We start from the raw sequence: 71883 nt of genomic DNA on the forward strand, positions 1-71883 counted from the left end.
TCTAACCTGCTCTTAAAAATATCCAGTGGTGGAGATTCCACAACCTCCCTAGGCAAATCCCTCTTGATAGGTATTCTCTACTTACTTTACCTGTAAAGGGTTAAAAAGTCCCCCAGGTAAAGAAAAAAAAAGTAGGCACCTGAACAAAAGAGCCAGTGTGAAGGGTAGAACATTTTAAAATTGGGAAAGAAACTTTCTCTTTGTCTGTTGTTCTCTCTGGGCTGAAGAGACAGGCAGCAGGGATGCTGTATAAAGTTTGAACCAAATATGAAAAACATCAGATCATATCTAGAACTACTTTTAACAACCCAAATATGTAAGTAGATTAGGAATGTTTAGGAAGATGCAATTAGGTTTATTTCTGTTTATTTTTTAAGGCTTGTGGACCACGCTGTGATAATCTCTGATGCTTTTGTTTGCTTGTTACCTTTAAGCTAACCCCCAAGAAAGCTATTTTGGGCGCTTAATTTTTGGAATTGCTTTTTTAAAATCTAGCAAAAGCCTAAGTTCCAGGTGTATTTTGTTCCTTTTTGTTTTTAATCAAATTTACCTTTTTAAAGAACACGATTGGATTTTTGGTGTCCTAAGAGGTTTGTCCATGTTGCTTGATTAGCTGGTAGCAACAGCTAATTTCCTTTGTTTTCTTTCTCAGCTCTTCCTGGGGGTTGGGGGTGAAAGGGCTTCAGGGTACACCACAGGGAGGAATTCCCAAGTGCTCCTTCCTGGGTTTAAGGCGATTTTTTGCATTTAGGTGGTGATAGTGTTTACCAAGCCACGGTCAAAGAAAAGCTGTAACCTTGGGAGTCTAATACAAGTCTGGAGTGGCAAGTATTAATTTTTAAAATCCTTGTGAGCCCCCACCTTCTTAACTCAAAGTGACAGAGTGGGGATTCAGCCTTGACAGCCTCCCTGCTCAGGCAGACAGGGTTGACCTAGCTCTGCTCAAATTAGCATGCTAAAAAATAGCAGCAAGGACCTTGTGGCTCAAGCTAGCCCCTGAGCAATGACTCAGTGGGCTCAGAGTTGGTGGCTAGCTCAGGCTGCAGTCTCCACACTGCTATTGTTAGCAGGGTAGCTCAAGCAGAATAAGTGTGAGTCTGCCCACCCAGGCTGTGAGGCACATTCCCAGCTGCAGTGTATACATACCTTGCTAAGGACCCTAAACTCTACCATGCTACTAATAATAGAGAGAGAGAACTAGAGAAGCGATAAGATCACATGATTACACAGGTTAACCCTATGCAAAACGTTTTGGTGCAGAAATGGTTCTAAATTATCTGGGACAAAATCCAGCAGTTAAATGTGTGGGTTCCACTCACGACACTCCAACAGGGCTAGGGTTGCCAATCTTCCAGGATTGTCCTGGAGTCTCCAGGAATTAATGATTATGTCATGTGATGAAACCTTCTGCAATATATCCAACCATAATTGGCAAACCTAAGCAGGGCCCAAAGAATTGGTCAGTCATACACAGGCCAGGAATACAGACTTTCTGCACCTCCACTACAGCTCACAGAAATCTGGTGGGTCACATGTTAGGCACCTTAATGTCAATGTTTTTATCTCAACACTGGTGTTTCAGGACATAAGCGTTTGGCTGTAGGAAGAAACTTCTCTAATAAGCAAGTTATTCCATAATTGTCCATTATGGAGTGTCTTGTATCTTCCTCTCAAGTATCTGATGCAGAATGCTGGACTACAGGGTTCCTGGCCTGATGAGGTACAGTGATTGACATGCTCCTATCTTTGGCTGCCATGGTCCTAACAGAGTTACTATATGGCTGTGTGAAGAAGGGTATTCCTGCAAGTGACAGGTTATGGGAGTGTTACAGCCTGTGTGGCGCAGGAACCAATGGGGGAATTGTCTATTTTGTATGCATGGGAAAGGGCTGTTAATGGTGTTAGGGGGTGCTGCTGTCTCTGAGAGGTCAGAAAGGGATTGTTTTCCAGGGGCAGGAGTTGCTCTGTGGCAGTGAGAGGGGTGTTGCTGTTTGGGGGCAGGGTGGAAGAAGGGGCTATGGGGTGTTGCTGTTTGGGGGCAGGGTGGAAGAAGGGGCTATGGGGTGTTGCTGTTTGGGGGCAGGGTGGAAGAAGGGGCTATGGGGGTGTTGCTGTTTGAGGGCAGGGTGGAAGAAGGGGCTATGGGGGTGTTGTATGGCGGTAGGGTGGAAGAAGGGGTTATGGGGGAGTTGCTGTATGGGGTAGGGTGGAAGAAGGAGCTATGGGGGAGTTGCTGTATAGGGATAGGGTGGAAGAAGGAGCTATGGGGGAGTTGCTGTATAGGGGTAGGGTAGAAGAAGGAGCTATGGGGGAGTTGCTGTATGGGGACAGGGTGGAAGAAGGAGCTATGGGGGTGTTGCTGTTTGGGGGTAGGGTAGAAGAAGGGGCTATGGGGGAGTTGCTGTTTGGGGGCAGGGTGGAAGAAGGGGCTATGGAGGAGTTGCTGTATAGGGGCAGGGTGGAAGAAGGGGCTATGGAGGAGTTGCTGTATAGGGGCAGGGTGGAAGAAGGGGCTATGGGGGTGTTGTTGTATGGGGGTAGGGTGGAAGAAGGGGCTATGGGGGAGTTGCTGTTTGGGGGCAGGGTGGAAGAAAGGGCTATGGAGGAGTCGCTGTATAGGGGCAGGGTGGAAGAAGGGGCTATGGGGTGTTGCTGTTTGGGGGCAGGGTGGAAGAAGGGGCTATGGAGGAGTTGCTGTATAGGGGCAGGGTGGAAGAAGGGGCTATGGGGGTGTTGTTGTATGGGGGTAGGGTGGAAGAAGGGGCTATGGGGGAGTTGCTGTTTGGGGGCAGGGTGGAAGAAAGGGCTATGGAGGAGTCGCTGTATAGGGGCAGGGTGGAAGAAGGGGCTATGGGGTGTTGCTGTTTGGGGGCAGGGTGGAAGAAGGGGCTATGGAGGCGTTGCTGTATAGGGGCAGGGTGGAAGAAGGGGCTATGGGAGTGTTGCTGTTTGGGGGCAGGGTGGAAGAAGGGGCTATGGGGGTGTTGCTGTATAGGGATAGGGTGGAAGAAGGGGTTATGGGGGAATCCCTGTATAGGGGTAGGGTAGAAGAAGGAGCTATGGGGAAGTTGCTATATGGGGATAGGGTGGAAGAAGGGGCTATGGAGGCGTTGCTGTTTGGGGGTAGGGTGGAAGAAGGGGCTATGGGGGTGTTGCTGTTTGGGGGCAGGGTGGAAGAAGAGGCTATGGGGGTGTTGTTGTTTGGGGGCAGGGTGGAAGAAGAGGCTATGGGGGTGTTGTTATTTGGGGGCAGGGTGGAAGAAGGAAGGGGTTGCGGGGTGTTGCTGTCTGGGACCAGGAGAAGGGCCGGGGCTGTGACGGGTCGTAGGGACGAGCTCGCCCAGGGCTGTGGGGCTGGCCTTGGGCTGTTCACCCGCACGGGCCGAGATGCTCAATACCCGTTTCCCGAGTCTCCATCACTTGCCCCATCCCAAGCCCGCCTGTGCCCCGCGATCAGACTCTTGCGCACCGGGTTGCTGTCTCGCCTCCCGCGGCCCGGCCTCCTTCCCCTCCGCCGCGTATCCACAGCGGAGACGGCGGCAGTCCCCGCCCAGGCGCGTCCGCATCCCCGCCGGTTCCGGCTTCTCCCCCGCGTGACCTGAGGCCGCCGGGCGGGGAAGAGGCACCGAGCCAGCCGGGCCCCAGTGCGGCGGCAGCGAGAGGAGGCGGAGCAGCGCAGCCCGGACCAGCCGCCGCTCAGCTCAGCCGCCAGCCGGCTCCCCGCGCCCGTCCGCCCATGCCGGTGTGGTGCTGCCGCTGCTCCCTGGCCCGCCACTTCAGGTGAATCCCCGCCGGTCTGTGGGGCAAGGCGCCTGCCCGCTCCCGTGCGGAAGCCGCGCGCCGAGTCCCGCTGCAGGTTGAGAGAGGCCGGGCGGGAGGCGCGGGGAGAGTGAGGGGGGGACACGCGGGGAGAGATGCTGCGGTCGCGAGAGCAATGGCCGGGATGGGGGTGGGGAAGTGGGATCCCCAGGGGAATGGCCGTGATGTGGGTAGGGGTGTATCTGCGGGACAAGATGCGGGGGAGGTTGCAAAGGGTTTGGCTGTGATGGGGGTAGATGTGGGGTCCCCAGGGGAGTGGCTGTGGTGGGGGGCATGATGGTGGAGTCAGGAAGGGGTGTGATGAGTAGTGGGGGAGCGGGGGTTAAGGTGGGGTTGTGAAGGGAATGGTCATGATGGATGTTGCGGGGGCAGGTTGGTGGGGTTGTGAGGGGAATGGTAGTAATGGGGGTAGGGGTGTGGAGGGGCAGGGAGGTGGTGAGGAGAATGATCATGATGGGGTAAAGGTGGGGGTGTAGGAAGGTGGGGTCACAAGGGCAACGGTTGTGATGGGGTGGGATGTGGGGGGGATGGGGTCGCAAGGGGAATGGCTGTGATAGTGGGATGTTGGGGTCAAGAAGGGCTGTGATGAGAGTAGTGGTGTGTGTGGGGCAGGATGGTGGGGTCACAAAGAGAATGGCTGTGATGAGTGTTGGGGGCGGGGAGGTGGGGTTACAAGAGGAATGACCAGCTTGTGGGTAGGGAGCAGGGAGATGGTGTTGTGACAGGAATGACTGTGATGTGGGTAGCGGTAGGGAGGTGAAGGAACAGGGTTGGAATATAAGCCAAATAGGGGTGGGAGGAGACAGCTGTGGGGGGACAGAAATAGGGGGCAATGGAAGGATGTGGGGAGGACCAGGTTGTGGGGGAGAGAATTTGGGAAACATAGTTGTGTCTGGGTGTGGTTGGGGGTTGGGGCAGAGATAGGTGTGTATTAATGGGAGTAAAAGACCAGATCTCCAGTAGCCAGCCTGTGTTAGTCCTGACTCCATCCTCTGGCTCTTCTGGTTGTGGAATCACACATGCTCATATATGTATACAAAAATGGGCATGCCTAAGATTGTGTGCAGAAAATAATTGCATGCTATTTTTGAGAATGCAAATTCAGAGTATTTGCTGAATATTTGGTGCTCATTGTAGTTTTTTAACCATAAAATGTTGTTGGGTTTTTTTTAGGGAGCTGTTATTTGTATGTTCATCCCTACTCCTATTTTGTTTTGTGTATTTGGAAAAATATATCTAGTGGTTAAAGCATAGGACAGGGAGTCGGGAGATCTAGTTTCTGTTTCTGAATGTGCCACAGAAATTGTGTGATTGGACAAATCACTTAAACTCTCTAGCTCTGTCTGCACTGAGCTTTATTCTCAAGCTTCCGTCTCCATTGTAACTTCACTGGTGCTGGCAGTGGCGAGCGCATTAGTGTAGACTGGCTGCTGATGTTTCTACAGCCCTGTCATTTAACCTTGTTCAAGAGCATGTCTAGACAGTGAGAGATTGTAAGAAAGAGCTCAATTTAAACAAGACTGTAGTGCCTTTGGCTCAGTGTGCACAAGGTTTTGGTGCATTTACTCAATTGTAAAGTAGGGATTATAATAATTACTATGGGTGTTGAAAAAATTAATGTACGGTATTCCTGTAGTCTTAAACTTTGAACGGACTGAGACACTGTCAACTTAGAAATCCTGTTATAAACAAACATTTGTTTACTTATTACCTTAGCACTTTAGATTAAAAGTAAAAGAATTGAAAGGTGGAAAGAAAATATACTAGTCACTACTATGCTGTTTGTATACTTCTCTTCTATTTCAACTTGGACAGTGAAAATCAGTAAAGTAGTTTTCACATTTGTTGATTCTCCCTTTTATTTTTGGGTTCTTAGTACTGCAGTGTCTGGGTTTCAAACACTGAATGGGATTTTTTTTAATGAAGATTCAGTGGACATTTGTTTTAAAAACATTTTTATTGGTATTAAAGTTTTTAAAAGCTTGTTTTTACAAAATTTAAATTTGAGCCTATATTTTAGTGAACTCTAAAACCTGTATTTTATCTCTCACCCAAGGGTGGGCTTAGCAGAAGTATTTTTGTAAAAATTATACTGGAATAGGAATCACTTAAAACTGGAAATTGTCTATTGAAGAAAGGGTGGCTTAAATTAAGTTTTCAGTATTTTAAAATTTATAGTGTTGGATAAGGCATCCTTCCGACAAAACCATGCCGTGGCCAGTTAAATGATAGATGCTACAGAAGAATTTGATATGATTCGGTCTGGAAAGAAAATCTTGACTTAGATTTTATATTATTTATATATAATCTAACATTTTCCTTGACAACTTTTTTCTGCACTGATAACTAAAAAATCAAAACAAAAAAACCCTAAAAGTATTAGCTTCCTTGTTTATTGCAAGCTAATTTTAAATTTAGTTATCTGAAGAAAACATACTACTAGATGCCTTTGTTATGACCATAATAGCATTATTTGGCCATGACTCTGTAACTGACAAACCATTGTGCCCACTTGTAGTTATTCAGGATAAGAGCTAATAGTCATGTTAGCAAATCCCCCCTACTCCCAAAGTTGTCTATCAAGGTTATAATGATGTATGTTATCCTTGTTACAGAAAAATTGTTTTGGGTTTTACGTTCATATTTGGTTTAAGATTAGAAAAGAGATGGCATTAGTAACTCTGTAGTTAAGCCCTCGTTGAGATTTTCACTTAATGATTAAACTTAGTCTCCAGAGCTGACACGATAACTCTTCAGAGAACAAAATAATTTTCTATATAATATTTTAATCAAATATACTAACTTAAGTAGAGGAAACATTTTTAATTGGCCTACTTTTGAATTTATCACGTTTTCTTCACATTTCTTTTGGTACCTTTAGCTAAACATTCATAGTCCCTACAATATCCAAATGTGTCTTTTATGTTCAAATAATACTAAAGACCAGACACGCATCACATTTGAAATTTCACAATTAATCTTGTAACTATTTTCTTTTAATCAGGCTTTTGAGCCTTTGTAGACTGATCATATCCATCAGCTACTTCTGATATCCCAGGTAGGGCTGTAAGAGGGAGAGAGGAAGCTGGGTGTGAGTGGGGATGTGAGGAGACAGGCATAGCAAGAAAGGCTTTGGGGATTCTAAGGGGTTGAATGAAATTTTGCCGAGAGAAGGTTAGCAGGAATGATTTGGATTTGGTTTTATCTGTTAGGTAGGAATTAGAATAGAAATCTGCATATTATGTGTATGTAAAGTTTATTATTTGCATAGTTGGCATTAGGGCTACATGTTAGTTGCTTGAGATGTGGATGAAGATATATGGAGTGTGGTTGGCCGGAGTTAATTGGAAAGGGGAACTGTTGAGTGGAGTGTTGATAATGTGTTGAGTTGTTTAGCTGCCTTTCTTTCTTTTCATGGTTTGTGCTGGTGCAGTCCTACAGTCTTAACCCAAAGTTAACAAAGATTTTTTTCTGTAGGATATAAATTAAAAGTTGGATTCAGTTAAATACTTAAAAATGCTTTTAGTTTAATTTTAATGTACTGTTCTGTGTTACCTGGCTGATAAAGAACCAAGAAGAAACTCATCTCAAATAGCTTCTATCGTGGGATAAACACAGTGAATATATGGTGTTGCATCCTACTACAGAAGAATCCACATTATCAAGGACACCACAGTCCTTCAATTTTGTGTGGGAACTTAGAACTTCAAACCAAATGGTACAGTGCAATATATTTGAATCTTAGAGAAGAGTATCTGTATACAAGATACTGCTGCCTAACTAAAGAATATGTTTTGCACTTTACATGCACACAAACATGTCTCAGTGACACCTTATTACTTTTAACATTATGGATGCCAAGAACATAATTGGGCAGACAAAGGATAGTTAGATTTAAAGAGACACAGCTGATTGATTTAGGCCCACAATTTAGTCAAAATATTCTCATGATTTTTCTTTTAAATATTCGAATGTAAAGTTATTTGTTTAAACTGAGTCTGCTACAGTGCTTGGAAATCAAACTTTGCAGTACTGTGCAAGTTCATTTGAGAACAAATATGCTCTTGGAGGAGGAGTGGGATGAAACTAATCTATTTTTACTTTCCAAGCTGAGTAAAATGCAAAAAAGCAGTTATATGCGTCCTTTAAAAAAATATCATCACACTAGGCTAGTGATACTATAACAGTAATTGTCAATTTTAGTAGACACAGTAAGACAGTGAGCCTCTTTACTCTAGTTTCTGGGGAAAATAGGTGGAGAGGCACTTACTAGCATTGTCCAGCCATGCCAGAAGAAAGACAGAAGACAATGGATATGGTTTAATTAGTCAGCAACTGTATTCACTTAAATTATCTGGGTGTACCTGCCTGATTGGGAAGGGGTAATACTGGACTTTTGGTGTCCCTGTCCTTAAACACAGTCCTAAAAAAGTAAATTATATTTTTAAATGATTTCAAATCTTAAAGAATTTGGAGTGCCGTACAATAGGTAAGAACTTGATTTTCAGATTACTTTTAACCTGCCAGGTTTCAGAGTAGCCGCTATGTTAGTTTGTATCCGCAAAAAGAACAGGAGTACTTGTGGCACCTTAGAAACTAACAAATTTATTTCAGCATGAGCTTTCGTGAGCTACAGCTCACTTCTTCGGATGCATAGAATGGAACACAGAGACAGGAGAGATTTATACATACAGAGAACATGAAAAGGTGGAAGTATGCATACCAACAGGAAGAGTCTAATCAATTGAGATGAGCTGTCATCAGCAGGAGAAAAAAAAACTTTTGACGTGATAATTAAGATGACCCATAGAAGGTGTGAGGAGAACTTAACATAGGGAAATAGATTCAATTAGTGTAATGACCCAACCATTCCCAGTCTCTGTTTAGGCCTGAGTTAATTGTATCTAATTTGCATATTAATTCGAGTTCAGCAGTCTCTCTTTGGAGTCTGTTTTTGAAGTTTTTTTGTTGCAAAATTGCCACCTTCAAGTCTGTCACTGAGTGGTTAGAGAGGTTGAAGTGTTCTCCCACTGGTTTTTGAATGTTATGATTCTTGATGTCAGATTTGTGTCCATTTATTCTTTTGCGTAGAGACTGTCTGGTTTGGCCAATGTACATGGGAGAGGGGCATTGCTGGCACATGATGGCATATATCACATTGGTAGATGTGCAGGTGAACGAGTCCCTGATGGTGTGGCTGATGTGATTAAGTCCTATGATGGTGTCACAAAAGCTCATGCTGAAATAAATTTGTTAGTCTCTAAGGTGCCACAAGTACTCCTGTTCTTTTAACCTGCCAGTATCCTTTTAGATATACCAATAAAGAATGTGCTCTAATAACACCACAAAATGATTCAAAGAGAGGAGTTTGTACAGTGTGGTTTAATCTAACAGAAATCCAAGTAGTCTATAAACTTCTTGGGACAAGGATCTCTTTTGAAGTATTTATCTCACACTTGGCCACTGTAAAACAAATAGTGAATTTTTGAATCTAAAAGGATTATATTATTGGGAGTGAATTTAGCAGAAACAGTCTATTGAAATTGTTCTTGTTCAATTCAGAACATCTGTGAGTTCATTAGAGAGTCTGTTGATTATTTTTAATAAGTTATTTTTGCATTGAACTGGAGTTGTAATTTGAATATAAATTATCCCAAGTTCTCCAGATGTATGTAATTTATCAATTACATCAATGTCTAGTAAAACTTTGGAAAGTATTGCATTTAATTTTTTGACTGATTTAGGGAAAAAACCTTTGTAATTAAATACTATGTTTATAGGTTGATAAATGTTTGACCTAAGCTTTGGCATTGCTGGAAGCCTGGTAGGCAATTATTGCCAAGAACCAAATATTTATTACATTTAAGGTATAAAAAGGGTGTGGGGAAGCAATAGTTTAAATCACTAGATTTATAATTGGACACTGAATTTGAATGAGACACACATTAGATTATATTCTGCAGGTCCTTTTCTTTTTCCGTCTGTATCCTTTTGTGATCTTTTTTGGAGGAAATAGGTTTTTTTCCCCCATTATTGTAGCAAAGAAGCAATATTCGGTGTGGGAAAAGTTATACTGAAGAATAAAATTCTGTATGTGAACTGATTAGTGTTTGTTTTTCTTTTGCGTAATGCAATCAGAGTTTTTTATCAATTCGACAGTTTTAAGGCAATGATCCAGTAGTGACTTAATTTTTGAAGAATGTGCTGTAATGCTCAACTGATGTTTTTTCTCAAATAGAAATTACAGTGGCTCTGAAAGTGAAGGACAACTTTTGAGCTCCTTAGTGCAGCATTTTGGTGACAACCTTGGGAGGAAAGATAAAAGAATGCCCTTACTAGAAGAAACCACTCTGACTGGGGACCCGCTCCTGACTGTGCCAATAGTAATAATAGGTGAGTTATCTCCAGAGATTATTTTGTGTTCTCTGGCACTACCATTACTTTTTTAAGAACCAGGAGTGCAAATCCATTTATAATTAAATAAATTGGTGTTTGCCAAATGATAACCCATCTCCAAGGTGAAGGTGTTTGTTAGATTGATACAATTAATACAGTTAACAATATTACTATCAAGTTGTCAGGGATAGCTCAGTGGTTTGAGCATTGGCCTGCTAAACCCAGGGTTGTGAGCTCAATCCTTGAGGGGGACAGTTAGGGAACTGGGGTAAAAATCTGTCTGGGGATTGGTCCTGCTTTGAGCAGGGGGTTGGACTAGATGACCTTCTGAGGTCCCTTCCAACCCTAATCTTCTATGATTAAGTCAAATGACTGGTTATCATTGAAATGTATTTGAACTGAAAATGTTTATTTTACTGGAAGATATTGAGGCAGCAGTGTTTTGGCATGAATGGTGAGTTTGTTGGCAGATACCAGATTTGAGTGCAGTAGAGATTTAGGCCTCAATTCTGCAGTCTAATATACTTGAGCACACCTTTATGCCTGCATGAAGTCCTACTTATGTCATTAAGACTGGACTTGGAGAGCGCTTTGTTTGAATGAATTAGACTGGAAGATGCAAACATTACAATTAGGCAATTTTTGTACAGTACAATTACAGTTACTGAGACATAAGTCTATCAGGGTAGATTGATTGATTTAAATCAAAATTGATTATTTAACTCACTGTAATCATCATTTAAATCAGCAAGCAGGAATCAATTAAAATTGATTTTTAATCATGTTTTGCATTTTAATTTTTACTTATTCTCCTAAACAAAAGGTTGATTTTCATTGGTTGATAATCATAAAACATGGTTTTGCAACTAAAAATTGCCTCTACACTAAACGTGGTGTTTCTTTTTGCAAGGAAGATACTCTGTATCTATAGACATTTGAGTAATTATATAGCTTAAGTTATATTTATTCAGATTCCTAATTTTTATATTTTTTATTATATTAGAAAACGGTGAATAATTCATTTCTTATTTACTAGCTGATTAATTTTTTTTGCTTGTGATTTGTGTCCCACTCTGGTATGGAAATTTCAATTCAATTAAAAATATCAAAACAGCATTTTAAAAGTTTTTTAAGTAGTTAATAACTACTTTAATGTGCTGTATACATAAGAAAAAAAGTTTATCAAAAAGCTTAGCAAAATGTTTTGCATTTAAAAATAACTGATTTATTAAACAAAGGAAGCAATATCTGCAGTTAGTGAGTTCAGCTGATTCTTATCATCATGTCCTTTGATACTTCAGAACTAGTAGAACTCATCCTCTCACACCTAGTTTTTATTACTAGATTGGAAGAGAAAACAAGCTTTCCTGCTTTGTCAACATCTATTGGTTTTTAGCTTTGAAGTAATCATGGAACTCAACTCGCTGAATTTAAATGAAGAAAATATTCTCTCTGCGTCTGCAGAAGAGCCTACAGCTGTCAAAAGCTGTTTTAGCACTTCAGCAGACTGTGGTTCCAGATGCTTAGCCAGTGACTTCAACCTGTTGGTTTGACTTTCTTCAAAACTTTGGCAGAAACCATATACTGCTTAATTTTTTGTATCTATTTTAAATTTTAAAAATTCAATTTGTGTTTATTTTAAATCACTGATTTTTTTAAATCCATCCTGAACTGTATTTATTCAACTTTTTTTCTGATACAGCAATCACTATAGTGTCTGGGTGCTGTTAGCAATTAAAATCATCACATCATAAAACTGATTCTTCACCAAGATAATCAGTTTAAGTTGTTAAACTGTAGACTTGGTAAAACAGTTTATTAAAGGCTTGTACTACAAAGGTTGACAAATGACGAACTGCTAGAAGAAATAAATTCTTCAGGAGTGGATCCTGTGGATATGTCGACACTGTAGTAAAACACCTGTGACTGGCCCGTGTCGGTTGACTTGGGCTATGGGGCCGTACAGTTGCAGTGTAGATGTCCGAGCTTGGGCTGGAGCTTGAGTTCTGGAATCTTCCCCACCTGCTGAGTGGCCAAAGCAAGGTGCTGAACTCTATCTCATCTGATGCATCATTATTAGCCAAACATAGTGCCCACAATAATATGTTAACCTGGAGATGACCAAGGCATCTATTGCTATGGTGAGTTTCATACCCTGCAGGAAGAGAAAGTTTCCTGGCATTCTGCCAGTCATGGTCCAGGACTGCCATATGGTTCCTGATTCAAAACTTGCACTAGTTTTCAATAATTGTGCATTATACAAATACCTGTGCTAAGTACTGCTGCTACCTTCAGAACTCCTCTACTTGCCCACATCAAATGCAGCAGCCATAACTTCTTCCAGTGAAAAATAAACGTTTTTATCCCAAATATGTCCGAACACTTTTTTAAATCATATATTTTAGAACTGGAAATCTTATAACCTGATCCCTCAGTGGACAGCCTATTATCTCTAATATGCACCTGTTGCAAGTAAGAAGTCTTAAAGATTTGAAATAATACTTTAGTAAGAAAGAATGGCAAGTTTGTTCACTGTATTTCATCTTGGTCTTTCTCCAAGTGCCTCTGTGCTTTCTCCTGTGCTGCCTCTTGTGACTGAAATGATCTTCCTCATATATGCCATGTAATCTCCCAGTCTTCCTTCCCATCCCTCATTCATTGCCCATCTTTCTTTTAGTTTCCCAATGTTAGGGCATGTCTACACTTGCCATTTAAAGCACAAAAAGTCCCTTTTTTTTGTGCAAAAAACATGGGAGCATCTACACTTGCCAATGACTTTTTGCTGTGAAACTCAGAAGGCATACAGTTCTTACCGGTGATATTTTTGCAGTGATGTGTAAGTGAAGAAACGTTCTTTCTGTTTACACAGCTTTTAGTCTCCAGAGGATATCCCACAGTGTCTAGGTGACCACTCTGGTCAGCAGCTCTGCTGCTCTGACGCCAGGTAAACAGACATTCGCTCCTCCCCCTGTAAAGACCTGGGAACTTTGAAACTCCCCTTCCTGTTTTCTTGGCAAGTGCTCACTTATCTGGCATGGTGACAATGGATGCTCCACGGGGCAAATGATCCCTTCCTTGGAGCAATGCTGATCTACTGCAGCTGATCAGTGTTTGGGGAGAGCAGGCTGTGCAGGGACCCATGCTGCTCTGTGATCACCCCCCTTCCCTCAAGACCTATCCTCAAAATGGAGAGAGCTGCACTGTGGGATAGCTGCCCTCAGTGCGCTGCTCTCGATGGAAGTGCTGCAGATGTGAACATGATCTGATGCCTGTGGAAGTAAGTGAGAACACAAACCAGTGCCTTTCTTTTACTGGTTCCCTATCACCAGTGAAACTGATAGCGCAAAAACTCTGCAAGTGTAGACAAAGCCTTAGTGTCTTCCCACTGCACAAATTTAGTAATAAAACGAGTAACATGATGTATTCATTACACAATTATTTTAAGCTTATTTTGTCCTTCCCTTAATCTCCCCTGACCTTTGTCTGTCATCTTTCCCTATTTTATGTGTAATTTAGGACTTGATCCTGCAAATCCTTATTCATGCAGATAGTCCTTACTCAGATAAATAGTGCTGTTGGGACTTGGAGAGAGGTTTTTTTAGGGTAACTTACTTTTAAGTTACTAATTTTTTATTCTTTCCTGCCACAGTATTAGCAGTGCTTTGTGTTCACAGTTTTGTAGCCAGGACTTGGTTTTTCTATTGTGTTGCGAAATAAAAATTTTTATTTGGCATTTATTCAGTAAAAGAAAGGTAAAGAGAAGGGAAAACTGAGAAGATGAAACAAATCTTCATTTAACAAACTCCCTCTTGTTGTAAAAAGTGTTTTACTGGGGAAAAATCTTTCAATAAATGTTTCTAAAATATTGCTAAACGGACACTATCAATTTGAAAATCATACTTCTGTCTGAAAACTTTGCTCCTACTTTCATTAAAAGTAACATCAAATATTAGTACTGCTGAATGATGTACAAAGTCCAAGAGAAATACTAAATAGAATTAATCAGAACAGGTAGGTGTATGTTTACCTTATTTTATCATTGAATTTAACATACACATCTCTAAAAGCAAATATAAGTATAAGCGAGGCAATATTTCTTCTCCTTCAGATTGGAACAATAGAGATGGTTCTCCATTCACGGAGAAGCCCATGTCTGTACTCCATGCTGTTCCTGATCCCCAAAAGATCCATGTCAAAGTTCAAGATAGTCCTTCCTTCCCCCCACATCTCAGATATGTCCTGTGCTAAACAAACACCTTAGCTTTTGAACTCAGTCTGTTTTGCCCAGAATGCAGTTCATTCTTCTGTAAACACAAGTTCCTTAAGTTCTCATCCAAAAAACAATGTTTGCAATAAACCATTTTTACATTCATTGGTTCACAAAGATGGCTATTTGCACTACAGTGTCTTAATTTATGATAATGAGGGTTCTTTTATCATAGATTACTGTTGACCAAGACCCACTTCTACCATTATGCAGTCAGCCAATATTTATATAACTAGACAAAGGGGTGGTTGGAGTTTAAAATTAAAATGTATATTATTTATTTATACTGCAGTAATACCTAGATGCCACAAAGAGGATCAGGGCCCCATTAGGGATAGACACTGTAGAAAAATGTGATTCCTGTCCTGAAGAGCTTACCATCTAAAATATATATTTTATTTAAAACCATTTGATCAGAAAATAATCTGAGCCCCATCTACATTACAATGTTAATAAAGTCAGGGGGCCCAGTTGTGTTATGTTGTGCACAGGACTTTGTTTTCCCTGTAATTGGTTAAATCTTTGACCCAGTTGTGGGGACATTCTTGTAACGTAGATGAAACCTCAGAGCGTCTCCGTAACTAGGTTTATTATTTAATTATACGCTGGTACTAATAATCTATTGCTGTCAGTTACTCCATTAGTTTAAGTGGCAGAGGTTTGTGCAGTGGTTCTAAATGTGAAGCACTCGGATATTATAATGAGTGCCATATAAATGCCCATGAGGAAACTAATAATTCTGTCTTCAGAGTAAAGTTTCAACAGTGTGCGATAAATAAGGCCAAAATTGAACAAAGAGGATAAAACAAAGTATTGAATAGTTGCTCATTAAATGAGCACCATCCATCCTGTATACTAGATGAGGCAGTGATGCTGTGGAAAAAATAATATGTAATCATGTAATTAGAGACTATATCAAATGCATAGGGGACCAAATTAAGGTTGCATAGGCAACCGTAATCCTGGCTTCTCATAACTTTTGAGGGTTGACTTTGCAAACTTAGTAATGTTCTTTTAACATAGTATTTCTGTTTGTATATGTGTATTATGCTAATATTTAGGTGACAACCAAATCAAGGTCCTACAGTGCTGGGCACTGGCGATGCACGTAGTAGATAACTGGTTCTTATGTTTAACTTGATTACAGAGACACTTAAATCCTATCCACTTTGCAATTTTCTCTCCTATTGTAACCAATTCTCAAACAACTCTGTTGTAATCAGTTCTACTGATTCTACTAGTTATAGTATTGGCAGGGCAGAAATGTCTTATAAATCAGCTTGAAAGGTGATGCAATTGAACTTGCAAATGACACCTTTGTTTTGATTTTGTCATCTTTTGTAGTGAGCTCCTTTTCTACTCTTTTTCAAACCAGTTCATATTTGTCGTCATTAAATGGCTTCGCTAACCAGAAAGAACGCCAAGTAGACAAAACTTACTATCTATCAAATTTCATTGCCATATTGGATGTATATTGTGTTTATACTTTGTGACCGAGTTTTTATTTTAATCAGTCCTACATTGACCTATACTGACATACTTACGTTTGAGACAGGCTTAAATATCATGTTTGTTCTCCTATTCTTCTCTTTTTAACCAACTATTCTCCCCCACCACCCAAAAAGCATTCTGCAGGGTTTTTGAAAAGGTCCCCAGTGCTAGGATTTATTGTAGGGTGAAGATTTTAGACTGTAAGCTTTTCTGAGTAGGGATAGTATGCTGTATGCATAGCACATTTGGGGACATTGCTACAATGTAGTTATTTTGCTACTTTTGTGGTAATATACATATCTTAGCTGTTGTAATAAGACTTCTTAAAATGCTTGTTAAAATGTTTTAACTTTTGTTTTTAACAGGGAATGGACCTTCAGGAATTTGCCTTTCTTACATGCTGTCTGGGTATAGGCCATACTTGTCTCCTGAAGCTGTACATCCAAATCCCATTTTGCATAGTAAATTAGAAGAAGCTAGACATCTCTCTATTGTTGACCAAGTAAGTTTTCACTAACACTTCATTCAAATGTTTTCCTTTAACAGACCAAACTAGTAAACACTTTGTTTCCTTTTATGAGCTTCTTAAGATACTTTATAATCATTTAAGATATGTAATGCCATTGGCATGGTCTTAACCTGCAAAGAATTCTTCAAGACCTACACTATTACTCCTTGAGGGAGGCATGATATAAGCATAGGAGTGGGAGCCAGCAACTCCTACTGTGGCCTTGAGCAAGTCACCTGATCTCTCTCCCTCCATTTTTCTCACCTGTAAAATTAAGATCATATTTGTAAAGGGGTTTGAATTTGTAAAGTGCTAACTAAGTGATAATTATTAATCCAGAAATTTAAGACAGCTACTTTATGGGGATCCAGCATACTTTATCCAGTCACAGTTAAAATATTTAACAAGTTGTTAACATTCAGCATCTTCACTTGCACAAAAATAACACTGAATTTACTGGGCTAATTTCAGTTATGCTGTAAAATTATTCATCTCAAAGTAAGTGCTGTTTACATCTGCTTATAGTCTGAATTTAATTTAATGATGATAAGCACTATGTCCATCAGTAAGTAAGTGACTGGGCACTTAGTCATGTACTGGTATGTATATTTCACTGTAACAGTGTATTAATTCATCTGATATAGGGAGGGAGAAATAATCTGGGTAGAGGAAAGAAAATAGGAAGATTTGAACTATGAAGTAGTTTGTTTGTTTTTAACATCACTCAGGTGCCAACTTTGTAGGCCTCAGTGAATCCAGGTTTGATTTTGGCAGGAAAGCAATTTGTCTTTGCTGCTGGCTATAAATGCTGTGTATGCGTCTGACTTTGCACCCACAGGGCTTCAGTCTGATTTTGGAGAATAAAACATCTCCATGCCTTGTCAACAAAATAGTGTCTAAAGGCTTAGTTTTTCTTTTGGTTAGTTGCAAAGTCCTTTGCTAAGCTGATGTTTCTGGCTTTGAAGTCATAGCAGTTAGGTGGATGTTGAAAAAAGAATATAAATATTTGTAGATGCAGGGGTGAAAGTAACATTAAATACTTACTGGTGGGGCGGGGCCTCAGGCAGAAGGGGCAGGGCTGGGTGTCATCTCGGGGCTCCAGCAGTGATTTAAAGAGCTTGGGGCTCTGGCCGCTGCCATGGTAGCAGCAGTGGCAGCTGGGAGCCCCGGGGCACCTGTGCCCCCCCACCTCCCCGGTCAGCGGCCTGGGGTGGGCAAAAGGGGGAATGACGTTAAAGCGCTGCTGTGGCAGTGCTTTAAGGAGGGTCCTGTGCCGTGGCAGCGCTTTAACATCTTTGCCCCCTTCCCTCCCCCCCGTCAGTGCCCACTTCTTACCAGTACCCGCTTTTACCCTGGTAGGAAGTTTTATAAAATGTCTGTTAAAGGAAAACTACATTTATAAAATAGTTTCTAATTCACCTAAAAAGACTAGTAAAAAAGAATAAATAGTATTGAAATAAATTCGGGAATAGCCATTCATACAAGGGGCTGACCTTGACATGATAGAAGTCATTTAGCCCAACCCCTCCGCATCAGGGGAGTAAGTATAACCACACAATGATGGAGAGTGTGATTTAGGGAACCTGTTCATTTTATGGTAACCTCTATGATTTAAAACTATGGCTGACTTGTCCTTTTACTAATAGACTTAACTGGTAACTTTAAAAGTTGTTGTACATTTTCTTTATGTTCAAACAATGAGTACAATCCTAATTTATGTTGTTAGAGTTGACTCTTCTTGGGAATGCAAACCATCCCTAATTAAGAGGAACTATCCTTTTTTTAAAAGTATCAATCTACTCTGTCCCCCTAAAAGGTTTTCCTAGTGAAATGTATTTCAGCTGTGTTGTCCTGTTTTTATTTCTCAAATGTCTCTATTGATAGTTTTCAAATATTGCCAGCTATTGATGCATTAAAAAGTGAGCTCCTATTGAGAGGGACAGAAACTCCTTTCACAGTTATGGCAATACTGAAACAGTGACACGTATTGTATCTAAAATTGCTTTGAATATACCATTATAGTAAATATTTTAACTAAACTATAACTAATTACTGCAGTTTTCCTTTGTTTGATTTTGCAGTAGTGATTTCCAGCTGAAATTCTGTCTGCACATTAAAACTATACTGTATGGTAACAGTTGCATTAACAAGGAAATCTTTCTTCTTAATATAGGATTTAGAATACTTGTCTGAAGGTCTTGAAGGACGTTCTTCCAATCCAGTTGCAGTACTTTTTGATACACTGCTTCATCCAGATGCTGACTTTGGCTATGATTACCCACCTGTTCTGCACTGGAAGCTAGAACAGCATCATTATATCCCACATATAGTGTTTGGCAAAGGACCACCTGGTGGAGCTTGGCATGTGAGTAAACTTTTCATTTATACAGGCATAAGCTTTCGTAGGAAAAAAACCCACTTCTTCAGATGCATCAGCCATCCACCTGAAGAAGTGGGTTTTTTACCCATGAAAGCTTATGCCCAAAGAAATCTGTTAGTCTTTAAGGTGCCATCGGCTCCTCATTGTTTTTGTGGATACAGTTTAACACGGCTACCCATCTGATACTCAGCTTGATGGGTTTGTATTTGAGGGTTTTCTTAGTATGGGTCTGATTTGTAAATGTTAATGAGAATTGCAGCTTCACCCTTCAGACATACCAAAGCCTAAATGTTTGACAAGACCCAAAAAGAGAGCCTAAAATATATTCAGGAAATTTAAAATGCTGTGGGATTCATTTTCTAGCATAAATAACTCTGTTACTTCAATGTCATGATTATTTACATCACGAATAAGGAATGTTCAGCAGTAAAAGTTAGGGGACACTACACTTGTGTGGAACATAGATAACTTTGGGACTGAAATAAGAGAACATTTGAGTGGTTTTGTTGCAGGTACACAGCAGCTCCACAAGCCCTGTTACTCCTGCATGTGAACTTATTCAAATGGAAGTGTTCCTGGTATGTTTGCCTATTTTTATGCTCCACTGCCAGATTACACACAGAATTTTGATTAATAAAAAACTACATTGCTGACCTAACTGCTGCAAGTCTGATTCAGAATTTTAATACTAATATCCTGGGATTCTGTATTTTGTCTGCGTCTTGTAATAGGTGAGTAATTTACAAAAAAAATTCTGTAATTTTAAAAGGATATAATCCTTTTAGGTTAAATCCCATGTTTGGTGGTTGCAGGTTATTTTTAACTGTTAGAAAGGGTAACGGGTTTTTTTTCTTTTTTTTTTCCATGTTATAAACATATCAGATGGATTTAAAATTATCTATATCCTTGTAGCTTTGTGAACCCAAACAGCATGGTACTAATACATTAGAATCAGAAAGTGAAACTGTCTTTTCAGTTTTCAGTCTTGGCAGAATCCTTTTTAGGCGTTACTGGAATCCAGTTTTGATTCACTATACTTCATATCCATGGCACAGTAGATTAGTCTTGGACTTTTAAATTTTTTTTATGTTTAAAAGTTTAAAAAACAAACAAACTGTTCTGAGGATCTTTGAAAACCCCTACTGTGAAGGGAAGCCCTAGCTTTTATGGAAGATGCTTTCTGCGTCATCAGTAAGGCTATGTTTTAGTCAACAGGTATTTTTAGTTAAAGTCACAGACAGGTCATGGGCAGTGAACAAAAATTCACAGCCCGTGACCTGCCCATGACTTGTACTATACCCCTGACTAAATCTTGGGAGTGCTGTGGGTGCATGTGGGAGGCTCTGGATGCTTTGAGGGGTGGGGAAGGTGGACTGGAGGAGGGCTGGAGGTCTTCGGCATGGGGACAGCCTGGAGGGCGCTTGTGGGGGGGAGAGCAAATGGACAGCAGTGTGGGGCACCACAAGTGCACGGGGGGGGCGCAGATGCTCGGGGGGGGGCAATCAGAGGGGTGCCACGAGTTTTAAGGTGTGAGCCCAGGACCCCCATTGGTGCTGAGGGGCAGAGAGGGGGTTGGCGGGGCTGTCAGGCTCCCTACCCAGCTTCTCGAAAGTGGCGACATGTCCCTTCTTAAGCTCCTAGCTCCACACGCTGCCAGCTCCGCAGCTCCCATTGGTCAGGAACTGTGGCCAATGGGAGCTGTGGGGGCGGTGCCTGCGGGCTGAGGCAGCGCACAGAGCTATGAGTTGAGGAAGGGACATGTTGCTACTTCCAGGGAGCTCCCCCCCCCCAAGGTAAGCTCCACCCAGAGCCCTCACCCCCTCCTGCACCCCAATCCCCAGCCCTGAACCCCCTCTCACACCCACACTTCTGCTGCTGCTGTGGGAGTGGTGTGGCCTGAGACTGACCCAGGAGCTGCCTGAGCTGCTCGGGCAGCCCCGGCCATTTCAGAAGTCACAGAGGTCATGGAAAATCAAGGAATCTGTGACCTCCATGACAAAGTCGCAGCCTTAGTCATCAGTAGGTGGCAAGGACTGCAGCAGATGGAAGAAGCAGTATAGGCTACCAGAAGCCAAGGCTGTGACTGTTGCGTGTTCCACTACTACGTTGTGTCATCATTTTGGGTAACTGGACCTCTGACTCTCTCCGTGATCTGCTTAAGGACTGCCCCCATAGGTGTTGGGCCTCTAACAGTCACCTTTCTCTGGGCAGGGACCAGCATCCCTCTCCCTCCAGACCAGGGCTTTAGGTTGAAGCCCCTGGCAATTTATTGATTATCACAGCAGGTCTGAGCTAGCTCAGCATCTGCAGTTTCACACTTGCTCTATCAAGGGCAAATACACTGGTTCACCAGTGACCAAACAGCCTTACACAGAGCACGGTATGTTTATTTTTAGGGCAGAAGCATTACAGAGAAAACATATCCTAAGCAATAAAAAGCCTAAATGCGCACTTAAGCTTACTAGCTATCAGCTATATTTTCTATAGAGACCTTATCAGGTTCCGGTTCTTCAAACCCTTCAGCAGAGTTTTTTCCCCTCTTGGTTAAAAAGTCATGTCAGTTTGCTGGAACAAAATGAGCCCCTCCCCCCAGTCAGTTCATGCTGACTCTTTATACCACAAGCTCTTTCTTTGTTTCCTGGGTCTCTTGAACCTGGTCTGTGTCAGTATATGCAATTCATCCCAAAGGATGGTACTTCTCTCGATTTATTTACCTGTCCCAGCATCTGCAGTAATTCCCCCGCCTTGATTCTAGTTCCTAGATTGGGGTGGGCAAACTTTTTGGCCCGAGGTGCACATCTGGGTATGGAAATTGTATGGCAGGCCATGAATGCTCACAAAATTGGTGGGGGGTGTGGGTGAGGGCTCTGTCTGGGGGTGTGGGCGCTAGGGCCAGAAATGAAGAGTTCAGGGTGTGGGAGGGGGCTCCAGGCAGTGGGTTGGAATGCGAGAGGAGGTGAGAGTTCCGGTTGGGGGTGCAGGCTCTGGGGTGGGGCCAGGGATGAGGGGTTTGGGGTGCAGGAGGGTGCTCCAGGCTGGAGGTGGAGAGCATGGGAGGGGGCTCCAGGTATGGAAGGAGGTATGGGCTCTGGGATGGGGCCAGAAATTAGTTCAGGGTGCGAGAGGGGATTCTGGGCTGAGGCAGAGGATGTCTCCCCTCTGACTCCTACACGGAGGCGCGGCCAAGCAGCTCTGCTGCGTGCTGTCCTGTCCGCAGGTGTTGCCCCTGCAGCTTCCATTGATTCTTTGCCAATGGGAGCTGCAGGGGTGGTGCTTGGGGTGGGGGCAGCATGCTGAGTGGAGGCCCCCTGGGAGTGTAGGAGCTGGAGGGGGACATACTGCTGCTTCCAGGGGCTGCACGGAGCGGCCCCTAACCCTGCTTCCCGGCTGACGCACCGAAGCGGGGCAAGCCCCAGACTCCGCTCCCCAATGGGAGCTCGACGGCTTGTTTAAAACAGCTAGTGAGCCGGACACAGCTCATGGGCCATAGTTGCCCACTCCTCTCCTAGATAGAGCTTGGTAACGCTCCCCAGCTATCCAGCATGCATTCCCTGGCTCAGAGGTATAGATAACATTTGTAAATTTGATACAGTAGTCTCAAACATATGCCTATTTTTGTCATATCTGTTAAAGGAATCGTTAAACCTTTTTATAACCTAGATAGGGTAAATGTCTTGCTGACCACTTCTCTGCTCATGTGCTGTCATATGTTCCACTTCCTCTTCTGCTAGCAATTGCAAACATTCCTATGTCAGCTATAGCAATTGCTTATTTTACTAATATTATTTTTACATGTATTTCATATATATATTATTATTATTTTTGCTATCTCTGTAACACAGTTTAGCAGCTAGAAACAAGCAAGAGACTCAGCCAGCTCTTCATAAACCACAAGCAGTAGCTCCAGACCACTTATTTGGAAACTACTGTTAGCAGCAGCCTAATTACTCAGGGCAGATAAAATTGATGGGCTGATATTTTGTTATCATTGATTGTGGTAACCTGTTCATTGTCAGACTTGCAACACTCTGTTTGTTCTAAATTCTGTGCCAGGAAGCAATTTTAACAGAAGAGGAACAAGAAATGCTCAACTTAGTTCAACAGGGAACTTGCCTGCTGGCTATATTATTCTGCTAGTAAATATAGCTGGATAACTTTTCTTTTATTAAGACTCTTTTCCATATCTCACTTCATGTTCTTTTAGGATACTGTGGAACCCATTAACTAATTAATCTATTGTTTAAATTTAGGGATGCAATGGTGTTCTGGTGTCAGCAAAATTTAAAAGTTCGTGTGTGTGTACGCACCACCAATCATCAATTCAGTACTCTCCCCACCTCTGGTGATCTTGTGATCACAGCTAAAATGGTTAACAGAGAATTTGAAGTTAAAAATATAATTCACGCCAGTCAGCATCATTTCATGGAAGGTAGATCTTGCCAAACAAACCTATTGTCTGTGTCTCTTTTTTTTAAAACAAGATTACAGTTCTAGTTGATAAAGGCAAATGTGTTGATATATTATACGATTTTTCCAAGGCATTTGACTTAATACCATGTGACATTTTGATTTAAAAATATACATGATATGAAACTAACAGGACACAAATTAGATGGATTACAAACTGGTTCACTGATAAATCTCAACATGTAGTTATTGTTGGAGTCATCAGTGATGGACTGTTTCTAACAGGGTTCTCCAGGGAACTGTTCTTGGTTCAGAGCTATCTAATATTTTATCAGTGATCTAAACAATGATATACAATCTTTGGGAGTTAGGTTTGCAGAAGTCACACGGATTAGTGGAGTACTAAATAATGAGAAGGACAGGTTACTGTTACAGAGTGAGCTGAATTGCCTGGTTAAATGGTCACAATCCAATAAAATATATTTTAATATGGTCAAATGCAAGGTACTGCATCTGGGAACAAAGAATGGAGGCTGTGCCTACAGGGTGGGAGACGGTGTCTTGGAAAACAGTGACTTGGAAAAGCATTTAGGAGGTCATTGTAGATAACCGCCTCAGTATGAGATCTCAGTACAATGCTCTGGTGAAAAGGGCTAATGTAATCTTTGGACGTATAAAAAGGGGGTTATCAAGTAGAAAAAGGGAAATGTTCTTGCCTCTGTGCACAGCGTTGGTTAATTCTGATGTCCACCCTTCAAGAAGGATGTGGAAATATTGGAAAGAGTTCAAAGAAGGGCCACAAAAATAAGGGCCAGAGACTAGAAAGCAAGATTTAGGATATAAAGTTAAACGTGTTCAATCTATTCATCTGATCTCACTCTGTCTAGATACTGACGTGTGGAAAATGTATCTAATAATGTGGGAGGCTTTTCAAACCCACTGACTAAGGCATAACAAAGATCTAATGGCTGGAAGTTGTAATTAGACAAATTCAGTGTTGAAATAGGATGCATTTTCCTGGCAATAAGAGTGTTTGACTATCAAGACAGTTTACTGGGAAGCTGATGGACTCAGGATTGCTTGAAGTCTTTAAGATTAGGTGTCTTTCTAAAATATATGCTTTAATCCATCTTCTGGGAGAAATTCTATGGCCTAAGTGTGCAGAAGGTCTGGCAGGATGGTTGTGGTGGTTCCTTCTGGTATTGGAGTCTGAATCCCCCTCTTCGTTCTCCCTTCATGGGCCATTGGGAGAATGGGAGCTCTGCATTGCCCTTAATGTGCTCATAATATTTACCGCTCTGTATTAAAACTGAGTATAATCAAGTCCTCGCTTCAGTCATTCATCTGCAGGAATCAGGAGGGAATTCTTCCCCCCTCGCCGGTGAACAATTAGCCAAATTAAGTATTCTGGGCTGGGCTGGGTTTTTTTGGGGTGGGCTAGTTTTTTTTGTTTGCCACCCTCTTAAACATCAGGGATTGGCTCAAGCTGGGACAGGACATCAAATGGTGTGAACCAGTGCTTTGAGGTGGTACAGAGAATCCCCTTTCTTGGCTGGTTGGCTGGTGTGTCTTGCTCACATGCTCAAACTAATCTCCAGATTTGAGGCTGAAAAAGAATTTTTGCTCAGGTCAGACTGGCAGGGGTCTGACAGTCTGGCAATCCATACTCCATCTTGTTCTGCAGCATGGAGTATGGATTGCCTGCAGAGATCATCTGTACATATCTCACCTAATCAATTGCCTGCTGTTACAGAGGCCTAGGGCATTGATGGTGCCTCAGTCTATCCTGTTCTGTGCCTGTAGCACACAATAGTTTAGTCTCCTGACGATTGAAACGCTTCTCATAATCCAAGTTATTGAGCTCAATATTTAATGACCTGTGGTATACAGATCAGACTAAGGCCAGAAAGGACTATTAGATCATCTAAACTCTAAAATAATGATGGTAGTGCCTTATGTTATTTCTTCTTTGATTATATGGGATTTGGGATCTGTTTCTCAAAGTACTCATGCTTTTATGGAGGGCACTGTAGAAGTGCAACAGATTATTATGACTAAATGTGGACTCACTTGTCACTTTCATTAACCACCACTTCAATTAATTTCAACTTTCATTATCTTATTTTTGTATATAACGTGGAAATAACTATTGAAAACTGCCTTACAAAATGAGATATCTCAAAAGGTAACTCTTGGCAATAGTGTGTCTGTAGGAAGAGCAGTGCTGTTAAAAGGGAAGACAAGGTGCTTGTTTTTTCAGGGACATCCTTAAACATTTTCGCAACACCTTTCTCGCTTCCTAACATTGTAAACCTGGCTGTTTCTACCCCATTGTTTCGATGTAGCCATATATTTATTCATAATAATGGCCAAGTCACATCTGTCTCATAAATTCATTGCATATATTTCTCCACTGTTCCTCCATTCTAAAACACGTTGAGTCCTTTCACACTTCCTGATTTAAGATTGTGCAGGTTAGACACTAAAAAGATGATTTTGCTTCCCAGAGCCATGCAATGCACTTTCTTCAATGGGACAAATAAAAATATATGGGTAAAACACTTTTCCAACAGAGTAATGCCCTGAACCTGACCTCTCTCGAGTACCCAAAAGAGAGAGTCTGTCTTCCAATGTCATTCTGTAAGATTGCCATCTAGAACTGATTTTATCTCATCCTGTTTATCTGAGGGGTTTCTTACTTTTTAGTATTACAGCATCATCTAGAAGCCCTAACTGATACTGAGGGTCCCAGTGTGCTATGCATTGTACAAACACACAGTAAAAGACAAGCTGTACCCCAAGGAATTTACAACCTCAATACTCAAGATAGACAAATGGTGCTCTGCTAGTCCTTTGTATTTCAGTCCACAGTTTTTTCTGAATCTTACCATGTTCAACACATCTAATGCTCTACCCTTTTAGGTAAGAGGATCCCTTTTTATACTTGGCCATTTATTTTCTGTTGATTTTTTGCTGTAATATTTTCCCCTATATGTACATCTTGTACAGAGTCTGATCATCACCCATTGAAATCATCGAGGGTTTTTTTATCGTTGATTTTGATGGGAGCAGGATGAGGTTTACAGTTCGTAATCGTGTTTCCCTCATTCTTAGGGTCTCAAACTTCCCCTTACCTGTGGGACTTCTGACCTTATCCACTGAATTGAGCCTGTTAATTGTCTTATTCATTAGTCTTGAACATGAGATATAATGTAATGGTGCTCTGTAACACCCCCCTTTTGTTTTCCACCTGTCCTTGATTGCTACCAGACACTATTTAGCTAAAGATTTAGGACTTTGTATTTCGTATTTTATTGGCCTCCCAGCACTTCCTGTTCTTATTTTTAGTTCTATGCTTGCAATATCTTGCTTTTATTTTCCTTTACAGTTGTACTTTCTTCATCTGTAATTCTGCTTTTCTCCATTAAATTTATCACTCCGTGATCAAACTGCATACTTTATTTCCTAATTATAACATGAAATCTTCTTTTATTTGCAGTCCACATACTGACACATCATCATCCTTTTTATTTCTGAATAAGTGCAGTGGAACCACGTTAGCAATATTTAGAAGAAATGTACTCATATAAAATAATTTTAAAATTTACCTGATCCATTTAGTTCGATATTTTTTTCCCCCATTCGATAGACTATGGAAGATTCTATGTTGACAATCAGTTTTGGAGACTGGATGGAGTTACCAGGACTGAAGTTTAAGGATTGGGCAGCTAGTAAACGCAGGTAAAGACACTAAGTTTCTTAAAGTGATAGATGCAGAAAACGTGACTGCTGTAAATACAATTTTTTTTTAAAATTGAGAACAGCTAGATAATAGTTTTAACGATTACAGTGGCGCTTCTTGTTCCTTGAGTGCCTTAGACAATGGTACACTTATTTAACTAGTGAAAACTGGTCATTATAGTTTCACCTGAAAATTTTTTTGATTATAAACTTGTGTACAAAAAGCAAATTGGTTAACTTGCTTTGTATTTAATCTTGTTATTCTGACTGAAAGGTTTTAATACGTGCATGTGGTCATTCACTTGTTTTCTCCTGCTATTATGCCAAAAATGCAATTAGTCAATCTTGTCTTTTTCTCTTAAATCTCTCTTTGTCTCAGAAGTTTACGTAATGGAATTTCAGGGCCATTTTAAAGTGGATATGACAGTGGTTATTCAAAACAAATATATTAGTTACTAGTGCCCATTATAAAATATGAGATAAATGACATATTTAAAAAATGGATTGTATTTTATAGATGTTTCTGGAGCATCAATCATCTCAGTGCTTAAGTGATACATATAATATTTGGAGTAGTTACGTTGTGCTGATTAAAATCCCCACCTTAAAAAATGAACCTTTAATATTATCTTATTTTCTACAGCCTTGTTTTTTAATTAAAGAGCACTTTTTAGCACATTTAATTCATGCTATGCTTATAAACCAGTCCTACAAGTGCTACTGTGTTAAAGTGCTTACTACTATGAAATCAATGGAATTACTCGTGGGAATAAACACTGCACAGTTGTGTTTGCAGGCTTGGGCTCCTAGATAGAAGGTGTAAGAATTATTAATTATCATGATAAATCTGTTTTAAGAGGTTTTAAAGAAAGATTTGAAGGAAGAGAGTGATGAGGAAAAGGAGACTTATATTTATAGAAGGCACCATAAAAGAGCACAGAAGAGTGGCAATAAGAACTGAACATAGGAGTAAGAGTTGAAAAGCTCATGAGAAGCAGAAGAGGGAATGGTAGGGGATACCAAGAGAAATTAGATCAGATATGTAGGTGGGGCGAAGACACTGGTGGGGGCTAATAGGTGAGGCTAAGGAGCTTGAACTTAATACACTGCAAGATAGACAGGGCCCTACCAGATTCATGACCATGAAAAACTCAGCATGGATCATGAAATCTGGTCTTCCCCCATGAAATCTGCTCTTTTGTATGCTTTTACCTTATACTATACCAGTTTCACAGCAGAGACCAGAGTTTCTCAAATGGCGAGTCCTGACCCAAAAGGGAGTTTCAGAAGGGTTGCAAGGTTATTTTAGGGGGCATCATGGCATTGCCATCCTTCTGCTGGGTGGCCGGAGAGTGGCTGCTGTTGACTGGGCGCATAGGTGCCAACTTCCCCATGGGTGCTCGCCCTCCCACCGCCGCTTACCCCACCCCTTCCTGCCCACATTCCACCAAGTCCCCGCCCCGCCCCACTTCTTCTCTGCCTCCTCCACAGTGTGTTGCATCCCCGCTCCTCCCCCTCCCTCCGAGAAAGTTGTAAGCGTTGCCAAGCAGCTGTTAGGCAGCAGGAAGTGCTGGGAGGGAGCGTGAGGAGCAGGGATGTGGCGCAGGGGGGGGGGGGGGAGGAGACAAGGATGGGGGAGCTTGGCTGCCGGTGGGTGCTTCAGCCCCAGAGCATCCCCAGAGTTGACGCCTATGACCGGGTGCTCACTTCTGAAGGCAGCGGCCCACCAGCAGCAGCATAGCAGTAAGGGTGGCAATACCATACCAGGCCATCCTTCCTTCTGTCTCGCTGCTGGTGGCAGCTCTGCCTTCAGAGCTCCTAGCCAGCAGCCGCCACTCGCCCAGCTCTGAAGGCAGCGCCACTGCCTGCAGAAGCACAGAGGTAAGGGTAGCAGTACCACAACCCCTCCTACAATAACTTTGAGACCCCCCCACCGACAACTCCTTTTTGGGTTGGGACCCCTATAATTATAACGCTATGAAATTTCAGATTTAAATAGTAAATTTAATTATTTCAGCTGTTTTAAAAATCCTGTGACTGTGAAATTGACCAAAATGGACTGTGAATTTGGTAGGGTCCTAATTGTTAAAACAAAAGCAGCAGCAGGGTGGGGTCCACACATAGAATGAGGAGGATTAAAAAGAAATATTGAACAGTTGGTATTCAATGAGCACCATTCATCCTCTATACTGAGTGAGGTAGTGGTTGTGTGGAAAAAATAAGATAATGTAGTTAAAGATTCTGTCATGCAGATGCAGAAGGGGACAAATTATGGTTGCACGAGAAACCTTATTTTGGCATTTCTAACTTTTGTGTGTGTGAGATTGCAACCTTAAAGTTCTACTAATGTAGGTGTTTGGGTTTTTTCTTCTTCTTGTAATTAACGATATACGTGGATCCTAAGAGAGCCTTCATAAAGATACTTGAAGACTTTTTCTTGGATGAGGGAGAAGTTAGTCCTAGAAACCAAATAATTTGAGACAGATTGATGTGCAAGTGTAGGCCTAGGAGTCCACAGTTCTTGAGTTCTAACCTCAGCTCTGCCACTGATTTACATAGCCCCACACTGAGTAACAATGTCCGTTTCCTTATAAAATTGAGCTAATACTTGTCTTCCAACCTACTGCAGGTGTTGTAAGGATTGGTTAGTGTTTATGCAACACTCTGAGGAGATAAAATTAACACTTTTGTAGTGCTCTAGTTTTAAGAACTTGTACCAGTGGAGTAAGTGCAGGATTATGTTGCACTGACTGAGGGCTCAACGCTGCACAGAGAAAATGCAGCTTTTGGTCGGAGCCATTACGTTCTTAGTTAAATCAAAATCTCTCAGTTTAAATAAACATGTAGAAAATATATTATACAATATATATTTTATGCAAAAACACTACCCTTAATGCAGTTAGGGTTAAGAAGTCAGAGTTTAGGTTGAAAGCTTAACTAGCTCTGACATCTGGTACTTGGGCTTTAAAATGTAATCTTGTTATAAATTGTCTTAACCTATAACAAACTGGAATTTATATGGTTTTATAGCACAGCCTTCAAATTTGATTTGAAGTCTCAGTGAGACCTACAAAACATACCAAGTTGGAAGAAAATCATTTCAGTAATGTTAAAAGTTAGGAACTGAGTTTGTTGTCCTCTTGTTTCAGATGATCTAATGACTAATGTTGAATTACTCAAAAAAAGCCATGAAAATTTCAAGTTGCTGTCCATCTTTAAAATTAAAGAACTAATTTTCTTCAAACTTGACTTGTTTTGTAACCAGAAATCAAAAGTTGTATGCAGTGTTGTTGTAGCCATGTCGGTCCCAGGATATTAGAGAGAGAAAGTGGGTGAGGAAGAACTATTTCCACAGCTACAATGATCAACATCCCCCACAACATACCTTTCAAGACCCATGGTTCCTACACATGCATATCACAGCTGGTGTACATCATCCAGTGCAGTAAATACCTCAGGAACCACTATATGGGTGAAACCAGACAATCACTATACTCTCGAATGAACTCTCACAGGAAAATGATAAAACTACCCTGTCACCTGTAGGTGAACACATTTCACAAGTTGTTGACTCTGTCTGACCTATCAGCCCGCATCCTCAAAGAAAACCTGTACAACACTTTCAAAAGATGATCCTGGGAGGTTAAATTCATAAGTTTGCTACACACTAAAAATTCTGGTCTCAGTAAAGACACTGGATTTATGGCTTTTTACAACAATATGTAACTCACTAATTCCCTGTAGTCATAGGACAAAAAGGAGGTGTTAACAGTCCCTTAGAATATGTGCTAACTACTTACGCTAAACTATCTGTTCAATCTTGGGACTGGTCTGCATTGCCACTTAAGTTCATGTAAGTTACATCCCTTGGGGTGAGAAAAAATCATCCCTCTGCATGACATAGCTTACACTGCGCTAACATGGTGTCTACACCGTGCTATGTCAGCAGGAGCATCTCCCGCTGACTTACCTTCCGCCTGTTGGGGAGGTGAAGTACTGAAGTCAAAGGGAGAGCGCTGTGCGATTTACTTATTGTGTCTTCACCAGACCCGCTAAATCAGTGCCGCTGCATTGATCACAGCAGTACTGGTTTAGCGTGCCAGTGTAGAGAAGCCTTTGTATTTAGCTGTGACACTCAGTACCTTTCCTAGACATGAAGAAGAGCTCTGTATAGCTCAAGAGCCTGTCTCTCTCACCAACAGAAGTGAGTCTAATAAAAGATGATATCTCACCCACTTGTCTCTCAGACATCCAAAGAGCAGTTGACAGTCTTGTCTTCAAACTCCATACAATAAAACATATTGAACTCAGTGTAGTTATGTTGAGAGTGAAGGGCTGAATCAACCCTGCTTAAATTTGAATCTGTACATTCAATATTTCAAATGTGATGTTTGACCCATCCATTGGAGCATAAATGTTAACTGGAAGCCTTTTATTTTTGTTTCAGAAGTATAAAGAGCGACCGAGTTATGCCAGAGGAAATAGCTTGTTATTATAAACAGTATGTTAAAGTCATGGGCCTCCAGAAGAACTTCAGAGACAATGCTTACATAACATCTGTTTCAAGACTTTACCGAGAACAGGATGACGAAGATGAAAGCCAAGTGAGTGAAGATATTTCAGCACAGCATTTGCAAATGGAAAAGGAAGATGTACAGACATCACTGATCAAGAGAAACTGGGAAGTCAGAGGTTATCAGAGAACAACAGATGGCTCTCAGGTGCCCTTCTGCCTCTTTGCTGAGAATGTGGCTCTTGCGACTGGAACTTTTGATTCTCCTGGCCGACTACAGGTTGAAGGAGAAGAATTTCCCTTTGTGTTTCATTCCATGTCTGACTTTGGAGCTGCCATCAGCAAAGGAAAACTACAGGGGAAAGTAGACCCTGTCTTAATTGTGGGTGCTGGACTCTCAGCAGCTGACGCAGTACTGTGTGCTTGCAACAATAACATCCCTGTAATTCATGTGTTTCGTAGAAGGGTTACTGATCCAAGTTTAATTTTCAAACAGCTGCCTAAAAAACTTTATCCTGAATACCATAAGGTCTATCATATGATGTGTACTCAATCACATGCTGTGGACTCTAATCTGCATTCTGCTTACACCAGTTTTCCTGAGCACCATGTACTTTCCTTCAAGCCAGACATGAAATGTGTCCTACAGAGTGCCTCTGGATTGAAGAAAATCTTCAAGTTCTCCGTAGCCTTAGTACTGATAGGTTCTCACCCTAATTTGTTCTTTCTAAAGGATCACGGTCAAGGGATAGGTCATAACCCAAATCAGCCAATCACATGCAAGGGTAATCCTATTGAGATTGATCCATATACTTACGAGTGCACTAAGGAAGCCAGTCTTTTTGCATTAGGCCCGCTGGTTGGAGACAATTTTGTACGGTTTTTAAAAGGAGGTGCACTGAGCATTGCACGATGTTTGGCTACAAGACAAAAGAAGAAACATCAACTAATTGTTGAAAGAGGCGGGGGTGGGGATGGTGTCCCGTAAAACATGCAGTCATATAAACTTTCATATATGGAATTATAGGCGTACTCTAACAAGCAACTCATTGACAGCTAAATTCATTAGTAGCCTCTTCTTTGTCATATATACAAGTCACGCTTGTATTGCCTGGTAGAGGATGCTGACGCTACACTACTTCTCCCTTTTCAAAAGACAGAAGTGTGGTCTGCTGTTTTAAGTGCTCTGTCCCACAACTGGAATTTCTTCCAGACAGACAGCAAATGAGACTAACTTACAGTGACTTGCCTGTGGTCTCTTGCTCAAATGAAAGAGCACACTTACTCTCTGGAAAGAGAATGTCTTGCCCGAGCGCCGGTTTTTATTCTGAGTATTTCACCACACAAAATATACTTATCTTGAAAGTATAAATGTAAGTTAAGTTGTCAGAGCAGAAAGCTTTCCTTGTGATGATCTTTGGTCTCAAAGCAAGTGTGTGTATTTTGAACAAGGATTATATTTATTTTGCCATAGTCATACTGGCATTTGTATAAATGTTTATTTAGCCCTTAGTAAAACAGTCTTTACAATAAACAAAAGATTTCTATAAGCAGAAAAAAATTGGCTTAACAGTTAAACCAGATCCATCATTATTTGGTACTGGGATAAAAGAGAGAACAGCATTCATTTATGCATAGCTGCTAATTTGACAATCCACTAATGTTTTTGCCAAGCATATGCCTCCACTTTCATAAGTGCATAAGGTCCATAATATAGAGATTTTACAGAGATCTGTTCTCTATTAAACTGCTATGTAACTTTCTAAGAATATTCTGGTTTACAGTAAAATAATAAAGTGCTGATGTAAGTGCTCTTACGACAGTGTCAATATAGTGAATACCTAATGTACTTTTGAAAAAAAAATCTGTTTGAAAAGGAAATATTGTTGAGAAGTAACTGTAAAACTTGTAAACAATTTTTCTCACAATACCACTAGAGAAGACTGGATGGGATCTCTTATCTGGTGGAGATAGGGAGCAGACACTCCCATCTTCCCTTACTAAGTTCAAGCACTGGCTCCTGCTCTTTTCTAAGGTAATGCTTAACATTACAACTAGGATATCTCTAACCACTTTTTTAAAAGCCATGATCTAACACTGTCACCATACAAAATGACTGACACCGTATAGAAATGTTTTTGTAAAACCATCATTCTCTGCTTATGGGAGTGACAAGGATGCATACTGAAGACTGTAAATTGGCACATACTAAATTTCAGACCTCTGGTCTCTAAGGTGACACCTAGAGTCTCAAGCCCAAGTATTTAGATAAATAAACTACTATAGACACTACCCAATGTTATTGGTTGTAGCTGGAGCAAACAATAATTTGAAAGTTTTTAAATAATAATTTTCAGAATTAGTTTTAAGTACTCATGTGTACCCCGTTTGGATAGATGTTCAGTTTTAGTTTAATCCATTACCAGGCACTTTAACTTAAATCTAATGTGGTAGAAGACATGCTGTCTAATTCAGTTCATTTAATGTCTGCTCTTAAGTGTACTGCGGAGTATATAATGGTAGTTGTGTACCTAAAAGCCTTTTTAATCCACTAATAAAATGAAGCTCAAACCCCAAAATATCACAATGATGGACAAGATATAAGAACCTGAACAGAATACGGAAAAGAGCCTTGATAACTTATACTTAGAGACCGTACATAATTGGTGATATACACATTCTGTTATCTCAGGGGTAGGCAACCTATGGCACGGGTGCTGAAGGCAGCACGCGAGCTGATTTTCAGTGGCACTCACACTGCCCATGTCCTGGCCACTGGTCTGGGGAGGCTCTGCATTTTAATTGAATTTTAAATGAAGCTGCTTAAACATTATAAAAACCTTATTTACTTTACATACAACAATAGTTTAGTTATATATTACAGACTTATAGAAAGAGACCTAAAAATGTTAAAATGTATTACTGGCACACAGAACCTTAAATTAGAGTGAATAAATGAAGACACTGCACACCACTTCTGAAAGGTTGCTGACCCCTGTTACCTCAACCATGTGACTCTTGAGTTGCATTATTTCAGCAATAGGCACAAATAGATTGGATAGTGCCCAGTCTGTCTGTGCCTACTAATAATCTTGGGGCTTGAACCTGCAAACATTTAGGCTTGTTAGTATAGTTATGTAGGATCTGGACTTTTGTGTAAGGGAAGCAGAGGAAAGCATTGAGGCACAAGCATTCAAACCACCGTATTTTCAATTGAAGGCTAAAGAATCTACATTTTAGAAACTTAGTTGTATACAGTAACTCCTCACCTAAAGTCGTCCTGGTTAACGTTATTACATTGCTGATCAATTAGGGAACATGCTCATTTAAAGTTGTGCAATGCTCCCTTATAACATTGTTTGGTAGCCGCCTGCTTTGTCTACTGCTTTCAGAAAGAACAGCCCGTTGCAGCTAGCTGGTGGGGGTTTGGAACCAGGGTGGACCAGCAACCCCCTGCTCCCCTAAGTTTCCTGTGTGGCAGCCGGCCGGCAGGCTATCAATTGTTGGCAGTCCAGCTTTCTCCTCCCCCTCCCCCCACTGCCATGTGCTGCTCCTGCCCTCTGCCTTGCAGCTGCTCCTGGGAGCCTCCTGCTTGCTGTGCAGGGGGCAGGGAAGAAGGGGGCTAATGTCATGGTGTCCCCTCCCCACTGCTCCTGCCCCCTGCCTACCCCATCTCTAGTGGGGGACGGACGGACACGACCGGGCTCAGGACAGAGGGAGCTTGCGGGCAGCAGCTGCTGTCTCAACTTGCTGGCCTACTTAAAAAGGCAATGTACTTACAGTGGGGTCAGCGTACTTGAAAGGGCAATGTGCATCTCTCACACACATGGTGTGTGTCTCTGTCTGCCATGCTGTCTCCCCTCCCTCCATTTGTGCTGCCTTATAGACTGTGAGGCTACATTAACAACATGTTAACCCTTGAGGGCTCAACTGAGTGCTAGTTCATCATTTAGCAGTAAGGCATTCCCTGGAAAATACCACATCCTCTTGACTTCACCACCTCAACCAAGCATCACAATCATCATTGCTGTGCACAATATTAAATTGTTTAAAACTTATACTTTGTGTGTGTGTGTGTGTGTGTGTGTATATATGTGTGTCTTTTGTCTGGTGAAAAAAATGTCCCTGGAACCTAATACCCCCTGCTTACATTAATTCTTATGGGGAAATTGGATTCGCTTAACATCGTTTTGCTTAAAGTCACATTTTTCAGGAACATAACTACAACGTTAAGTGAGGAGTTACTGTAGATTACAAATTTAAGCAATTTATAGAATCAGTTGAATAGCATAAATAATGTGAATAAACGCAAAATTTTAAAATAATTGCTTTTGTTCCCAGTCATGCCCCCATGATTTGAATTTAGCCACTTCTTGTTTCATTACTATTTACGTAAACTATTAACTACTTTTGTATATGGAAAACAAAGAGCTATGTGAGTAATTGGTTTCAATTTTATTTTTTTTGCATAACCAAACGTAGTAGACAAGTATAATCTTCCCCCATCATTTTAGCAGGACTTAAGTATAAATTTTAAGCTATAGTATACACAATTCATAGTTATCTAATTAAGAGCTTTTGATTTTATTACATAAGTCGCATACATTAGGTATGTGCTAAAGATTTTATTAAAGAACCTAATTGCGCTTGTAACAAACTTGCAATATTTTTGCCTGGTGGCGAGGCAGATCCAAAACTGGAGGTTTTTCAGACATTTATGGTAGATATTTCACAAAATAATATTACCGATTATAAAAAGCATTTCCATCTTTCATGTACAAATTTGATTTTTCATGTACTTCTAGTTTAATAATTAAATGGGACAAAGGGACTGACTTAGTCACAAAAGCAAAAAAATGTAGAAGATAAGGACTAGTCCCATCTTTAACTGCAGCAGCTACTTAGGTATTATAAACACATAACATGATGACAAGAGTTAATTGCAGAGCTTTTTACTGAGAGTCTTATATTGTCCATTGCTCTAGTTTTGCAGCAGCTCCCAAAGAGTTAACAGTGATCCCTTCCATTCCTGCTAGTGTTCCTAGGCATTCAGCTAAGTTTTGAGTGTAGGTCAGTGGGCTGGACAGAGCAGTAGTTTTCAGTATGCTTGTCTAGAATTTGAAGAATAAATGTTAGCTAGCTAGTATGTAAATAAGCCTTCTTACTGATTGAAGCAGTACTGAGAAATCTTCCTTTTATGCTAGGAGCTGCTAGTTTTGTATTTGCAACTGGCTTTTATTCACCCAATGAAAAAACGGTTAACTGTCAATTATGCAACTAATTTTTGGTGTTTTCAGAAGACCTGGACTTATTTTAAAAATTGATAATTAAATTGCAGTTAACCAGGGTAGCACTAACCTGAATTGTGTAACAATGCAATTTATATTTTTATAGTTGCCTTTGGTTCAGAAATAGGTTCTAATCCAAAGCAGTACTGGATATATCTTCAGGCTAAATTATAGCTATGAGGTTTTTAAAATAATTTGATCTCTGCAAGTGTCTTGGAATTAAACCTCAGAATTAGCATAGCAGACTTCACTAATGGTGCACTTAGTATGTGACTGTTTAACGGTGGTAATTGTTTAAAGAAAGGCACTTGTGTAATAAACTATGGGGAGAGTTTCTTTTGGGGTCTAGCAGATTGGCTTATAACTTGAAACCTGAGGTCTGACAGGTGACTAAAGCTTTTATACTACTGAGTAACTGCAGATTTCTTGATTCAGATACAACATGAATACAATACAATACAAAATTCTCTTGAATTTTACCAAAGTGTTCACCTAAGGCACTGATTTCCACAGGTTGGTGTGTTACATTATAAATGTTGTGCCCACTAAACCTGACTGAATTGCACCCTCTTTCTCTACAGACCAGAAGCAGTTTATGTGCTTTGAAGGGAATGCTGGACCTACTCACCTGGCAACCCACCAGAAGAGTTCATCTGAAGTTGTAGAAAATTTAAATCCTAAATGTAATCATTCAACTCAGCTTTGAGATTAGGGTTTGGGTTTTTTTAGACCTGTCACTCTTAAAGGAGCAGAGGGGAATTGAATTGATTTACTGGGAACCTGCTCTCGGATAAGTAAACTGAATACAGTCGGATAGGATTATTTAGTGTAATCATAACTGGAAGAAAGAAAATTGGCATTCTTCTGGATAATCTTCACTGATGGCAAGCAATGAGCAGTGAGGAACAATAGGGAGAGAAAGTAGGAAAGATGACCTACGAAAGATTCCCTTCTGACCCTGGAGGGTTTAAATTGGGACCAGAGACAGGAGTATCGCCCTCCTGAAGGAAGTCTCTTCAGATGCTTGCAAACTGAGTTTGTAGATCTGGCAAAAGTGGAGAGAAGACCATACTGCAACCTTATATCTCCCTCTCCCTACTAAGGCTGAAATTCTGACCAACACATTGCCATGCTCCATGACAAATAAGTCTAGATGTCCTTTGGATATTGCATTTCTGGAAGCCTTGCATTGCCTATTATGTAACAGTGAATCCATCTAGTTCCTGAAGCTGCGGAAGACTTGTTAAACTTTGTATTTAGAGTGAAAAACAATGAATTTCTCAGTACTACTTCATTTAGATATATTTTTAGAGTCTTGCTGACTTGCATGGTGTTTCCACCCGTGTGGCTGATTTTGAACTGAGCTGACAAATGGGAGCACATTACTTCAACTGTGGAGAGAAGGAGCATTTACGTTTGTAATAAAACTGAGAGATGGTTTAAGAACTGTTTTGCCTTCCTGAAAGAGGAAAGAAGTGTCTTGCTTGAAAGAGCTATATTGTCTGGGTCTCTAAAGTGATGGCAACTGAAACATGTTTTGACAGAGAAAGCAAGGCTTTGTTGACATTCGCATTCAAATGAAGCCCAAGTAAGGGTGTTGAAGATGCCATTCTGGTCCTTGCAGGGGAAACTGTGAGAATGGCTTTAAGAGGTTTGGCAAGTTGGAGGGTGATAGAGGCCAAAGAAGATCTGGATTTAAAACAGTGAGGGCAGAAAGTTTCACCTTTGAGGAATTAAAGCTGAGACCTATGGACAGATCCTCGTGCAACAGTTGAATAGAAGCCAGCATCCCTGGGGTTATTTTTTATTTTTCCCCTTAAAAAAATTTCTTACAGTGCCAAGAATGTGCTTGGGTCATAGACTTCTTTCTAGATGAGTGCAATGTAAGGATGATTTGTCCAGAATATCTCAAGTCAGATAACAGTTTAGAAACAAAGGGAGAAATATTAAGCCCAGGTCAGAGAGGAAGGGGTGAGACCAAAAAGGAGAGCTATCATAGCTGAGAGATGCTAGTAGAATCGCTGTCCCACCCCCCTTTATTTTTGTACTGTGTTGTCTCTTGGAGGAATGTGGAAAATGCATAGCAAAGATTGTGGCCACTAATGTGACCGAATATGCATCCCAGAGGAATCTGAGTTCTTCCTGGAAAAATATTAATCCCTTTAGTTTCTTGTCAGCTTGCAGACAGGTCTGCCTGGGGTTGCCCTAGCTCTGTCTGGAGTAGAAGACCCATTCCATTTGGCATATTGATTGCCTGTGGAGCCGGTTTGTATTGATGTTGCTTGAGAGTGGCTAAGGGCCGAGATGAAAGACTAGGGATAAAATTTTCAAAAGCACCTAAGTAGATAAGAGCTAAATTGTGAAGGGCTTTGAAGGTAAGGACCAAATGTTTGTCTTCGATATAGTGGAAAAGGAGGAACCAGAGGAAGGATTTGAAGCATAGTGACAGGATCAACTAGGAAGCAGCTTGGCAGCAGTGTTTTGAATGGACCCAAGGTGGTAGTAATTAAGGTTAGAGAGGAAGTGGTTCAAATAGTCAAGTCATATGAGGTCAAAACCTTTTGTTTGATCTCATATGACAATCTGGACAAGGAAAAGGTTGGTTCTTGAAGATACTGAAATGGAGAAATAGGAAGATTTGAATATAGCTTGGTTACAAGGGTTCAGAGAGGGAAGTGTTGAAAATCCATATGGAGTCTTGGATGTTGGTGGCCATCACCAGTGACAGAGAAAAGAGGTTTTGACAGGAACAATGGAGCTCACTGTTTGCCATGTTCAATTTAAGTTGCCAGATCAGCCAAGACAGTGGTTCTCAATCTTTCCAGACTACTGTACCCCTTTCAAGAGTCTGATTTGTCTTGCATACCCCCAAGTTTCACCTCACTTAAAAACTACTTGCTTACAAAATCAGACATAAAAATACAAAGTGTCACAGCACACTATTACTGAAAAATTGCTGACTTTCTCATTTTTACCATACAATTATAAAATTGGAATATAAATATTGTACTAACATTTTAGTGTATAGGGTACAGAGTAGTATAAACAAATAATTGTCTATGAAATTTTAGTTTGTGCTGACTTCACTAATGCTTTTTATGTAGCCTGTTGTAAAACTAAGCAAATGTCTAGATGAGTTGATGTATCTCCTGGAAGACCTCTGAGTATCCCCAGGGGTACACATACCGCTGGTTGAGAACCACTGAGCCAAGGTGTGGAATAGGTCCTGAGTAGTGAGGCATGTATTTGAGTCACAATTACAAGTTGGTGGTCAGAGCCTATGAAAGTGAGTAAGATTGCCTAGACATTTCGTACAGGCTGTGGAGCACGAAGGACAGATACATGGGAAACAGCTACTGAAAGAGAGGGGAATGGGAAGAAAGACCCAGCAAATGGCATGCTGAAGGGAATAAACATAGTAGCAAAGGAGAGCCATGGGAGGATGGAGTTATGAAAGCCAGTGGAGGACAGGATTTCAAGTACTGGATAGTCAAAGTGCCATAAGCCCTCAAAAGGAGAGTGAAGATGGAGCAGAAGCCCTCACCTTTGTCCAAGAAGAGGACAGTGGAATGAAGAGGGTAGAAGATAGGTATTCCAGGCAATGATTGAAAATGCAGTTGAGTCAGTTTGGACAATAATTGGAAAGGCAAGTGAGATCAAGGTTGGGGTATTTATGATGAGGGAGACTAAAGGATGCTTATAGTGTGAGGGGAAGAAAAGTGAGAATGGAGCCAAAGGGGGTGAGCAGTGGAATGGGATAGGGCCCCGGGAGAATATGAGGGCTAGAAAACAGCCAAGAAACCTGAGTGTTAGCAAGTGGATGATAAGGCCCTGCTGGTGATTGTGTCTAAGATCTGATACCTGTCAGCCCCTGTGGAGAGGTGGAGGGGACGCACAGCACAAGCTCTAAAGATTGCCTGAGGAGGGACAGGGGAGAGCACAAACAGCTTTGACATTTTTTGATGACACACTGCTGGTTGTCAAAGCACTCACCTGGGGATGTGGGAGAACTAGGTTCAAGTACCTGCTCCAGAGCACATTCCACTTCCCAGGTGAGTAACTTCTGGGCTGGGACTCTCACTCTCTCCTATTGGAGTTCTATTGTATAAGTTAGTAAATATTCATTGGTGCAGGGACTTGAATGTGAGTCTCCCACATCCCAGGTGAGTGCCCTAACCAATGGGCTATAGTCAGTCTGTCTCTGTGATCTAATGAATATTTATACAAGAACAGTGAGAGATTGAGATTCATTTCAGAATACCCTATAGCAGGGGTAGGCAACCTGTAGAACACATGCCAAAGGCGGCACACAAGCTGATTTTCAGTGGCACTCACACTGCCTGCGTCCAGAACACTGGCCTAGGGGGCTCTGCATTCTAATTAATTTTAAATGAAGCTTCTTAAACATTTTTAAAACCTTATTTACTTTACATACAATAGTTGTCATATTATAGACTTATAGAAAGAGACTTTCTAAAAACGTTAATGTATTACCGGCATGTAAAACCTTAAATTAGGGTGAATGAATGAAGACTCAGCACACCACTTCTGAAAGGTGACTCCTGCCCTATAGCCTGGTGGTTAGGGCATTCACTGGGCTTCAAGTTCCTGCTCTGAATCATGCATGCTTCCAGTTGGCTTTTGTGACAGGTATCAGGTCTTAAGTGTGCTCAGAGCCTACGGGTTCAGGCCCTGGTAGCAAGATAGGTTTGAGAATCCTGCTCTGGGGTTCAACTTGAGTTAGGGGTCCAATCCACAATGTGGTGTCAGCATTTAGGCACTTGAGTCCCCTCGGCTCCTATCAGGTTAGATGCTGGCTGTGTGGGGTGGGGTGCAAGATACCAGTGGTGCCTAAAATGTTGGACTTAGGTATCTAAATGCCTTTGTGAATCTGGGCTATTAGCCCTGTTTCACAGGTAGGGAAACTGAAGCACAGAGCAATGAATCAACTTGACCAAGGTCCCCTAGCAGGTCAGGAGCAGAGCTAAGATCTCCTGACTACCCCTGCTCCACTGTTAACTTTTTCTTCATGGCCTAAACTTTGTCCATAATTATTCTCTCTTCTCCTTGGTTCACCAGCATCCCCCTTCCCCTATAGAGAATGAAGAAGTCGTCTTGTGGATGACTTCTGCTTATTTTTCTTGGATCGAGCCCCTTTCTGTTTACACAAGGAGTCAAGATAAGAAATGGCATTTCTCCTCATTGGAAGACAAGTAACCTGTGCAGAAGGAAACTTTCCCAGAAGAGGAATAGAAAAAGGGATAAATGCTCATTACAGCCACAAAATAAATAAATAAAAATCTGGCTCCCTGTACCTGCACAGCTACTGGCAGGTTGAGCAATTCTTAGCATTCTCTTCAAGGTGCTTGAGCTGTATCTGGCCTGAGGAAGAAATGGGCAAGTTATTTGTGAATGACAATAGAGAAGTAAAAAAAAACAGTTTCATCTTGTGCCTTCTTTTTCCACACAGTGTGAAAGAACAGTCTTCTTTATAAACCAAATACTGCAGCCACACGAGTACATTTACACTTGGGAATAGTTCCCTTGATGTGTGCTTTAATCTGAAGCACCTGCAGAGGTGTTTGACTAGGGCCTATACATTACATACTTTTAATTTGTGTTAGTAGTGCTTACTGAGATTACAGAAATAGCGGTGAAGTGGATTTTGAAAAGATTCCTAGTGCCTATGATGACTTAACACAGTCTCAATAAATAGGTAAGCAGGTTTTGAGTCTTTGTATTGTTTCAAACTCATTGATACAACACTTATTCCTACTGGAACAGAATAAATGATGAAAATTTAAAAATGGATATTTGAGGTGATCTAATTTAACTGAAGTTTTGTTTAAAATGAGTGTTTTTGTTATAAAACAAGTAACTTCACTCATGAATTTGGTATGTGACAATACTGAAAAGCGCAGGTTCTCCTCAGCTTTGAAGACACTAACTTTGAAAACTCTAAATAGCTTTGGAAACAGCAGCATGCTAATTATCTTGTTTAACAATTTAAGGAGACATCAAGGGTTTATGTTAGATCTCTCATTCACTGGTCGGGGCAAATGCCTAAGAGCCAGACACTTAGGGTATAATGCATTCATAATGGCTCAGCCAGTGCTCTCACAAGAGTGGCAGTTGACTATTGCTGACTTAAAGTTATATATTGGAATCTAGATCGAGCCTGTTATAAAATAGTAGTATCTGGGTGTTTAAAAATGTAAAAATAAATGTATGTTTGATGGCTGGCTACATATGACAGCTGTAACCTACACTGATCATTTCAAAGTGGCAGTAACCATCTTGCTAACACATGGAACCTCATTTTCCGACTCTGAATAAGTTGGGCACAGTCTTCTTTAACAGTAATCAAAAGAGAAATCACAAGTGTTAATACTGCCGCCATCCACAGACCTAAGTTTCTTCAACTACATCTAATTCTGTGCACCATGTGAATAAAAAGTTAACCAGACCTGTTAACCACAAAGTCAAATCATGACTAGCAGGTTCTAGACCGGCTGTCCTTCACCTGCTGCACAGAGAGATTTTATTCTTAGCACACTAACAACAATGCTGTTTACCAGTTGGAAAACAGAGTTGTCAGAATAAAATCCCTGTCTCTAGTGGGCAGGAAAGTTTTAGAATTCTGCCATCCACAACCATACTTACTGCCATGGCTACTATTTCAAACCTAGTAAGGGCAGAATCATAGGTAACATTTAAAATAAAACCCTGCATCACATTAGAAGAGGCTTATAAAGTTTCACTTTAAGTAACAGAGCCAGTTCTGTTGCAGAAATGCAAACAGGAGCTGAAGTTAAGTCACCTTAAAGTTAAAGGGTTGTTTTAAACCAGTGTTGGTGGTTTACAGTGTTGTTGGAGCCAAAAGAGGGGTGTGGGTGAGGTAATCTCTTTCACCAACAGAAGTTGGTCCAATAAGAGAGATTGCTGCCCCCACGATGTCTGTTTTATGTAGTTTAAAATGTTTTGTGCTTTGAGCCCTATTGTACAGCAAATTATTACTGTTACACAAAGAGCTAAACAAATTAACTGGTCTTTTTCCAGAACAACAGAGTAATAGCAGAAGTGTATCTCAGACAGACAGAAGAAAGCTTGAAGTGAAGCCTTAACTATCCAGAATGTTGTACTATAGCACTGCTTTGAAGCAAAGGAGTTTAAAGACTCAAAATCAGAAATGTGGACTCTGTACATTCCAAAACAACGTAAAACTGATTTTGTTTTCCTTTAATAAAAGCAGGACTTAAAACAATTGTTACAAGAGAATTTAAACCTCCCATATATATTGTTCACTGGAACCAGCAACCAAGATGTCAAGATGATTTTGCTGTAGGTTCATTGTAAATTCAAGAGAATTTATCTTCTCCTTTTCACATTAGGATCATATCTGCAGTAAGAGGGAAAAAATGTTAAGTAAACAGATACCAACTATTTATTTCAAATATTCAAAGCTAAATGTTTGATTTAAACAGTTGAAAGTTGACATTTCCTTTTTAGATGGGGTCAGGAGCACACACTACTCCCACTTAAGTCAATAAATGTTAAGGGTGTTCAGCCTCTTGCAGCACTGTGTTTTTTATTGCCAGTAAAATAAAAAGAGTACACCTGAACTGTGTGACATTTCTAGAATTTGTGAGTGGTTTTGGTTAAAGGTAACTTACTACCTTCTAAGATTTTTAGATGCTTTAATATTGCAATCAAATGAAAATCTGTAGACATATTTCACCATGAAAGCTGCTATTTCTTGCTGCAAGAATTTTCATTGGCTAATATTGAAAGGACTTCCTCTCAATAACAATGAAGTTACCAAAAGCGACCATGTCATATGCTACAGCTCAGTTCAGAGAAGCATTTACCAATCCCTTCCACTTCTCCTCCCACACTTGATTCTTCTCCAGCTCCTGCCTACTACTTGATCTTTTAATGAACTTTTTTGATAGGGTACAAAATGATTAACTAGGGCCCAGGAATGTGTTTATACTTTAAATTCAAACCTTGTCCTTTTTTCTCTCCAGGCCTGCCTCCCACCCCCAGCCCAAAACACAAACAAAAAACCCTTCTTTGCTTCTAACCTGCTTTGTTTTCACAGAAGAATAGGTTACAGCCACAACCAAATGATCAGGCAGTTTTACTTCCCTTAAATCTAATTCCATTTACTAAGCTTTCTTTTCTCTGAGACAGGAAAATGTCTCAACTTGTGAGCCAATTTACATCACCACTGAACTAGAAATGTATTACAGGTCACTGCTGTTCCTAGGCAACTCATTTATCCTTTTCTGGGAAAAAGAAATGAACTGTGACTAACTATCACAGGCTGCACACTGGTAACACTCAGAATTTGAAAAGGCTCTTTACACGTCTGACTATGCTATAATATTTTATACTTCAAACCACTAGTTCAGCTGGTGAATTAACAAGTGTGTTCTGTAACAGCATACAGGTTTTTTAAGAAATCACATTTTGTTTAAATTAGACATAATTGATGCAATTCAAGTCCCAGAGCTACTGCTAGTTCTCTCCAATAGGGAAACTAAAGATACAACATATACTTTTTGGCTGAGTGGAGCAGGATGTTTGGCTATTTCAGCACTACGCAGCTTTTAGCGACAGGACTGTGTAGTTACAGCTAAGGCGCGCAGTGTAGCTGCTCTTTATCGCCTCTCCTGCCGCCAAAGAGCTGTTCACACCAGCACTTGTCATCGACAAAACGTTTGTCTTTTGGGGTGTGTGTGTTTTTTAACACATCTGAAAGACAAAAGTTTTGTCATTCAGTTGCCAGTGTAGACAAAGCCCTGCACTCAACTTGATGGCATTTCTCCACTTGTCTGTCTGGCTAGAACGCAGTCTGCAGTAGTGTTGAGCTGTGTTGGTCCCAGGATATTAGAGAGACAAAGTAGGTGACCTAGTATCTTTTAGTGGACCAACTTCTTGGTGAAAGACAAGCTTTCGAGATACATAAAGCTCTTCAGGTCTGGGAAACATGCTCAGTGTAACAGCTAAATACAAGGCGTAACAGATAATTTAGCATATGTAGTTAACACACATTTCAAGGGACCATTCAAGGCATAAGCGCTGACTCCATGAGTGCTCCAGGGCTGAGGCACCCATGGGAAAAATAATAGCTGGTGCTCAAGTACCCACCAGCAGCCCTGCAGATCAGTGCCTCCTCTTCCCTCCCAGCACCTCCCACCTGCCTCGATCAGCTGTTCTGCAGTATGCAGGACGCACTGGGTGGGAGGGGGAGGAGTGAGGCAGGAAGAGGCAGGGCAAGGGTGGGGGAAGGGATAGGGCCTGGGGGAGAGCACGGGTCAAGCATCCCCCAGCATCTGAGTAAGTCAGTGCCTATGATTTAAGGTGAAGTGGCTTGTTACCCCTCCAGTTTGGTGTGGAGCAGCTGGGCAGGCAGTTTGTGGGCTACAGAGTGTTGTAATATGCCACAAATTCCACTCTTTCTGTTCAGTCCATGATTTTAGCGTCTAGTGAAGTTATGAATTTAAGTTCCCAGGCTCGTCTTTTGAAAACATGCAGGTTTCCTTTGAGGATGAGAACTGATAGGTCAGAGATTGAACGCTTTTTGCTAAGTGATCATTCTCTCAGAGGTGACAGGGTGTTTTTGTCTTTTGTCATTTTCCTGTGAGAGTTGTTGAGAGCATAACTATTGTTTGGCTTCACCCACCTAGTCAGACATGCCAACTCTCATAAACTGATAGTGAGAGTCACGATTTCTAAGTAAAATTAAGCCTCACACATGATCTCTCAATAGAATTCTCAAATGTCAGGGTTTTTTTTCATATTTCCAGTCAAACAGGAGTTCCCCCACCCTCAAGGAAGGAATGTGGTTTCAGTTAATTCCAAAGTACTCTGAAAGACAATGAGAATTTATTTACGTATCAGATAAACAAAGCTATCAGACTAACAAGTGGGGAGAAGAGACACTGTGGCTACACCCTAGCAGGGAAAAGAAATTTCATATGGGGCTATGTCTACACTACAGCTAATGTTGGCATAATTCACGTCGCTCAAGGGGGTGAACAACAACATAAGTTACACTGACATAAGCACCAGTGTGGACAATGCTATGTTGATGGAAGAGCTGCTCCCGCTGAAATAGCTAACGCTGCTCACAGGGGCCGGAGTAGTAAAGCTGACAGGACACCACTCTCTGACCTAAAAAACGCAATATGATGTATTGCCACCCTTACTTCTGCGCTGCTCCTGGTGAGGCACTGCCTTCAGAGCTGGGTGTCTGTCCAACAGCCCCCTGCTCCCCGGCCGTCCAGCTCTGAAGGCAGTGCAGAAATAAGGGTAGCAATATCACAACCCCCCTAAAATAATCTTGTGACTCCTCCTGCAACTCTCTTTTGGGTCAGGACCTCCAATTTGAGGAACACTGGTTTCACCCATGAAATCGGTATAGTATAGGGTAAAAGCACACAGAACACCAGATTTCACAATCCGTGATGCGTCTTGCATGGCTGTGAATTTGTTAGGGCCCTACTCATATCATATTTTATTGCCTAGGCATTTCTGTCCTTTTTTACAGAGGAGTTTGGATTCTGCAAATTGGGATTTTTGCATAATTTTGTCAACTGTAAAATTAAAAAATCAGAGCTGGAATTTTCCTGGGTTCTTCCTCCCCTAGTTAAAAGTTCCAACAATAGCAGGTTTAATGAGCAATGAAAAATTAATTCTTTCTAAACAATCATATTGTTGGTGAAGTTGCAAATAAGGATTTAACCAGGTGAATGTGTGTGAACTGAGAGTCACTCTTGTGATTACTGAAAAAAGAAAAAAAAAGAGCTCTAGCAATAATCACAAAATACTTCATTCCAGGTTACAATCTATACATACACATACAAGTAAACTATATAGTTTACAATACATATCATACAATGTGCATATGTTGGAACAGTGCTGAACAACACAGTGACTTTTAAAGAGAAGAACTGAATAAACAGAAGCAGACTGCCTAGCGGTGGGCTCCCATTTTTGTTTATTATTAGAGATTGGGTTAGGACTCATGCCTAGGAAAAGAGGCTGTAGAGAGGCCGAGAATGAACTGGCCAAGGAATAGTGTTGAAGAAGAATCTACTGTCCTCTCTAAAGAGGGCAGACAGGGGAGGAGGAGGAGAAGTAAAATGAGGATATCAGCAAAAAACTGGTAAAGAGGGTTTATGGAAGAGAAGGTGCTTTACACAGGGTAGATTTCAGACATACAAGATACAGGAGCATAACAATGTATTGAGCCAGGATAAGAGACATCACCTCACTCCTGTGACATGGGTCCTGCCCAAACAGAGGCATTCTGTGACTTGTAGTCCAATCAGAAGCCACAGAACCAGGGGAACAGTAGGCTTCTAACAGCATGCTGAATATAAAAAGGCTTGCTTTATTCTGGAGAGAGAGATCAGGAAGATGGCAACACCTGCTGAGTCTCTCTACCAAAAATGAAACAAGGAAAGCGCAGTACTGATCTTTTCATGGAGAAAGGGCCAAAGCAGCAACCGGGGCAGAAGCCTGGAAATGAATGGGGGAAAGGCCCATTTAGGATCCCTGTGTGAAAAGGTATGAGCCCCTCTGTGAAAAGTGAAGAGGGTCCCCCCAGACTGATTACAGCACTATAACCCAAGCAATCTGTTTTTATTTTGGACTAGTTTTGTTTATGCTGGAAAGGGGAATCTCTGGTTCAGCCACAGCAAAACCTTCCAACCAACAGGGAGACAGGCACTGGCAAACTCTGCTAGCAGGAAGGAAAGCTGCATCCTCACAAGTAGGAAAGTGATTCTTGATTCAAACTTAATGCCCAGGTTCCTGGAATTGGGGGCTAAAGTGAAGTTTATAGGACGGAGATGAAGCAGCAACAATTCTACCTGAAAAGGCTCTAATTACCAGTAAGACTAGTAGTTTTGAATGTTACATTAGAAGGAGTAATGTATGGCCCAGGAACTGATGAAGTTTAAGGTATAAAGAAAGTTAGGAAAGAGCAGAAGAGGATGCCACGTTCTACTCATATGTGGTATCAAGAAAGGAGGCAGCCAATGGAGCTTTAGCCATCACGGTTTAATTAGAAAACCGAAATTTATCCAGAAAATAAGTGAGGTGATGTATAACATATCAGACCTTTTAAAAGCACTAACCAAAAAATCCCTTACCTAAAGAGATCATCAGCGAGTGATTCCTCTCTTGCATGCCGATTCTGTTCCTGACAAAATAAAGTAAATCTCTTCACTATTGTTCATACTAACACAACAGTCCTGTACTGAGACATCTTGCTGTGAATACCTCACATACAATGCGTTTTACAGGAATGTCAGATTATGGTTTTCAATTTTTAAAGTAGGCCACAGTTACAGAAACTAATCTGAAAAACAAATCAGACACTTGTGGGAATGTCTTCACTGTAGTTAGTCTTAGCCTATGCTCTTACATGTTTTTGCCCAAACCACTCTCATCCACACCCAAAACCCTCAAGCATGTGCTTATTTGGACTTTGAATTTATGCTTGCTTGCACGGGTAGGGGTACGGATTAAAGCCAGAACTGTGGTTTAGCTCAGGCTAGAACTTGCCTACTTTGCAGCAAACATGCAGGCAAGATCACTCGAGTGCTGAAAGTCCTACAAAACCCTTTCCCACAATTTTTTCCAAAGGACCGAGAAGTTCTCACACAATTTACTGGGAAAGAATATTAGCGTTTCTGCACAAAAAAACCATAGGCTATGCCCCCAGACATTCATGGATAAGGGCAGTAACAATGAGGACACAGTAACAGAGGGACAGCTTTGTTGTGGGAATGCTCATACTCAGGCTAGGCTAACTCAAATGCTCAGACCCAGGTGCCAATTACCTGAGCCAACTGCACAGTGTAGCTGTCCTGCGTCAGACAAAACTGAAGGGGACGGAAAAATATTCATGGCTTTACATTACGTGTCATGACGGAATTTTCAAAAGCAGGAATGTCAGACTAAAACTGCAACAAGCGGAAATCTATTAGTTGGTCAAAATTTTGAGTATTGTCACAATTAGTTTTAAACTCTGAAACTAGTTCAGCGGTGGTGTGAAGGCTCCTTTACACAGTGTCAAATAGCTGTAAGTTACCGTAACTTCTGCCAAGGAGATGTAAGTTAAAGTAATGGATGACCTACTTTAGTTTACAGCTATCTAAAGCTTCCTGCTACAGAGTTTTTTCATTCAGTGCTATCATCTTTCAGCAACTGAGTCTGCACTGCACCAACTTTGAATTTGAGTAATTAAGTCTAGTCTAATATAGGTGATGAGTTATAGGGGTGTATAAGTGGTATGTTGTGAGTCTAAGTTAAAATCTATGCTCTCTAAGTGTAACGTATACTTTGGTGGCAAAAAGGGAAGGGACAAAAGGAGCTGCAAATTTCATCATTTTAAACTGTCCTCTGAGTTTGATCCCTTGTTTTGCTATAATACTTTTAAGAGCTGAGCTGGAGAAATGCTGAACGTCCACAACTGAAGACAATACAAGCCGCAGAGCTTTAGCACTTCTGTCATAAACAGATAAGAAAAGTTAATGGCACAGAAGTACTTTATATCTCTTTGACTATACAGGGTTAACAAGTTCAGTAAGCCTGGCTGTCACCTGACCAGAGGACCAATCAGGAGACAGGATACTTTCAAATCTTGAGGGAGGGAAGTTTCTGTGTGTCCTGTTAGTTTTTGGTTGTTGTTCACTCTGGGGGCTCACAGAGACCAGACATGCAACCAGGTTTCTCTCCAATCTCTCCGATACAGGCGCTTATAAGTTCAGAATAGTGAGTACTAGGTAGATAAGGTGAGTTAGGCTTATGTTTGTTTTCTTTATTTGCAAATGTGTATTTGGCTGGAAGGAGTTCAAATTTGTATTTTGCTGAAAGGATTTTAATTTGTACTTGTATACTTAGGCTGGGAGGGTATTCCCAGTGTCTATAGCTGAAAAACCCTGTACCTAATCCATCTTAAATTTACAAAGATAATTTTTACTGTTTTTCTCTCTTTAATTAAAAGCTTTTCTTGTTTAAGAACCTGATTGTTTTTTTATTCTGGTGAGACCCCAGGGGACTGGGTCTGGATCCACCAGGGAATTGGTGGGGAGAAAGGAGGGAAGGGGGAGAGAAAGGTTAATTTTCTCTCTGTGTTAGGATTACTTTCTGTCTCAGGGAGAGTCTGGGAGGGGGAGAGAGAAGGAGGGAGGAAGGTGAATTTTCCTCTCTGTTTTGTGATTCAAGGAGTTTGAATCACAGTAATCTTCCAGGGTAACCCAGGGAGGGGAAGCCTGGGAGAGGCAACGGTGGGGGAAAGGGTTTACTTTCCTTGTGTTAAGATCCAGAGGGTCTGGGTCTTGGGGGTCCCCGGGCAAGGTTTTGGGGGGACCAGAGTGTACCAGGCACTGGAATTCCTGGTTGGTGGCAGCGCTACAGGTTCTAAGCTGGTAATTACCTTAGAGGAATTCATGCTGGTACCCCATCTTTTTGGATGCTAAGGTTCAGAGTGGGGAATTGTACCATGACAACCTCTCAAGGTTAGGCCAACATCCTGCACGCTACCTTTTCATGCAAACTACATTCTAAACTACTTAAAAAAAACTGGGTAACAGCATACTCTCAAACTGTGGTCTGCTGACCTCTTCTAACAGGAGTTGCTTCTGTCATGGGAGTAAAGCATCTATGCCTGTTTTCAAGAGGGGATACTTTGTTAATTGGAATCCGGGTTATGATTAATTTTAGGGCTTCCAAAGGCTTTTTTTAGCTACCTGAGCTGGAGGGTGAGAGGGAAAAAGGAGTCAGAATCACACTGCTGCTTGTGTCCTTCATAGGTGTGCCTCATATAAATTCAACAATGAGTAAATTTGTGGTGGATGCCAAATTAGGATAACAAGCACAGAAGATGACAAATTTCAACGTGGCTGGGAGACATTATGCAGTGCTTTACTGCAAGGTAAAATCTAGCACTGAAATCAACTGTTAAAATCAGTGAGAGGAAATAAACAGCAAATACAGAAGTGGGGATGGAGTAAAAAAACTCAAGAAGTGCCACCTATTGCATTTTCTCCTTAATACTGTCTTATTACCTTTCCAATTAACCAAATAATACTGATACCACAGGAAAGATATGGAACCTAGAGTGGGAGATTGGGATGGAATGTGGCCCGAGAGAGGAGCTTTTTTAAAGAAGCATCACACAAAATGAAAAAGTTGAGAACTGCTACAGCAAGATATAAATTACGTACAAATGGAAATATGTTCTCTAGTGAAAAACACAATATTCAGTCTCCTGATTACAACATGTACATCTCATAGATATTTTTCATCTGAATATCAACTGCATTCTAGTCTGTGAGCAGACCATCAGCTGTGCTGCACTGAGTGCCTTGAACACTGAGGTTGCTGAGCTTGTTAATGTAAAAACTTTCACTGCTGCACTCAGAATTCATGCAAGGCTAAGCTTCAATAAACTGTTTATTTTACTCAGTCATTAAAATCACTTTCTCCTAGATCAGTGCCTTTTGCTTTACAGCAGTCTCCTCTGTACCGACATTATGAAAGATTTAAGCATTTTATTAAAATTTTTATTAATATTACATATCAGATTTATCCAAAAGAATCAGTAGAGTGTCAGCCTTATCACTGAACCCCTTTTGTTTATTTAGGTTCCATCCCTAACATCTTTTTGGATGTGTTAAGTGGCAGATTTGTTCAGCACATAGGCTCAACTTTTAGTACAGAGCTGCCCTGTTCTTGAGAAGGACCACAGTCGTTTTGTTGCTTGGAAAGAATTCCTTACCTCCATTTCCTGCCTTAACCATTCTTCCAAATGTGAATTCTTTTTGGCATGGTGACCTATCAGATCTGATCCTCCAATAATGTGTGGAAGTTGTCCTGCTCCAGGATAAGGTACCTGTTGGACAAGAAATGTTTGCTGTTATAGTGCAGGCTGACAACTGTGCAAAACAAGAGTAGTCACCTCTAGTAAATTCACAGTGGCAGAATACCTTTCATCCAATTTGTCTAACAGTATCTATGTAATGAATAGTTCTACTTAAATAGCACACCACCTGCAAACTCTCCCTCAAAAGAAAGACCTGTGACTAGTTATATTTTTAATTTGTTAAATTAATAAACGAATATATTTAAAATGCATTTGAAAACAACAGAAACTGTATTTTAAGTTTCTAATCCAGTCTGATGTAGAGAAGAGCTTGTAATACAGAATGGAAAGGATGATACATTCAAGGATATTGCATGTTCTATTAAACAATTTTAAAATGCTATTTGGAACTACGGTAGGTACAATATTTTCATACAAATGTGATTTTCAAGATGACTATGTCCATTTAAAGGCATTTAAATTTTTTACTTAAATGTAGTGTATTGCATATCTTAGATTATACTGCACTCTCTCTTTAAATTTTGGGCTGAAGCTATATTCCTACAATGAATACAAAGTTTTGTAAAAGTCACTCTCAGAACCCAATTGATCTTAGTTTTATAAGACATGCATTTTAGTAGTTATGTTTAGAAATCCAAATTTTTGTAGTCAAAATGTAAAACTTCAAGCCAATATATGTTCTCAATAGGTTATTTGAAAGGGACACAGTAAACCTAAGAGGAGATACAACCTGAAGTTATAATACTGTTCAAGATCACAGCATCATTTAATGAGTCAGCTTGAGTAAGAACTGCACAAGCCTCCAAAAAGAACACAGGTCTCTAGGTAATCATCTGGTGGGAGCAGAGATGATCTGTGCCTGCTGATGGGGGGAGGTGGAGGCGGGTGAGGGCATGCTCAGTCCATGTGAGCATGCTCAGTACAAGGCAAGGAGCAAATCTGGGGGGCACGTGACTCCGCATGCCCCCCCATAGGTTGCCTCTGGGTGGGAGGTAACCTTCTCTGATATCTGTCTGATAAATTAATACAAAAACAGCCACAGTATTTTGCTCTTTACCACAATGCCTCTAAGAATGCCTTTCATCTAATAACATGTCTATTGTATTAGCAGCACCTACATGGTTATTTCAAACAGTGCCATCTTGTGGCAGTTTAAAATATGCACTCACCTTTTTGAATTTCTTGAAGTTGTTCAGTTGCTTATAATTGATTTGTGCAGCAACAAGACTATTTGGCCTTGGATGGCTAACAACCAGTGATCTAAATTCAGTCAACAAGAGTCTGCTGGGCAGATTGCTGGAGACATCTTGAAGTCTGTCAGTGTTCTTGTGAGAGGAAAAAGGGGAAAGGAGAACTTCAAGTTGTTCAGTAAACTAAGAGCCTATTTTCAAGAGATCAGAGAATGTACACTTGACGGGTTAGAAATGGAAGGCAGATATTAGCTCAGAACATAACAGTCTAGATAAGGCTTAAAATTTAAAACTAGATTTCTAGTAAACTAAGGCTAACCTTAAGTGTTACCCCCACTCTGGGGAAACTCGGACCCAGGTGGTTCCTCCCCTTGCCATGTGGCTTTGGGGGAAAAACTGCAGGGAGGAACCAGATTTGGGCTTGGATCTACACTGCAGCTGGAGATGCAGTTCCCAGCTCAGACAGATGTATAAAGCACTAACTTTGATCAAGCTAGCATGCTAAAAATGGCAGTGATTACACTGCTGTGTGGACATCATGAGCTAGGTCCAGTGGGATGCAAACTGTGGGGCACACCCAGAGGAACATTCCGGGGCAACTGGCGATGCAAGACAGCTTGTGCCAGCTCCGAGCAGTAGGGCCTGAGCCAGCCCCCACAGGGGAGGTGGGGAGAGAGCGCCACCTCCACCCTGACTCACCTCAACGGGCCTTCTAGCCTGTGGATCAGTGTGCCGTGCCAAGTTCCACCCCCAGCAGGCTCTGTGCTCAGCTCTGGCTCCGCCCCCAGAGACCATCACATGCGGCTTCCCCCACCCTGAAAACCAGAGGTGGGAGGGGCAGAGGAGAAGGTATTGGCTCTGCCCTAGCAGTGAAAGACTGGCTGAAAGGTAGAATAAGCCTGGTGCAGAGGTGGCCTTGGCTGTGCAGTAGCGTGTATATGTGTGGGGTGTGTGTGCGCATGTGTGTTTGGAAACAACGAACAGATTCCTTTAATGGTAAGGGGGTGGGCGTGACTGGAAAAGTTTGCACACCACTGGACTAGTTAACTGAGTACGTACCTGGCGTCTCAGATGGGACTGTATTCCAGCCCCCAGCTCGTGACACTGCCTGCACCACCATGCCTACGCTGCTATTTTTAGCAAACCAGCTTGATCACAGCTATCATGTGTACATTTACCCGAGCTGGAAATTACATCTCCAGCTGAAGAGTAGATGTACCCAGAGACTCCAGCCCATAGGAGCAGCTGCAGAAGCAGCCAAATCAGGGACCTTTGGACACTGAGACAACTTCCTACGGTTCTGACTGGACTTTCTCTGCCCTGTGCTGATTGGGTGTTTGGTTCAACCCTCTCCCCCTCAGGATCTCTTCATGTCATCTTCACTCCACACCTACTGTCTTAACTTCTTCTCCACTGCCCTGTCCTTCACACACCTCCTTTCTTTCAGTGCTCCATTTTCCTTCATTTCCCCCCTAATTAGCTGATCTTCCAGCCCCTCAAAATAATGGAATCAATATGACATTTGCTGCCATCATATTTTTACTTTGCTTGTGTGTTACACCCTTTCACCCACCCTGTGTCTGTCTGGCCTATTCAGATTATAAACTCTTTGGGACAGGAACTCTACTACTATTTGTACATAGCACAAGGAGGGCCTATTCTTGGCATATGACTATCATAATAAACATGGTTAATAATAATATTTTGCTTAAGGGTGTGATTTATTTCCTTTCCTCTATGGTAATAATCTACATGGGATAAGCACTTTTATACCAATGTAACCGCATCCACATAAGATCCAATGCATCCACATAAGAGAAGTTGGTGGTGTACCTGTACATCTTTGACTATATACTGATATAGTTAAAGCAGTACAACTTTTATGTTTAAATAAGCCCTCATTCATCAAACCCTCCTATGTCCCCTGCACACATATGAATTTAGTTTTAAAAGCAAAAAACTGTGGTACATTTCCTTCACATTTCTGAGTATTAACTAATGCTAGGTATTCCTTGCATTTGACTAGTTTCTTACCAAAACTGATGATTCTTGCTTAATCTCAATTTTCTTCTTTGTAGTTGGAACAGCACCAAGTTCATTTTCTTGCTGTTTGACCAAACAATTTTAAAGAGCAATCATTGTAAATGTAAATTATGATTGTATATTTACAAAAAAAACGAATACACCCTGGACATATACTTTAACAATGAATTGTTCTAATAAAACCACTGCCCCTGGTTTGTTCGGATTACTTTTTTTTAGTATAAGAAAACAAAGTGTTTTTCGTTAAGAATTCATAATTCCTAAAATCCTACCAGTAAGGATTATGAAAATCACTAAGTTTTCAGGTATGAATCAAAGTATTAGTTTTCTATTTTAAATTATATCCCAGAGTTCACAGTCAGGAAATAACTAAATGTAAGTGTCAATTTGGGAGCAATCGTGATTAGGATCAAGGCTAGTCTCCTCACAGCCTGTAGTTAAGGAAGGGAAAGCATAATGCTACACATCACAATTTTGCTCAGTATCTAATAACTTCCTCTAAAGCTTTTCTATTTCTGCTATAAAGGTGTGTTGATGTCACAAATGGTGTTTGTTATGAAAAAAATCAGGTAGGAAAGGTGCTAGTATCAACACAACGTTTCCTAAAGTGTGTACTTGCAGTGGCCCAAGTGGTCAGATTAGATTAAAATTTTGCCTTTTATAAAAAGTCCCGTCATTTTTGGCTCAATACCAAACACATTCTTTCACACCAGAAAACTAAAGCCTTGTCTACACTTTTACCTCAGCCACATGACCAGAATCTCAGTACAAATCAGACTTTGCACCCTCAGATTCCAGAAAGTGTCCAAAAACACTTATCTGACCTCTGAAAAAGGATACAAACAAAAAAGGATCCCAGGCCACAGTTATGAGGCAAGAAATTGTCTACCACATGAAAAATTAACCTTATAATAAATTCTGTAGTTACTATGCCTAAAGAATCTTTAGAAGTGCTCTCTTCCAGGTGAATGTCATCAGCTTCCTTAATTTCAACAAACAAGTAATTTTCGGTGCTGACCTTCCACAATATAGGTGAAGTGGGGGGATTCTTTACTGTATAACGTAGAGAATTATTTGATGCTAAGAAAAAATTCCATTATTAAAACAGCACTTAGGCCATGTCTACACTAGGTCATTTTCCTACCAGCATAGATTAAGCTTCAGCAACTTGTGGTGTTTTTATCGCTATGTCAATTAAACCTAATCCTTGTTCCCTTAACACTTCCACATACACACACTTGTCCCCTATGCTTTTAATAATAGCCTTCTCCCAAGCATCTTCTCTTGTTCTCTTCCAGATAACTTATTTTTAATTAGACCAAACATCCAGTGCCTTCTATTCTTCCTCTAAGACTTTACTTCATTCCCAAATTTAAGAGTCAGTAATCACAAGCTTATAACCACAAAATCAATCACATGAGTTCTTATTTGTTATAATCCTTATTCCTCAGTCTGCCTGCTGTCACCACTCACATTGTCTAACTTTGATTATACATTCTTTGGGGTAAGAACTAGGGTGACCAGATTCCTAATATTAGGGGCTGTCTTGTATATGCAACTATATTTCCTTCTCCTCCCCCCCGGAGGAAAAAAAAGTGTCACAATTTTTCACACTTGCTATCTGGTCACCCAAGTAAGAACAGTTTTACATTTCTACAAGTTTTGTGTAAATTTATAGTGCTATATAAACATGAAATAAGAACATTTAAAACTCTGGTTTCTTTCTGCAATCTGAAGATAAGAAAAATAGTAAAGAAATTAACCCCATATCAGATCAGACATCTGTCTATGCAGCTTAGTGTCTCTGTTTCACATATGGGGTTTAGCTATTAGGTGAGAATGCTAAGGATGCATAATGATCTCACAATATATCATCTTGCTGACATCCAACACACAGGTACAGAAACTCTCTGACTGGAAAGGAGCTTGACACAGTTTCTCCTGGGAATTCAGAAGCATAACAATTAATAATAATAACTGCACACTGTACTAAAAAAACTTCTCTTCAGGACAGGAAAAGGTTTGGCTGTTCTGCTTACAAAGGCTGTATTTCTTTAACAAGAGCAAACTGACAGCTTGAGAAAGAAAGTATGAAGCGTAAATAACTGATGCCGGTTTAAAGTTACAAAGTGCCTCCATCTGGGGAAATAAACTCTAAAAACGCTACAGGATATAGACGTCCTTGGTCTCCAGAAGTCATTATTTTAACTCATTCATCACTATGTTTACATAAAATCCCCAGACTATACCTACTGCTCATTTATAATGGCATGAGAGCTAATATATTGCATTCAAACTGCTCAAAGCTGGTATCTGTTCTTAAGCTGCATTTGTCTTTGTGCTAAGAGTCTAATTGTGCAAGATGCTGCTGCACAGGCTCCTCCAATGACGCTGTAACTTGCAGGATCAGGTCCATAATGAGTGATTAATAAAGAACATTACTTACCAATATCCTATTGGCTTCTTCTTGAATTACATTTTCTTCTTCAATCCTTTCCCCCTTGGTTTCCAAACGTCTTTTTTTCTGCATATTGGTTCCATGCTCATCGCGATCCCCCATGTCAACTTCCCAATCCAGCTCTTTGCTCTCAAACACAAGCTCTAGTGTAGCCGCATCCTCAACTAAATCATCTAACTCTTTTCTCTTCTTTGATGCAGGTTTTTCACTGGAAACATTTTTAGTAACACTTTCATCTTTCTCTGATTTGCTAGTTTCTATTGCAAGCTTTAGGCTTGTATCTACAGGCAAAAGGTTTGTTTTCAGGTCCAAGGTATATTGTTCCTTTTGAGTCTGTTCCACTTTACTTTTCCACATCAAGGAAGTTGTGGGTTGGGTCTGACAGGAAAGATGAGATGACTTTTCCTCCATCTTTGCCAGTTTCGGTACAGATGTTTCTCCCTCTTCAATCCTTTCCCTTAGCCAGAAAGAAAGAAAGAATTTTTCAACATGATAAACTCAGTAAGCAAACAACGCACGACTGAATATGAATCCAAAAATCCACAAGTGATGATTTTTGATTTTGTAATGTTGCTTACATGTTTAGAGTACTTGGTTGTGTGCACTGTGCTTAGCTATATGTCGGGTGTCCATGGGAGTTTGTTACAGAGATGAACCACCTGCATGAACATTGCATAATACGAGTTAAGGCAATTTTTATTTATGTGCCTCAACTGACGATTTTCTGCATTTTTTCATGATTGTGTTGGGATTTGAATCTCAGCAGTCTTAGCACACACTTTTCTGTTTGGGGAAACAGATACCTAGAAATGGCCAGTTTAAACTAAAAAATGAATAGAGGAATTCAATTTTGTAGTCAGGTAGTAAAATCTACATTGGGAATAAAATGTATGCCCCTGGAACTAAAACAAATTACTTTCTCAAACAAAGAAAGCACCAGCTGAAAAAATATGAAAAATAGTGCCCCCCCCCTCCAAATTTCCGTGAACATACCTTTTCTTTGGAGCTGTCTGGAAATAATTTTTAATGGAGTTAGACTCTTGCTGTGAAGCTCTCTCTCTATTTCTATTAACTCCTAAAATTTTAGGGGGTGAGAGGGGTTGACTCTTTTGGTCAACCCCAAGCGTTCTATGCATCCTGGGTAATACCGTCCCTGTATTTACACTGCCACTAGTGCTGGGAGTCTCCTTTACAGTAGTTATATTCTGTGAATACATTTTGTCTCTTTGATCCATTTGGGGAGTTTTCTCTCTCTCCTCTCCGCTTATCTCCATACTACACAAAAGGGAGAAAAAACTCTTAAGTAAACATACAGGCAATCGTTGTAGAAACAGCATACACATTACAGAGCACCACAGTAACGCAGCTGTACCTGTGGTATACAATGAACACTTATGAAAGCTATATAAATTAATACCTGCTATGACTAAATGATCTAGATAAATATAAAATTGCTTTAGAATTCTGAATATGATTAAAAGAGCCAATCAGATCTGCTGCATCACCAATTGCATCTTCTAGTGTCAAACCTGATGCCCTAGCTGGCTTTCCTGCTGTACTCTATCACTTCAAGGCAGAAGTTGGACTCCTGTGGATAGCGACCACAGTTTACTTTTGTAAGTTAGGGAGTGCCCCATCAAATGCTGAGCCCCACTGACTATGGCAAGTCTAGAACTGGAAAGTCAAATTTCCTAAGATATGGTAATAGCTTTATTTATAGTCATCAACTTAGGAAACTATTTCAATGTGTACTTTACCACGTGTCCATCAGTTCTTCTGGTTCTGTGTCAGCTACATATGCTCTGTTATCACTTGTAGTAACAGGCATTATGGTCTCATGTACAGTCGAACTCTGAGAAAGGGTTGGATGCAGAATAGCTGATCCTGGACTAACTGGCTGTTTAGCTGCAAGTTGAACATATCGAACAATTAAAAAGTTAGCATTCTTCCTGTGGCTCTGTGTATTTATAAGCCATTATTACAGTACTATTACTGTTAACTGATTTTAATTATAAATCCACACAGATTCAATAGTTAACATACAACTCCAAGCAGCATGCTGCTTGCCTGGAGTTAGAATTCAGGATCTGATGGAGTGTCTGCGGAGACTGATCAAGCCCTCGGACCGCTACTCCTTCCTATTTCTCCTCATGGGCACCAATGATACTGCCAAAAATGACCTTCAGCAGGTCACCACAGACTATGTGGCTCTGGGAAGAAGGATAAAGGAGTTTGAGGTACAAGTCATGTTCTCATCCATCCTCCCTGTTGAAGGAAAAGGCCCAGGTAGGGACCACTGAATTGTGGAAGTAAATGCATGGTTATGCAGGTGGTGTTGGAGAGAGGGCTTTGGATTCTTTGACCATGAGATGTTGTTCCGGGAAGAAGTGCTAGGAAGAGATGGGATCCACCTAACGAAGAGAGGGAAGAGCATCTTCGCAGGCAGGCTTGCTAACATAGTGAGGAGGGCTTTAAACTAGGTTCATCAGGGGATGGTTACCTAAGCCCAGAGGTAAGTGGGGAAGTGAGATACCAGGAGGAAACACAAGGAGGAGGGTGCAACAGGGTAGGTCTCCTGATACACTGAGAAAGCAGAACAATTGGCTAGTTATCTTAGGTGCCTCTACACAAACACAAGAAGCCTGGGAAACAAGTAGGAAGAACTGGAAGTCCTGCATAGTCAAGGAAATATGATATGATAGGAATAACAGCGACTTAGTGGTGTAACTCACGTGACTGAGCACTGTCATGGATGGGTATAAAATGTTCAGGAAGGATAAGTGTGGGAGAGAAAAGATGGAGGAGCTGAACTGTATGTAAGAGAGCAGTATGAATGCTCAGAGCTCCAGTATGAAACTGGAGAAAAGCCTGTTGAGTCTCTTTGGATTAAATTTAGAGGTGGGAACAACAAGAGTGATGTCGTGGTGGGCATCTGCTATAGTCCACCAGATCAGGACGACGAGGTAGATAAGGCTTTCTTCAGACAACTAACAGAAGTTTCCAGATCACAGGCCCTGCTTCTCATGGGGGACTTCAGTCACCCTGACATCTGTTGGGAGAGCAATACATCAGTGCACAGACAATCCAGGAAGTTTTTGGAGAGTGTTGGGGACAATTTCCTGGTGCAAGTGCTGGAGGAACCATGTAGGGGCCATGCTGTACAAGACCCAGCTGTACATATCATAAAACACAACATTCAAAAAACAAAAATTTAAACTGATTATGTGGTAGTTATTTTTTCAGGTTATTTATGGCTCCTCAGGATTACGACTATTTAACTTGCATCTAAAGTGCAAGAAGGAATACTATGATGGGATACACCGGCTAAAGGAGAAGTTTACTCCTGACTCCCGTTGGTCAATCATTGACTTACACCATGAAGCAGGATGGTTATATCCCTTATGCATTTTTATCCTAATGTAAATGTGGATGTTTACATTATCCGTATAAATATTAAATCCTTTTTTGAATCCTACTAATTGTTTGCCTTTAATGACAACAAGTGCTGCAAGCTAGGAAATTATTTCCTGTATTCAGTTTTAAATTTTTTGCTTCTCATTTTGATCAGATGTCCCTTTGTTTCATATGGGACAGTAATAAGGAGCACACAGTTTACATAGTGAATCTCATTTGTTATTTCACTCTATCATGTCCTCAATTAATCACCTCTTCGCTTAATGGTATAATTAATCTTTATAATCTTTTCACATGTGCTGTCTTCCAAGTCTCTAAATCATTTCTGTTGCCCACAGCTGGCTCCCTTCCATTTCTGCTGTTCCTTTTTTCTGATGAGATAACCAGAATTGAACACAGTACTCAAAGTGGGAGTACAGCTTCAATGTTATATAGTGGTATTATATTTTCAGTATTTTTTCTTCTATACCCTCTTTTTGTGTGTTGGGGGGGTGGGGAGGTGGAAAGTAGAATAGGGATTTGCTGCCATTGCACACTGAGCTGTCTATAATCGTGCGCAAGTCTCTTTAGTGAGTGGTTACACTTTAATTGTTTTGCTTTGCACTGCTGTGAAAGACAAGCTGACTTCTGCTTACTGACAGTACTTGATACTGAATGTCTGGGTAAGACAGTTTTTAGTGACCTTTGAACTCTGGAATTGCTTCCTCTATTAGATTGTAAGTGTGACGACCTTCATAGTCTGGAATAAAGTCCATTTTTGCCTGATGGGATGAAGACTGTCTGTCTCTCTCTCTCTCTACTTATATAATTGACTGTGGGACAAGTCTCATTAGGTTTTTTTTAATACTAGTCAACTTATTTAGTATTGTTTTTAATATAATTTATGCACATATGTCCAGAGGCAGGTGGTTGTTGTTTTTAAAGAAACATCATCATCAACTGTCAAATTCTATTGGGCTGCGCTAGTTCTGTGTGCCCCACTTTCCCTCATGAACTTCCTGTTTCATCATCAAGGAATATTGGTTTGTTTGTTTGCTTTTTCAAAATTAGCTTATTTCTTGAAACTGTCTTTTGTGCATTTTTCAACACATGTAAGAATCAACAAGCCTCATCAGGAGGGGTTACTGATGCACTATGTGGTGCTAGGCACGTGGGATGAAATCTTTGGTGTCACTGAAGCAAATGACAAAAATCACACTGATTTGAGTGGGGACAGGATTTCACCCTCACCCTTCAGTCTCGTTGCCTGAATGCACTCAAACCATACACCAGTGACCCAGAAATACCTATCATTTTAGGACTTCTTGCTTAATTTAAAAACTACATAGAATAGCTTGTAATTTAAACCTGTAAATATAGCTTAGGTTATTAATATAATACAAAGCACATACTATTTTAATCCCTTAAACCACGTCCCAAACTTGATGCCCTGCTCCCCACCCCTCCCAAAAAAAATCCATGTTTGGAAAACAGGGAAAACCTAAGATCTGTTTGCATAGATTTAGATTCTTATTGCATTAGAGTAGTACTAGAGTATACATTGGTTCAAAAAATAATTAGGTACATTCATGGAGAATAGGTCCCTCAGTGGCGATTAGCTAACATGGTCAGAGATGCAGCTTTACACTCTGGGTGTCCCTAAACCTCCAATTGCCAAAAGCATGTGGCACTGGCGACTGTCAGAGACAGGATACTGGGTTAGATGGACCATTGATCTGACCCAGCATGGCTGTTCTTATGCCAATGCTTGGAACAAAACACCGAAAACCAAACCTGTGAAGTCTAGATCTTTCCCCATTACATTTTCAGGCCAACTAAACTATTACTGGTCTGAATTTTTATTTTAGTTTTTTAAAAAGATTGATGCCTTTAAGTGCAAATAAGGAACTGCATTATAAACCCATTCATTTCTTAGTCTTTTTATTCTTTTTACTTTCTATTATTCATCCTTCATCTGCTTTGCACTACAGTTCTCATTCCAAGCGTGCAGGATAGCATGGAATAAGCAGATTACATATATATTGTTCCTGTGTGGAATTCAAAACATTCTTTTAATACGTTTCTGTATATTCACTGCACAATGCATCTGATTTTAAGTCAGTGTCTGCTTTTTGCTTTACATCTATAAATATGATCATCTTTGGTGCAAGAATTACAAAAACATTAAAGCAAAACATACTATATGGAAAAAAGAAAAGAACATTTATTTTAAAAACATATATAGGCCTGAAATGAGAATGGCCACTAGCTATTACTTGACCCTTTTGTATACAAAGACATATGTTGCCTCCTTTGCTTAAACTAAGATAATCAGCCATGACTAGGACTCCTAGGTTCTACGGTAATACAAATAATAAATACTACACTCTCTCTATATATATACACACACACACACGCACACACACCTCTCCTCCCCCGCAAAGTATCAAGGTTTATAAAATTACCTATGCCAGGCTGGTTTTGAGGGTTGCAATATCTTTCCATAGACATGAAGATAACTGCTAATCCAATTTCTGCTTCTGGAATGGCTCTGAGATTCTTGCTATTAAAAATAAAAAACAGTTTTAGAAAATTAAGTACCAAACAGCAGCAGTTTTTATATCCAAATACTCTGTTTTTTTAATCCAAACATGTGCTTCTCAAAAACACATTCAAGACAGAGTAGCAAATGGCAGCAATCCCATCATATGGTACAAAATGCTTCATGCATCAACACCAGGCTTAAGGGAAAAAACGTTAACATATGAGCCTTGCAGGCGAGAACTTCAATGTCCCATGGCCACTGCAGGTCCATTTTTAGTCCTAGTAATCTTGACAGTGCCCCGTTCCCTTCCTGACCTTAATCAGTTCAGACCTGGACACTTAGCCAAACGAAAGTGCTTCCCATAAAGTGTGCTCTAATTCACTGGGGAGGAGGAGAGTAGAAAAATTATATGAAAAACAAGTTCTTCTGACACGATCTGACTTCTATGGAGACACCTCTTTTCCATGTACACAGTCTCCCATGAAACAACACAGGTTCTCTGGTTTTCTTTCCTACCTGGGTGATCTGTGGGTCTAAATACTATTAACCTATTTTAGGTTTGTTAAAGTTTTTTTTTTTTACCAGTGTTATCCTCTATAAAAACAAAGGACAGCCCCTGGATCTTATTAGTATTCAGTAAAAGTTTATTTTGAAAGTACACTGTAGTGGGCCAGCGTGGCTCCCCTCCTCCCCGGAGAGGGTCAGGCCCTGGCACAAGCCAGAGTGGGCGGAGCTACGGAGCTCTGAGCTCGCCCCTCAAAGGGTCAGGCGGCGACCCAGAACTATAAAAGCCGGCCTTCAGAGCTCAGTTAGACCCCAGCGGCTGGAGAGAACAGATGTCCCTCTGGGAGCTCGAAACTGGGAGACTCCAGCGACCCAGGGGAGCCACCCAGACTGGCCGGAGCTTCCCCGCACTCGCTACCAGGAGGAGCCGCCAGGGCTTCCCCGCGCCTGCTGCTACCCGGAGGAGCCTCCGGCGCTACTGTGGCCCGAGTACCCGAGGAGCTCCCGGACCTACCACCCAGCCCCGGTTGTGATGAGCATATGCTCCTGGACCCCGCTGAGGCCGACGTTAGGACCCAGGTCGGTCCTGAGGGGGAGTACAGAAGCAGCCCGGGGCAGCCGACCCCAGTCAGGCTGAGTAATTGCTGGAGCCTATGTCAGTGTGTTGCGGCCAGGAACCCCATTGACTGACCAGCGGAGTGACAGCCGCTGTTAGGGCCACGGGCTGGGATGCAGTGGAGTAGGAGGCCCTGCGTCCCTTCTGCCAACCCACTCCGGGGTGGCAGACTCCTCCTCTCCCTGGCCTGAGGAGGCCAATAACTGTTAACACTGAGCTTACTGCTTCAGCGTTTGCTGCCCGCCCTGCCCAAGGGCTGGGCCTCCAAACTGGTACTGTTGCTCAGTCCTGCCCCAAGACCTGAGATTGCTGATTCAGCGTTTGCTGCCCCACCCTGGCCAAGGGCTGGGTCTTTAAAACTGCTATTGTTGCTCGGCCCTGATCCATGGCCCGAGCTTACTGACTCAGCGTTTGCTGCCCACCCTGACCTAGGGCTGGGCCTTAAAACTGCTACTGTTGCTCAGCCCTCACCAAGGACTGAGCCTATTGACTCAGTGTTTTGCTGCCCCACCCTGACCAAAGGTTGGGCCCTAAACTATTACCGTTGCTCAGCCCTGACCCAGGCCTGAGCTTTCTGATTCCGTGTTGCGATCTGTCCTGACGTAGGAACCGGCGCCTCGCGGTTGTTACGGCTCAGCCATGCCGCAGGGCCTGAGCCCCTCGGATGGACAAGTACCGCAAGGACTGCCAGGCTAACTTCCCGGGCCAACCGGAGTAGAGTGGGCCGGCATGGCTCCCCTCCTCCCCGGAGAGGGTCGAGCCCTGGCACTCCTACGTTTACACACCTCTACCTCGATATAATGCTGTCCTTGGGCGCCAAAAAATCTTACCTCGTTATAGGTGAAACCATGTTAAATTGAACTTGCTTTGATCCACTGGAGTGTGCAACCCCGCCCCCCCGGAGCACTGCTTTACTGTGTTATATCCAAATTCATGTTATATTGGGTGGCATTATATCGAGGTAGTGGTGTAGTACCTATTCATCTGTTGAGAAATGCACTTGTGTCTATTTAACCAACAGAGTGTCTCTCCTATTTTTCACAATCCTTTTATTCATAGCTTATTTTTTTAAATGGTAGAACCAAGAAAGGACTTGACTTTCCCTTTCGTATTGTAGAAAGCACCAGTTGGTCAAGGAAAAAAGTAAACTGACACTTTAACTCAACAAAGTCCAATTAATTGTGGTTCATTTGGATGCTCTTACACAAAATTATCTAAGACAACAATCCTTCCCTCCCCCGAAAGTTTTAGTCAATATTTCATTAAATTATTGTAAGATTCTCAAGCAATATAAATAGGCACCCTCTCTAAAAAAGATCCCATCTTTAATTCGTACACCAAGAACTAATCCGTATTACTGCCAAAATTTTCTGAAATGTCTATTAAAGTAAAATAATCTATTTCACCTTTGTAACACGGTGATAATGGAATCAATCCAATTTCTCACTGAGTCAGACACTGGGACCTGTGAGTTAGTTAATCCTGCATCAATGACACAAACTTCAGGAGCTACCAGTAAAGAAGTTTCTTTTATTCTCTCTGGCAACAGTTTTGCTTCTCCACCTCCAAGAATAATAGCTGGACTCAGTTTCTTATGCTAAAAGTCAAGAAAGAAAATGCAATTTAATGAACAGATTAAATTTAGTCAGACCTATTAGTTTTCTTTTTACTGAAACAACAACAATATTGAATAATATCAGAACCTATTCTAGAATCAGAACTATATTAATCTGAGGAAATCTAGACCCAGTTGGAAATTTTCTGATGATTAATTTTGTTGGAAAATGCCTGTTCATCAAAGCCAAATTGTCTTGAGAAAATGGGTCAGTTTGACAAACAAACAGCCCTGGGTTCTCAGTCCTGAGGTAGTGGGCATGGCCAGTCTTCCCTGAAGCTGCAAACCCTGAGGGTACGTCTACACAGGGATAAGATTCCCATGGCACAGCTGAAGGCGCCCAGGTCATCTGACTCAGGCTCATGGGGCTAAAATCTGATGTGTAAACATTTGGGTTTAGGCTGCCAACATCTACACAGCAATTTTTTAGCCTCAGAGCCCAAGCCCAAGCCAGATGACCCAGGCCAGCTGCAAGTTTTTTATCCCCCTGTAGACATACTCTGGGAGACCTGGCAGCTACTGACTGAAATGGACACTCCTGTCAGTTTCACCACTGCTAGCAATAGTACCCAACAGCAGTGTTGCAACTGTCAAGAACGTTTCAGTCAGCAGCTGCCAGATCCTAGGGAACATACTATGTTTCAGAAACACCACGTGACAGCGTTCCCAAAATGAATTTTCTTCTGGATCTTCTGTTAGTGAGAGAACAAAACCAAATTTCAAAGTTTGCAATTTCTCACAAATTGGAAATCCTCAGTTTCAGCCAGCTCTTAAGTAAAATGCACATGTGCTACTCCTGGGGATATTCTGTATCAAAAAACTAAAAATTCTGCATACATTTTAAAATTCTGCAAAATTCTGTAAATTTTGTCACTACATAATCACTCCAGTTTCTATTATTTTGGTAATTTATTTCAAAATAGCTGTCAGCAAGTATGTCTGTAATAATAAACAGACACACACAACATTTGCCCCAGGAATAGAGAGTTAAAGAACCCCTATGACAACACAGTTCCTATTTCTCTATCCCACCCACCCCACTCCCCGTCTGTCCCTCTGAGCCCAGCCGCGAGCCCAGACACCCACAACCCCTTCCCCCCAGAGCACAGCCACGGTGCCCCCTCCAGCCAATACACCCAAACGCCCCCCCACCTCCACCCCGAGCCCAGCTGTTGCCCTCCCATCCCAGGGATCCAGACGGAGAAACAGCCTGATGCTTGGTCCCAGGCCTGCATGGAGTTTCCTGCACACTGCTGTCTCCTTCCTTAGGGCATGCTGGGAACTGCAGTTGCCAGGAACTCTTTAGCTCCCTCCCCTTCCCTCGGCATGTTTTCTGTGTGCGAGTTGGGCTCTGCTGCGTCCAGCAGCCCCTAATGGCAGCCAGCAACACTGCAGCCCATTTCTGTGGGGGAAAAGAAATTCTGCATGCATGTTAATTTCTGCAAATTTCTGCATTGCGAGTAGCGCAGAATTCCCCCAGGAGTAATGTGCTTACATACACCAGCTTATACTACCAGTGCAAATGATTATTCAAATCTCCATTAGGTATGTTTGGCATCAGAAAGACAACATCAAAAGAGACCATTGCAAGTTTTCTGATTCCTCCCCGCCAGTTGCCATCATGTATTCATCAGTATTTCTCTCATTAGACCTTGTCTCAAACTGGGCCCTGATCCTGTAAAGAGTTCTGAAAATGCAGACTTTTCTTTCCTGTGCAGAATTCAGTTATTTCAGTGGGAATCCACATGGGATAATGATCTGCACTTGCAGATTCCTTTGGAGGACTTGGGCCTCTGACTCGAAGATCCTGAGGGAAGAGGCAGGGTCTCATGTCTGTAAAGTGCCATGAACATTTATATTTCTCATTTGCATAAAAAAGTAAGAGGCACACATATACAATAGCACAGGTAGGCAACATCTGGGAGCAACTAAGATAGACTTTAAACCCTCTCACCCAGTTTTGCGATCCAAGACCAAAAAATTAGTTTTTTGCACCCAACAGAAGGCATTTTTAGTGATCAACCTAAATGGAATAGTTAACCCTACTCTTCATTTACAGATTTCAGCTGTGTGTGTATTCAATTAAAACTGTTACAAAATGTAGGTTTTTATCCAGGCTTCTGCAAGCAAAGATCCCTTTCTTTAAACAGAGACTGTCCAGGAGTTTATATGGGCAAAGTTGCTATAGTTTTAGGATAATTCACAGCCAATAAGCTTGATATAAAACTGCATGAGCACAACTGTTTTTCTATACTCAGAGCATTGTGGACTTTCAGAGCATGCCAATTGGAATCAGACATTCGAGGACAGTTTCCATAGGTGAAGAGAGATGACAATGTTTTAAATGAAAGTGAGTAAGAGACACAGATTGAAGGGCTGAGATCCAATTTCTGTTGATGGGGGTTAAGACAATGTCTCCAAATAAAGATCAGGTTCCACAGATGCTTGAATATCTGTGGCAGGCCCCCACAAAAGTTTCACTCCCTATTACATACCTTCTGAACGAGTGCAGTTTCAATATACTATCAACACACAAGGTGTTACCTTTGAATTCTAATTGGTGCATTTTTACAAACAAAACTAATTTCACACGTTTTCTGTTTCAAAGTATCTTTTAAATACTTTGATCAACATTGTCTTTACATCTTTGCAACCCAGAGACCAGTTACCTGTTTAGCACTTAGGAACAGAAAGGTTTTGCCTCTGAAGATAATTTTTCTTTCATGACGCATAGACAGATCCAATTTTTCAGGGCCAATAGCAGGCTCATCAACTGGAGGATAAAAACTACAATGAGGGGGGAAACAAAGTTATAAAATTTAGATTTATGTTTTATGCAGCTTTTACTGCAATTTATTTCTACTTTGTTTATTTCAAAAGAAATCTTTAAAGGCAGGACATCAAAACATATTGTAATTCTTTACTGTTGTTATAACTACTTAGAAAATGGGGAAAGGAGGGACTGGATCTTTCAAGAGATTTATAACAGTATATGGAGCCTCATTTCTGGATCAGTGATTTGAGGGAGAGATTTTCAAATTCAGTGCAGTTGGGCATCTTTCTCTCTCTCAGGCTCCTCTGATAATCCTTATCTAAATGTGGCACAGGTCAAGTGTGACCCAGAGTCATTACCATCAGTAACGACTTGGTGGTCTAAGTGCCAATTCTACTAAAATGATAACCACATCATAAAAACTATCATCATGACAGATACCTTATTGGCAATCTCAGCAGAATGCCATGTCTCATGGATCCCTGCACAACCTATTCACTACTACAAGTGGTCCTTCTAAACAGGGATAAGGTACATGTATTAGAAGAGATGAAAAACGTACTAACACTGAGTGTGCTACACATCTTTAAATAACAATATGTGCATGCGCGTGCACACACACACACTTTTTCACTAAGCAAAACAAAGAGGAAGTTATTCAACCTGTGTAGTAACTGAGGTTCTTTGAGATGGGTGTCCATGTGGGTGCTCCACTTTAGGTGAACCTGTGCCCCTGCCCTTGTAATAGGAGCTTTTTAGTAGCAGCGCCTGGTTGGGTCTCCATCTCGTGCCACCTCTGGCAGTTACATAACACTGTGCGATGAACCCTCACTTCTCTACCACAGTTTCTAGCATAAAAATTCTGAAGTAGAGGGGAGAAAGGAGGGTAGTGGAGCACCCATAGGGACAACCATCTCAAAGAACCTCAGTTACTGCACAGCGTGAGTAACTGTCTCTTTTTCAAAGAGTGTCCATGTGGGTGCTCCACGTGAGGTAACTGTAGAGCAGTGCCCCTCTCTGGAATGGAGGGGCTTTGGAGTTGCAGTCTGGGCAGATGATAAAACCACAAGTCCCAGTATAGCGTCTGATGTCGCGTCTAGCTATACCACATAGTACTGTGTGAATATATGGGCAGAGGCCCAAGTTGCTACTCTGCAGATGTCCATAATGGGCACATTGTTGAGGAAGGCTATCAATGTAGAGAGAGCTCTGGTGGAATGTGTGTGGGTCTGCAGTGGAGTTTGTATTTGTTGATGGTAATAGCAAAAGCCAGTGCAGCCAGAGATCCATTTTGACAGCCTTTGGAATATGGTGTCTCCCTTAGATCGTTCCATGATGGAAAGAGAGAACTTTGGTGACTTTCTAAAAGACTCTGTCCTTTCAATGTAAAATGCTAGAGTCCTTCGGACATCCAGGGTATGAAGTATTGCTTCTTGTTTGTTCCCATGAGGTTTTGGGACGAACGATGGGAGATGGATGGGTTGATTCAAATGGAATGACTAAACTATTTTAGGTAGAAACCTGGGGTGTGGTCAAAGGGTAAATTTGTAAAAAATATTGTGTATGGGGGATGTGCCATGAGGGTCCCAGTTCGCCCACTCTTCAGGCAGATGTGATAATGACAAGGAAGGCATGGAGAGGTGAAGAAGTGAGCCTAACACCAGTGGTTCAAAAGGGGGCCCCATTAGGCATCGCAGCACCAGAGTGAGGTTCCATGATGGAGCTGGGGGCTCGTACTTCAGGGTAGAGGTGGCGGAGACCACTGAGGAAACCTTTGGTGGTAGCGTGGATGAAGATCAAGAACTTGTCTTCTTGGTGGTGGAATGCCGTGATTGCCACAAGGTATACGCTGACCCAACTCAATGAAAGACCTGATTTCTTTAATTCCAATATGTAATCCAATACCATAAGTAGAGGAAAGGTAGTTGCCATTGTTCGACTATTCTGACACCATGTATGAAATCTTTTCCATTTGTGAAGGTAGGTATAGTGTGTAGTAGATCTTCTGCTATTTAAAAGAAAGTCCCTTACT

General features: G+C 41.2%; 2 protein-coding genes across 5 annotated transcripts in view; one reads left to right on the forward strand and one right to left on the reverse strand.

Annotated features, from left to right (window-relative positions):
* The first annotated feature begins 3663 nt into the window (after positions 1–3663).
* OSGIN2 (oxidative stress induced growth inhibitor family member 2) lies at positions 3664–33416 on the forward strand. Of its 3 annotated transcripts, none has more exons than XM_032795318.2 (6): positions 3664–3780; positions 10058–10212; positions 16339–16475; positions 18655–18846; positions 26918–27009; positions 31457–33416. In XM_032795318.2, the coding sequence occupies exons 1-6, from the start codon at positions 3737–3739 to the stop codon at positions 32508–32510; spliced, it is 1674 nt and encodes a 557-aa protein (XP_032651209.1). In that variant the 5' UTR covers positions 3664–3736; the 3' UTR covers positions 32511–33416. The 3 variants fall into 3 exon arrangements, with proteins under 3 accessions (XP_032651209.1, XP_074919192.1, XP_074919193.1); XM_075063091.1 differs by lacking the exon at positions 3664–3780 and adding an exon at positions 13085–13159 and having other exon boundaries at positions 10127–10212; XM_075063092.1 differs by lacking the exons at positions 3664–3780; positions 10058–10212 and adding an exon at positions 13415–13492.
* A 10607-nt stretch (positions 33417–44023) lies between these two features.
* NBN (nibrin) overlaps positions 44024–71883 on the reverse strand; it is a 64743-nt gene continuing 36883 nt past the window's right edge. Inside the window, exons 6-16 of one of the 2 annotated variants that reach the window (XM_032795319.2) lie at positions 69748–69865; positions 66870–67060; positions 64264–64361; positions 60163–60310; positions 59399–59680; positions 58394–58862; positions 55939–56010; positions 53884–54039; positions 52610–52723; positions 48975–49024; positions 44024–44209 (exon numbers count right to left, since the gene is read on the reverse strand). In XM_032795319.2, coding sequence (XP_032651210.1) covers positions 44179–44209; positions 48975–49024; positions 52610–52723; positions 53884–54039; positions 55939–56010; positions 58394–58862; positions 59399–59680; positions 60163–60310; positions 64264–64361; positions 66870–67060; positions 69748–69865 — 1729 coding nt within the window. In that variant the 3' untranslated portion in view covers positions 44024–44178. The remainder of the gene's footprint in view (positions 44210–48974; positions 49025–52609; positions 52724–53883; positions 54040–55938; positions 56011–58393; positions 58863–59398; positions 59681–60162; positions 60311–64263; positions 64362–66869; positions 67061–69747; positions 69866–71883) is intronic. The other variant, XM_032795321.2, reaches the window with a different exon arrangement.

This window comes from Chelonoidis abingdonii, chromosome 2 (assembly GCF_003597395.2).
Source record: "Chelonoidis abingdonii isolate Lonesome George chromosome 2, CheloAbing_2.0, whole genome shotgun sequence".
Taxonomy (NCBI): domain Eukaryota; kingdom Metazoa; phylum Chordata; order Testudines; family Testudinidae; genus Chelonoidis; species Chelonoidis abingdonii.

Coding starts and splice junctions, on each gene's coding strand:
- OSGIN2 (XM_032795318.2), top strand. CDS start 3,737: ATGCCGGTGTGGTGCTGCCGCTGCTCCCTGGCCCGCCACTTCAG. Junction 10,213..16,338: donor TGTGCCAATAGTAATAATAG/GTGAGTTATCTC, acceptor TGTTTTTAACAG/GGAATGGACCTTCAGGAATT. Junction 18,847..26,917: donor CACCTGGTGGAGCTTGGCAT/GTGAGTAAACTT, acceptor CCCATTCGATAG/ACTATGGAAGATTCTATGTT.